This window comes from Haliotis rufescens, unplaced genomic scaffold (assembly GCF_023055435.1).
Source record: "Haliotis rufescens isolate VD_foot unplaced genomic scaffold, xgHalRufe1.0.p SCAF_24, whole genome shotgun sequence".
Taxonomy (NCBI): domain Eukaryota; kingdom Metazoa; phylum Mollusca; class Gastropoda; order Lepetellida; family Haliotidae; genus Haliotis; species Haliotis rufescens.
In genome coordinates, this window is record NW_025963935.1 from 10,284,479 (window position 1) to 10,356,567 (window position 72,089).

Sequence of the window (72,089 nt, forward strand, 5' to 3'; positions counted from 1 at the left end):
TTTTGACGATGTTCAAGTTATGGACAGTGGGATGTTTACGGAAGTATTTCTCCGCCTTCTTACGACATTTCCTAGCGTGTTTGCAAGTGTCATCAAACCACGGTTTACGAACACGTGGGTTGATCGAGGACTTAGGTATTGATTCATCAGCAATTTCATTCAGTAGATCTGAGAACAACTGAATCGGGTCAGTAACATTCTGAAAAGACGTAGGTAGTAATTTATCATTGCATAAAGATTGAAATAAAAGCCAATCAGCCTTCACAAAATTCCATCGAGGTGAAGGTGGATCATCAGCAGGATTAATTGGTTTAAGCACCGTGGGGAAATGGTCACTCCCACATAGGTCATCATGGACGGACCATGAGAATTCATTCAACAAAACTGAATCCGTCAAAGACAGATCTAATGATGAATACGTACCAGTTGCAGGGTGTAAGTAGGTGTCCGAGTCATCGTTAAAGATGCAAAGATCATTATCGGAAACAAAATCCTCGATCACCTTTCCCTTTTGATTAATGGTTGAACTTCCCCATAGAGGATTATGCCCATTTAGATCACCCATGATGACACAGGGCTTGGGGAGCTGGTCGTATAGTTTTTGTAGATCATTACGATGAAGATTTGAAGATGGAGGAATGTATAAGGAGCAAAGTGTGAAGGCAATATGCAGTGTAAGTCTAACTGCAACTGCTTGCAAATTCGTGTCAAGCGGAACAGGACTGTGAACAACGCCCTGCCGCACCAACATAGAAGCACCTCCAGTAGCTTTATCTCCCGGAGGAGAAAAAGAATGATAGGAACTATACTTCCTTAAATCAAATTTATCAGTATTTTTTAAGTACGTCTCTTGTAAACAAATTGCTGATGGAATAAAATCAGTTGTTAATAACTGTAGTTCGTTAAAATTGTGCCGAAGCCCTCTGCAATTCCATTGAAGTACATTTAAATGATTCATGGCGGTTCCACAGGAGATCGCTCACGTGAATGTGAAGAGGAGACACAACTGTTGTTGTGATGTGAGGATGGAGTAACATCCATCTCTAAAGGATCAAAGAAGTTGTGAACATCTACAGATGTTTCAGTAGGAGTCGGGATCTTTGTTGTAATTTTCCTGTTTTGTTTTTTCTTTTGTTTTCTTGACAGGTCAGCTGATGTTTGTACAGTAGCTGACATTTCTGGAGCTGCTAAAGATTGAGTCAAAGTTTCACTCATAATCTTAGATGGTGGAGAAGGGGCACATGCTGTATTAGCTAACTGAGGTGTCTGGCTTTCAGATGTTGTCGTAATAGGCATTGGATGTTCAGAATTTGTCCATGTCAAATCTGTTTGACATTCTGTGGATCTAGTTGTGGAAGGGCGAGAGACAGCTGCAGCATAGGTTTGTGTTGATGGAGGAGACCGGCTGGCAACAAGTTTTTTAGCATCTAGATAAGACAAATTATTTTGACATTTGACAGTCAAAATATCCTTTTCAAGTTTCCACAGTGGACAGGATTTGGAAGATGCAACATGTCGGCCATTACAATTAACACATTTGAGTTCAGCTGTACAATCAGAACCGTCGTGATTGCTACCACAGCGGCAACAAACAGACGATCGATTGCATGTCTTGGACCCATGTCCAAACTTCTGACATTTATAACATCGGAGTGGATTGGGGACATACACCTCCACTCCGATGTTGAAATAGCCTGCCTTTATTGATTGGGGTATGGTTGAAAGGGAGAAGGTAAACAAATATGTGTTCGTAGGAACGAAGGTCTCACCATCTTTTCTTGAGAAACGTTTCACTGACGTGACATGTTGTTCCTTTAATTCAAGAAGTATTTCGTCCTCTGACATCTCAGCCAGACAACGGGCTCTGTCGCGGATGATACCTCGACTTGAATTTAGCGTTCTGTGCTCAGAGACAGCTACTGCAGTGTTTGCACACATTGTACAATTCAAAAGATTGATAGCTTGCTGTCTCCGTGCACACTCCACCAAAAGCGAGCCGCCCCGGAGCCGTGAAACATTTTTTACCTCTCCGCAAATACCTTCAATGGCTTTGCAAATTGCAAAGGGATTCATTTTTAAAGGATGTTCAGTTCCAGATTCGACTACAAGAAATCGTGACCAATTTGAATTTTGTTGAACAGAAGCAGCGTCAGATGAGAAAGTCTCAGCTTCAAAACGTCTTTTCTTTTCGTTGCGGTTTGAACCAGAGTGATTGGTTGCCATGGTGAAAGTAAATGATTCAGCACCCCTGCTCCCCACCCACCATGGAGTGCTACAAAGAGCGATGTTTTCCTGCACCGGATCTCCAACATGCAAACATCAGGGATACAGAGGTGGTATACTCCAGTAAGAACAACATGAATAGCTGTATTTGTCTAACAAATAAAATGTCAGGCTGGTTCGGCCCATGGCAAGAAATTGAAGACATACAGAACTCAGAGGTCGAAAGTACCAGATTGGCCCATGAGCAACCGCCTTCTGGCGTAAGACTCTAGGCAATTTATTCCATCAAAAATTGGTAATTCATACAAAGTATGCTTGGCCAAGTCCAAAATATACATTATAATACAACACAGGAGTGCATAAACAATATTACGCACAGGGCCTGGCATGACCAGCCGATTGATAAGACCGGGCCCATCTTACCACCCGTCTAGGCGAAGTAAGGGTCGAAGTAGTGTGTTGGGCAAAGGAACACAGTTCCAGGAACCAGTGCCCTCAACTACCAGACTCCCGTCCTCCGCCGACACAGGGACGCAACCCACGGCAAACGGGCTACCCACGGCAAACGGGCTGCCCACTTTGGTCGCCTCTTACGACCAGCAATGGGGTGCTGTGGAAATATTCTACCCCCGGTTCCACACGGGGGAAGAGCTATTAGCGCTACCCAGCACTCACCACGAGGAGGTTGCTCTTCACGAGTGCCTCTTCAGTTAGTACATTCAACAAGTTGCACCAACCACTTGTATCATGTGAATGTCCCCAAACTCGGGTCACTTGGTGAGAATTTGATGTGGATATGGACAATGTAATAATTACAGGTTTGACTGCGCTTAATGTAAAGTTGAGTGGGCAGTGCACGGGTGAGTGGGCAGTGCACGTCTGAGTAGAGAGGTGAAAGGCACATTTGTGTTACAATTACATAATCGATAACACTTTTATCTATACAGGTTGTTTTACCTGTCATTTTATCATCTTCCTAGCCTGCTATTGAAATAAACAGATTTATTTTTTTACAGATTTTAATAAGTTTAAAGCCAAAATTATTTATTCTTGTTTTGTCCTGTGTTTTCTACTGCTCTCACGCGTGGCAACCAAAATTCATGGAACACAGATTCAGGTTTAAGTTCTGATCTCATTTCATCAATATCCAAATTAAATTCTTCAATCATGTATTCGTCAAGAATTTCGTACTCGCATAGATTATATGTCCGGACATTAAAGTCCCCAATTAAGATGACTTTGTGTGAAGAAACCGTTCAATACTCTCTGTAAATGCGTTCTACATGTTCATGCAATTTACAAATTATATATTGACAAGGTTCTAGCTTGCAATCAGGAATTCTAAGAGCTTACGGTTGCGGTTGCGTCATTACTTCATCTGAGGCAAAGATCTTCCCTTTGTGCGAACACCTGGCATCATCATTGAATTTTAGCAATCCATTTATATAATTTGTTTACCTATTGCGCCAAATGGAATCTGTTTTGTTGGAAAATCGAAATAGTTATTCTCTAGCATGGGCGTTTCATATTTCTCCAACAATAGTTGTTTTCGACAGGAGAATTAGTCGATTACAGCATCTGGTGTCACAAAGCACAAATTAATATGTGTATGCATGTAATGTCTGGGTTACTTTGACATGGCAATTTGACACCCAGGACCACACATTTCAGCTAGAGGTAAGCTAATGCTGTTTAAGTAATAGTTTATTCAGGAAACAATAGCTAAAATTAGTTACCTGAACAGACAACTAAATATGTATATTTCCCTTTGAAATAACACGTGTTTTAACACACACACATGCTTATCAAAGTTATACCTGATTTGAGAGCAAGACGCGAATGGGCTTTAAATAGTCCATGTACCCGTCATGTAACATAGATAAATGTTATGTGAATTAGTGTGTGGAATTGAACATGATATGTAAATAATGAACGTGTTCATCCGGTAAAACATTTCAAAACAATATGCAGTATAAGGTCTTGAATATCTTCTTGAGTTGACAACAAAATGCAGTTTTTACACGTTCACACATCATTTGCGAAAAATTATACATATATTTATTATTGTGTTGTCTTTAAATACTTTTTTCGAAAATAAATTAAGTGACACTAAAAAACATACTAATCACTACATACGGAACATGTCAAGAGTTAAGAGAGGCCGTTAAATCCCTCAGCAGAAGTAAATCTCCAGGTCTGGATAAGATTACAAATGAACATATTTTTGATTCGTTATGTGGGACATCAGGAGAACATCTTATTTATGTGTTATGTATATTTTTTAAGCATATGATAACACTACAGTATGTATCTTATGACTAAAGACTTGGCATAGCTATAGCAATATATAAGGGGAAAAATGAGAAATTTGATTCCCGAAAGTATAGAGGTATTACTCTAACATCATGTCTCTGTAAGAAAACAACTGATCAAAAGCATAGAAGACAAACTGTGTAGGTTTGACCTGATATTTTCATGATATTTTACAGTTTATATTATACAGATTGGTTTATAGAGAACACAGAACTAGTAAGTCAGTAATTACATTGATCGAAGGCTTGCAGTACTACATACAAAGGCACCATGCAGTTTAAGCTGGGTTTTTAAAATAATGAAAAAGCAATTTCAGAGAATAACGGCATGAAGAAGAACTTTTCACCCCAAATGAACTGGGCATTAGAGGTAATACATGGTCTGTTCATTCCTGATGTCTACATACTTGTAGATGGTGGGGTGGCCAGAATAGGCGTTTTTCTCACTCCGAACGCTTCAGGTCAGGGGGGACTTCTTGAATGACAATGCCCTTCACATCTGCACCTTCACATGTCCACTTTATTCAGACAGACAGACTATAACTTAAATCCAGGTCTTAATCCCCGATACACCCAGGGAGAGGGCACAGTGAGGTTAAACCACACCGGCCGCCTCCTCATTACCACTTTAAGATTCGTTTGGTTTGTGACAAACACATAAATGTACATGGATCACAATACGTACTTTTAATTTAGTGCAACAGCTCCATGTTTCCATTTTCACTGCCATCGTATTGAACCCGATACTGGCTGCAAAATTCTGACAAACAAATCTATGACTATTTTTCATGATACTTGTACTTTTAAAATAAATGTACATCCAAAAAGGGCATCTGTGCCGAAAGGGTTCATACCAGTATTGAATACAGGAGATTAAAATGACATAATACATTAAAAGTTTTCAGTTTTCTTAAAAAGTGAAGGCATGCTTGCCCCTTTTGCGAACACCTGGTGCCATTACTCATTTTTAGTGATCCATTCACATATTTTTTACCAAAATTTCACATGACCCTTTCACATAAAATGGGATTTGTTTCGTTAAATAATGAAAACTCTGGCATGACGTCTTATATATATTTGGTGTCGACACTAATGACTAGAAACCTTTCATACTTGTATGTACACTGTAGGTATAGAGTTAGAACAATCCAACCAAGTAATTAACACTTTGTATCCAATCAAGTAAATGTTTATGATGTAGTCGGAATCGGACAATCAACTCCACTATTGACAGAGATTTTGTATAATTGGAAGGGGTTTTATATTTCGTGCCCCCTCTAAACTTTAGACTCTTCAGTATAAATTATTTGTCATATTTAGTTTTATATATTTTAAGCTTCTGTGCGTGGGTAGGTATATATAGAGAATATCAGCCGAGTGTCTTTTGATATCAAATATATCAACACAACTTGATAAAAGTGGAAAAACTCCGAGTCTTGTCGTGTTTTTTTCCCTCTTTTATCAACGAGTGTGGTATGTTTGATATCAAAAGACACGAGGGTGAGATTATATTCATGATCCAACATCTTTCTTCCAATTTTTGCAGTTTGTAGACAGTAATAAGCTGTGTCTAAAATGTGAAAAAGTACTGCTAGCAGCTTCAGTAGCAGAGCCATTAGTGATATCATTTGATTGTGACGTCATGGTAACCAATGACGTAATTTATTATAAATAATCACTTTTGGGACATTTCCAATTTTATTCAGATGGAGCTAAACTGAACTGCAAATGCACATTTGAAGATAATGTGAGTAGCTAGGTTGCTACTCCAGCCCACTATTACCTAACCACCACCACGTACATCACCCTCATTAAAAAGCCATTTATCAAACTACCACATGCTGATTTTGTTATCTTTTAATCTCCACTAAGCCATAAACATAACGCCCCAATCATCTTTGATCTCCACTAATCCATAAACATGGTATTTATCAACATAAGGTTTACTACGTTAGAGTGAGTGAGTGAGTGAGTTATTATTTAAAGTCACAGCGGCAATATTTCAGCCATATCGTGACTTGAACAAGGTATAGCTTATACAAAAAAAACTGTCGTCAAAGGACAGTACAACAACTAGCAAGATATCACAGATTATAACTTTAAAACTAGTTTTAGAACAATAAAATGATTGGATTATGACAGACGACACATCATAAAAACAGGCGATTGATCACCAACAACTAAAGGTAGGCCACCATACCAGGGGCCAAGGGGGCTTACAGTACTTTTGCTACCTGCATGGACCCCGGCAGGATTTACACCAACCCTTCAGTTATTGGTGAGTGTGGAGAATTTAGCCAAAATTAAAATAAACAATCATTCTACGATTAAAAACCTGGCATATATGAATTACTTTGAATGAAGTGGGCTTACGCACCCTCTCAGGGGGACAATAATTTTACGCTACTTCAACCCCCATCAAGGGTACAACCACTAACAATCTCAGTTCATAATCATATACTACCAATTTATAAAATATATAACTGTCTACATCAAAATTTATTAAGCAATTCAATTTCTTTTAAAAAATCAATGATTAAATGAGAGTTTATGTTAAAAAGATCCTTGAGTGATGAAACTTTGAAATAGTTATCCCTTGTGATGGAAAAATCGATACAGTCAAGCAGGACATGCTTGACTGTGATCCTTTCATCACAAGGGATGCAGAAGGGAGGATCTTCACCTTTTAAAATATATTCCTGAGTGTAACGGGAATGGCCAATACGACATCGTCTTAAAATGACCTCTTCAAATCTGGACTGACAACCCAAGTAGGTATAACCGATATTTGCTTTTATTGCATGTAATTTATTTATACCTACTTGAGTGTCCAACTTCTTCTGCATTAGATCACGGATGTAAGATCTAATGATAGGTTTATAATCACTGTATGGTAGAAGAAGTGGTGTCACAGATTTGCTGAGAGCTGCTTTTGCAGCAGCATCGGCCATTGTATTACCAACAATTCCAACATGGCTCGGCAACCAACAAAAGACGATGTCGTATTGGGCAGTGGCGAGAACATTATACAATTCTAAAATATCAAGAAGCAGTGGATGATCTGAAGAGCAATTATGTATGGCCTGAAGGCATGACAATGAATCAGAAAAGATTATGAACTGTTGAGATGATTGGTTTTGAATGTATTCTAATGCTGTAAGAATAGCATTGGCCTCAGCCGTAAAAATAGAACTATTACCAGGAATTCGTGAAGACACTCTTTTAGATCCAATGACAGTGGCACTTGAAACTTTGCCACCGTCCTTTGAACCATCGGTAAAAATAGAGCGATGAGAATCATATTTTGACCTTAATTGGGCATATTCTTGTTGATATACCAATGGGTTTGTGTCAGATTTCTTTAGGGTAGTTAGTGTTAGGTCTACCTCTGGTTTAACTAGTTGCCAAGGAGGTGTAGACAGTAGCCGGGTAGGTGAGATAATAGAAAGATCAATATTAGCTGCTGTAATATGTGGCTGAATTCTGAACCCTAGTGGAGGAACAAGTGTTGGTTTTGATTGAAATAATGTGGCATACATGGGATTAAACACACACTCATATGCTGGATTCGAAGGATTTGAGTACAATTTAGTCACATATTGTAACGAAAGTTTGATTCGACGTTGTTTTAGAGATGGCTCATCGGCCTCTACATATAAGCTATCGACTGGTGATGTTCTAAAGGCACCAAGACAAAGTCTCAGGCCTTGATGATGTACTGAATCTAATAATTTTAAGTTGCTTTTACAGGCCCCACCATAAATGATGGAGCCATAATCGAGTTTGGAACGGATAAGAGAACGATATAAATGAAGGAGGGTTGTCTGATCCCCTCCCCATTTTGAATGAGAAACGACTTTCAACAAGTCAATTGCCTTCAGACATTTAGTCTTCAGATATTTGATATGTGGTAAAAATGTTAGATGATTATCGAATATAATACCCAAGAACTTGGCTTCCTTAACAACATTAATAGGAAAACCAGCCAAAAATAGTTCAGGGTCTTTATGCGGCTTATATTTGCGGCAAAAATGGATACAGTTTGTTTTGACTTTGGAGAACTTAAACCCATTCTCTAGACACCATTTCTGTATTTTATTGAGGCATAATTGTAGCTGTCTCTCAATAGTGTGCATATTTTTACCACGACAAGATATATTAAAATCATCTACGAAAAGTGATCCATCCACTGCATCATTTAAAACTTTTGAAAGACTATTGATTTTAATACTAAATAGAGTAACTGACAAAATACTTCCTTGGGGGACACCCTGCTCCTGATTATAATGGTCAGACAGGGTTGAACCCACTCGGACTTGAAATTGCCTGCCGGTTAAAAACTGTGATATAAAATGTGGTAAGCGGCCTCTCAGACCAAACTCGTGTAAATCTTTTAAAATGCCATGTTTCCAGGTAGTGTCGTAAGCTTTCTCAAGATCGAAAAATATTGACACTGCATGTTGTTTGTTAACAATAGCATTTTTCACAAACGATTCCAATCGTACTAAATGATCAATAGTACTACGATTTTTGCGGAAACCACATTGAATATTTGTTAGTAGGTTATTGGTTTCTAAGAACCAAACTAAACGATTATTTACCATTCGCTCCATGGTTTTACATACGCAGCTTGTTAAGGATATAGGACGGTAATTTGATTGATCTGTATGATCCCGACCAGGTTTTGGGATAGGGACTACAATGGCATTATGCCAAGAAGGAGGAAAATTCCCCGACGTCCATATTTTGTCAAATATATCTAAAAGTGTTTCTAGACATGATATAGGCAAATGTTTTAGGAGCTGATAGTGAATATTATCAGCACCAGCCGCTGTATCATGAGCTTGCCCTAGGGTACTACGTTAGAGTCATTCTCCAAACACATATGGTCATTCTGTACTTACATCTAGGGTCATAATACCCAGTCTCGCACAATTTAACAGTGCACGCGGCTAATTTAATTACCTGCAACCTTTCACTCTCTCCCACCTGGTGAGTGTCATAAAGTTTAACTCAGTAAAAAATTATAGGCTCGCATTCTATGCAACCACACAGCGTAAAAGCTAAATTGCATAAAACCGTATCTAAACAATCTATTTAAATCAATACCAGTCTATGTGCAAATACTGCCCAGCCTGCTATCATACAATGCAATCTGCAGCAATCTGCTTCCTCAACCGCACCTTCATGTACCCAGTCGCGCACAGAATCCTATGCTATCTGGCTGTAGAGGTGTATAGCAACTGGGAGCTTTTTAGACACCTCTACTTCCATCTTAACCAATTCAACATCGAAATATTGAAGCTGCATGTGGATTTTGAACTACTAGAACGCTTCTACATCAGGAATGAAGAAAAGAAGGAACGGTAAGTGCCAACACACCTTATTGCATCTTGCAATCTTATTTAACATATTAGCAAGAGTGCCACTTGTGTGCTTTATAATGTGTATGATGATCAATGTTTAAACACGGCTTCTTTTCGTTGCAGCCGAAGAACCACTACGGGAGATTTTCTGCTCAGCCTTCAGCTACCGGTACATAAAATGGCGTGTAATCACACACCCCTCAAATTAAGTCGTCACAACACCACACAGCTTCCCATCATATACGAAGATGAGGGGCACACACTGCCGGGGAGAGCCGGCAACATGCATTCGGGAAGGCGTATTTCCGGCTCTGCTAAATGTTTATACTTATGCATTAAATAATGTAGCTTACACACCGTTTTGGAGTTATTATCTAATTCATTACAAATAGGGTGGGCTGTTTTCAGCCTTAGTAACCGCTGTATCATTAGCATTTTACCCTCATCAAGAGCATGTCCACAAACTTCATGGCAAAATGGTGTCATGCTTTCAAAATACAAAACCCCGCGTCCAAATCACAAAGGTTTGCTTGCTTGCTCGTTTTACGCTGTACTCATCAATATCGCTCCTATATGGCTGACTACACACTCTGCCAGCTACTTCTTACGGCAAGCATAGCTCCCTTTTGGGTAAGCACGGGTTGCTCAACACCGCATATCTTCATGGGGCACGCCTTAATGTAAGTGCATATGCTACCTACTACATATGCATACTGTATATGCTACCGTGCTTATGTCAGGCAGCGTAACACACAATGAAACTAAAGCATTTATACAGATTGTTAGCAGGTGTGTATGTACGTGTGGGTGCACGCATGTAGCACCCTACACATGTGTGGTGTATATAACACACTTTGCAAGCAACAAAAAAGAAATACCCCACAATTAAATAAGTACACAAAACAATATATGTCTGAGAAATTTTATTATATTAAGTAACAGCAAAACACTCCAGCTACCCTTCTTCTTCCGACTCAGTGGCGGGGTTACATATATGACAATTTTTCACATCTTCAGCCGACTGGTGAGCTTCATCGCAATACCTGTTTATACGCCGGCTGGGGCGTCTTCTTCCTCTTTCGGTGGTGTTGTAGGGGCGGGCTCATTTCCAGCCTTCTGGGACGTCTGGGGCTTTTCTGCAGCCTTTACCCACTTTGGGCAATAACGGGCCTGATGGCCTTGCATCACCACCTTGCACCACCTACACGGTAGCACACAGCCGGCAGCAAAATGCCCCATATTCCCGCATTTGTAGCAGTCATAAGCCGCTAAATGGGGTGGTGGGTCCCCACGTTTCTGCCGGGCTATGCACATGGGGCATGTGTACGACGTATGTTCGGTGCTACCGCACCCTCGCTCGCCGCACGGCTTCGTACACTCACTTTAAGAGGCAGTTATGAACACTTTTTATCACTATGGGTGTTTTCCTTCGATTTCATAAAATCCAGCACAGCAATTTCGTCGAAAGGGTTGCCGGCACGCACACATTTTGGTTCACGCCCAATGGTCGAGTGATGTGACGAGTTATAGCCACGCACAAGGGCCTGTAAAGCAGCCCTGTATTTCTTAGTTCTGTTTCTTGTGAAATACCGCCACATCCTAGATTTTAATGTACGCTGGAATCTCTCTACTACAGCGCATTTAGTATCAGGATTTCGGCTCGTGTAAAAATGTGCCTTTACAGCATTTCCCACAAATTCTTTAAGGGTTTTGTTATTAAATTCGCCACCGTTGTCGCTCTGTACGTTTTCTGGACGTCTCCCACCTGAAGTGTTTAAGATTCGCTTGAAACCTGACACCACAGCATCGGGCCGTTTCGACTTCAATTCACGAACCCAGGCCATCTTGCTGAAAGCATCTATTACGCACAGTAGATACTTATACCCATTATTTACTTTGGAAATATCCTCACTTAAAACTGTCAAATCGGTTTGCCACAGCTGATCTGTCTTGCACACGGTGCTCGAATAAGCAGTTCTTGGAAACGTCCGTTTAACACTCCTGTGCAGCGTGTAAGTTTGCTGTCCTTTTAACCATTTTTTAATAGCTGCTACACCAGGCTTTTTCAGTAATGTTACGAACTTATTTACAGCAGATATCAAAGAACTAGCACCCCCGTAACTTTTGGCATACTTAGGTCATAGTAGCGTTTTGTCAGCCAGCGGTTCCAATATACGTTAACCATCGTATGGCGCCCAGGAGAATTGCTCTTTTTTCTTTGAACCATGTTTCTTTAAAGATAAATTATCAGAGTGATACACCTTCCAGCGTTGCCGATTGCCAACCATGCTTTCGCTCAGCCCTCCATCCTTAAGTATCCTCAGAAATAACCCCCACCCTGCCGGAGGCGTTTTGTTATTTGCCCTAGATCGAGCCAAATCACCTATCAAATCGCAAACTTTATGGCCTTCTAACACCTCCTCATCCACTTTCAAATGCCCATATTCATCCCATGACAGCCGAGGATGTTGGATTCCCCTGTTCAAAATATTTTGTGCCCTGCTTTGGTAGGTTTGGGGAAGCCTTCTCAAAACGTTCTCTATCACTTCTCTTCTTTCTGCTTTATCACCCGTTTCCGCTGTAGCACCAATGCTGCTAGTAGAGGGGGAGTCGGCTGACCCCTTCACGTGTTTTATTATTGGCGCTGCTTCGCTTTTCCTAGCAGCGTTTTGTAGATTCAGACCTCTCTCTAACAGTTCATTGTAAGTACCCATTTTCTCGGAAGAATTGCCAACCTTATCGGCTGCAGTGTTGAGACGCTCCAAGTTATCAACCCTTAAACTGTGCAGTAGGTGGTCCCTATGTAACACTCCGGTACTTTCTCTGTCTCTACACCCTTTAAGATTTTCGAATAGCATATGCGGTATGAGCACCATTCTTTTTGCATGTCTTCCACTCTCCATACCTGCACTAATTCTACCCCAAAACTCCTGACAAAAGCTTTATAGCCAGTGGGGCTAGAACCCCAGCAATAGTGCCGAGAAAACCCCCTTTCTGCTGAAGTAAATGTCTTTTGCGCGATGTTGGGAGATGTTTCTTACACAGAAGAGGTAAACTACCTTCGCGTTTTAACAGTCTGTTTCTCTGCGCTGAGGTCATAGGTAGATTGCCCATGTAAATGTTTCTAGCTACCTCACTAAAGGAATCAAGCACAGGCTTTGGTAACGTTTTTATAACCCTGTTACGTGTGGCTGGGCTAGCTCTTCACAGATAATGCAGCACGTCAGCATTCTGCTTCACTCTACTGCGCCTTAATAAACTCCTATGCTTACCGCCACACTTCATTTTTTTGCTACAGCCCCGCATACTGTTACCTTACGTGGATCCCCAGGGTGTGGCAGGTGGTAAATTGCCTTGATTTCTTCTCCCACCCCTGTTTAAATACATCCCAGGCTGACGATTTCTTTACACACTGATTTTGTTTTTACGTACGCCTTCAAATCGTTCAATGAGATCAGCATCAGCATCATCAGTATCACTAGCAACAGAATCAGTATCGCCATCTTCAAGGTCATCGCTACTACATTCACTATCAACAAGTGCTGATACTTCACCAAGACGGCTCCGTTTCTTCTTACTACGCCCTTCACTGGGGGTAGCAGTGCACTGACGCGGGGTGTAACTTTCGGCAACTACAGCGACGTCTTCATCAACGTCATCAACTTCATCGCTGGACGATGACACACTGCTGCTACAGCTATCAATGCCAAAGTCGCTGTCGCTGCTGCTACTGCTGGTGCAGCTGCTAGAAGAGCTATCATCTGGGGAATGCCCTGCATAGTGTAGTCTGTCGTGCGGTGCTCCTGACATTGTTTTGGCTATAACTCTCACTGCTGCTTAGGGGTGGCGGCTACATGTATTTATACCTTTTACTGTATCACACCGGTATGTACACATCAATACAGCCGTCCTCATCAAAAATATTGCCACGTACTCTATATTCCTCTGCTGTTTGAGGAGTCAAATTCAACAAAAGGTAGCTGTGTGGAGCTTTGGTGGCTTGGTAAAAAGCATCCCTGATGAATTTAATCTTTGTAGGATAAACCTGGCGAGCTAAACACTCAATCTGGGAACCGCCTCTGGGATTTTTGAACACTACAATGTGCGTACAGTTTAGGCTAATGCACCTGTGGTATGTTGTGTTAGCAAACAGGTTTTGCTGCAAATATATCACGGATGTATTTCTGTGGTGAGATTTTTTAACAAACCATCGTAGTAATTCACGTTCTTCCTCCTTACACACATCCCCCAATAAATCATCAACCACAAGCCACTTTTTCCCTAAATCATCATCTGCAGGAATAAGCGTGTCACTCTCCAATACCGTGCGTACAAAGTGTACCACAATGTTTAGGGTCGAGCATATGCGCTTTATACTCTCATATAACGGCTGCATCTCGCTATACACCCACACTATTGTAGCTGCTTTACCGCCCTCTACCACAGCAATAGACTCGTCCATAAAGCTCTGCAACAGACCTGCAACGAATGTGCTTTTACCCGACCCACTTGGTCCGCTTATTAACACACGGAAAGGGTATTTAAACTCCACACACTCTCTCTCCATGGTCGTCATGCTGCTCCGGCTCATACCTGCCTACGGTGCAAAGCGCCAATTCAAAAGAACTGGTAACGAAACACCAACAACTGTTTTATACTCAATACATCTTTTATTCCACAAGGTTACAGACATACATGAAACACAGCCGTGAATGTTGCGCATATACATCAGCTTGTACACGCATATCTTAGCTATACATGTAATAAAACAAAGCACAGTACGCATGGTACACATCTGCAGCAGAAATCACACTGTGGCACCGACTTCACCACAGCAGGATCCGCACATATAAAGTTTAGAAAGTCAGACACTTCATCGTTGCTCAATAGGGCACCCTGCTGCTGTGGTAGTGTGGGAGCAGGCTGCGGGGGTTGGACACTCACCCGCTTTGCCTTCGTCCCTTTAGCGCCTTTGGAAGGTTGAGCTTGCTTCCTCTTATGCTGCCTTTTCTCCTTCTTAACAATCTTTTTCTCCTTCTGACCATTAATGTGCGATGTAGAACCATACGTTTCCGTCTGACGGTGCATCGCCTTTAACTTCTCCTGTACAAACAGCGTAAAGCGTGGCCACACAGGTGACTTCTCTGGTTCACACACATCTCTACCGTAGTTAAGCAAGTTCACCACACTACTCACGCATTGTGCAGCACCGTGTATGTGCGGCCACTGTTCCTTGTTCATGGGTTCGGCGAGAAATGCCTGTATTTCTTGCTCTTGCAATGTGGCACACGCGTCTGTAGCAGCTTTATTTAATACATTCCAATGTGTAGAAATGAATGCCATGTGCTCAATCCCTAAACGGCTGCACAAGCTAGTGCTGCTCACTTTCTGAAGCCCTTTTGCCACACCAGCCTCATCAATGCGGCAAACCTGCTTCAAAAGCGGCGGGAACTTGGAGTGGAGATCACGAATCTTGTTATCATTAGTCCTTTGTAACAACATAAGTCTCGCTTTTTGGCGGCCTATGACAGACTCTTCTTCGCCAGCAAGTTGAAACCAGCGGTCCGCATCAACGAAATGATTAAAGATAGTAAAATCTTCATTGGGCGTAAACCAGGCCATAATGCTATATAATCAAGCCAATTTGGCAGCAGGCAAGGGTACAGTGCGTGCTAGGTTAGCGTCATGTGTGTATATGCGTGCCGTGTGACACCTTAAATAAAGGTTAGTTTGTTGGGGTCAGCAAGAGGGCTCTCACCACGCCTTTCACCTCAGCTTATACCCGTAAGGTAATGTGTAGGTCAAGTAGTTAGTGTAGGGATCGGGCACAATGCGGTGCTTAGCGTAGACAAATCTGTAGGCCCTTGATTCACACCTGGAGATTATCCCACACCCACGTTTCAGACCATTTTTATGAATTTTGTGGGGGTATGGCACAGGTACAGATATGTCATTACGGTCAGGGTGGTTAACAATCTCTACCATTTTTTTCTATATTCACTTCTTTATAGCTCGTACGTTAAGCGTGAAACCTCTTATTTTACTAATACTGCGTGTGCCTTTTTTATCTGCATGGTGGAGCTTGTAAGCATAATTCTTCGGCCCGCATGTTGTAAATTCGTCAATCCAGTTGCCCTCCTCTATCCTCTGTCCATTCCCCCAAAGAATCGCCGATGGTTGGGCAGGGTTCACTCTCTTTGTGCACACATATATTATGCTATCTGTATCAAAGTACAGGCACCGGTCTCCCAAAGGCTGTATACCGCTGTACAGTTTTAACCGGGCCTGAGCTGTCACCCAGCTTGCTATGGCAACATTGCTGGCACCATGGGGTGTGACAGACTGGTTTGTGGTAGCACAGGTGATGAGCAGCACATCCTCGTTTATTAAACTGATGTCTTTCACCACTATGTCAGCATTCCGGAGAATAATGTAGAACTGCGGAAGGTCTGAAACAAACACGTTCGTGTCCATGTTATTGCGCTGAGATAACTTTCCCCACAAATTATTTAGAAGGGACTTGCTGATGGCTCTTTTTCCTGGATTGGGTGCAATTTGAGAGGCGTCAAGCATGACACCCTCCTTTCTAAATATACTTCTTGTACATACTGCTGCTTTTTTTTGCTCTGTATCGCAGTGCACGGGGTAGCCTGAAGATTCTTGCTTCATTTTAAAAGAAAGCATCTACATACCCTGTAAACAATCCCCCTTGAGCTGTGTGCGGGTCATATTGCTCAAAACTATCAAAATGCCAGGCATCATATATTTTCAATACCCTGTAGCCACACTCTCGAACAGCATGATGTAGTTCCACAGTAGCATATGTTGATGTCCAACTCTGCTGATCATCGTCATGGGGACAGGGGCCAGCACTATAGCCTGTATCAGCACACGTTCGGCACAGTGGGTAGTACAGCTTATCATTTGTGCGGTATGGTAATACCGGGTGGTACAAGTCACCTGGTGGAAGAACCCTGCACTGCATCATGCCATGGGTGTCAAATAGCTGCTCTATGGGGGGTGCATACAGTACCGTGGGGTGGCCTGTTGGGAAACGCCCATACTTACATATGTACGGGTATAGAGAACATACATCAACATTTTTGATTTTTTTTCCCCTTCGGTACACTTTCTGTGTAAACACACACCATTTGTACGACCTCCATAAAATCCGTTTCTAGGGTCGAGAGGAGGTATGAATGAACCTGCATCATCAGCGCCGCCGCTTTGCCGCTTTGCCGCCCCATGTTTTTGACAAACTCCCCTAACTTTGCATCAGTTTTCTGCATTTTCTTAAAATCGCACTCCCACAGAGCAACAACGTCTCGAACATGCGGATGTTGGCGTATGAGATTCAGCCGATACATTGTCCAGTCATGACGTTCCCTGGGCGTTGTACCTAATGAGAAATTCACGCCTTTACTGCTGGAAAAATATTTACGGCAACCGTGAAAATAGCAGCCCAAGAATGAGTAAACAACATGATTGTGCATATCATACCCATCAACAGCGAAATTGTGACTCCCGCATTTAAGCATCAGTTCACCACCCAGTGTGCGATCGTGGCGCAAACGTATGCTGGATAACTGTACTGTAGCCACGACAACCACTGTAAATCCACAGCTGATTGATTCCTATCAGGGTGATACCCCTGCGGTGGTAGAATAGCATCTTGTCGTTCCTTCTAGAAATTTCCTCGGAACACTGTCATGCATGCATTTGGGAGAGTCACACATTGCATAAGGGGATCCACACCATTGACCTCGGTAAACATTTCTCGGAATTTCCCACACCCCTGCCTGAGGATGTCAACATCACTTCGGCAATACCTGAGAAGCTCCCTCTGATAATTAAAGCTTTGATTCTTATTTTCCTCATACCATTTAAGGAAAAGCGCTTTTTCAGCAGCACACATACCGTCAGGGTCATAGAAATCCTTGCTCGGCAGTGTTTTACCCGCATGATACTGATTTTCAGCTGTTGAAAACAGGTGTGGAAAATAACCCTTGGCAACCTCATGTAAGGCAAATGTTTTAACGGCATAGATATGAAATTCAAGGAATCTTTGAATACAACACTTCCCAGTTGCATTCGCAGTATCTTCTCACCTGCCGTTATAATTTGTGGGGGGGAAATTATACGAGGATATAAGGCTTTCAAGAGAAGGTGCAAGTCGTACCCTCTAGCTTTGTGGGCTATTGCAATGACATCACCAGCATCCCTTGATTTCCTAGCTTTGATACCCTGCCCCCCCGTCGCTCTCCCCCATGAAGCGGCTTCTTGCAAGTTGAATAAACCACTCGGCTGTGTCTGTGAGGGTATTGGGGCCTGTAAACACAATTTCTCTGGAGCCATGTTGGGGTGCGAGCGCATGAGAACACCAAGGACACCCCTGACAGAGAACCTGTTCACTGTTTGAGATGCACTCGCCACACCCCAACTGTAAAACACGCAGGTTAGGTATGTGCTCACGCTGAGGGCCAATCATACTCTAAAAGTCATAAAACACATAAGGAACCTGATTAAAGGATGCTTTAGCCTCACCCAGAGGGGTCATTTAGCATCGGTGATCAGGGTTTAATGTTTCATGACAATGTTTACATGAGCGTGCATAATCACCGCTAGCTGCGCAGCGATGGGGCTCTTTTGCGCTCGCATTGTATGTGGCCAGGCATGCGACACATGTGTGTGTGCTACTACATGCTGACACTGTTCCCGGTATAGAAGGGATCAGGTGTCTGTCGTAGCACTGCATTGTAGCAAACCAGGTGTTACAAGAAAGGCAGTTCTTCCCAAACCCCTCCCACCCCCGACAGTAGCCGCTGTGTTGACATTTACGGCATTAGAACTCGGTAAAGCAAGGGTGTTTTTCAGCCCCAGTATTAAAACCCTTGTTACAGATTTCACAATAATCCCGTGTGCCATAAAACCCTTTTGCTGTAGAAACATAGTCGTAATGTTTGCCATGGTAAAATAGATGTAGCAGAGGCAAATCGGCTGTAACTGCACCCTGGTACAGTATTTGAGGGTGCGCATTAACAAGCTTGTGAATTTTTAGTTGAGCTGTGTTTTGGAGATAGCTTTGAAATGCATCCCATGTCTCGCGCCCTTGACAAGGTGCCCTGGGTATTCCAGCCTTTACATGTAAATCTATTGCATGCAGTCTTTGCAGACAGCACTTTTCTTTCCTGTAGTTCTTTCCCACTCTTTCCCACTCTAGGCGTAAGTGCTCCGGATCGTCACCAGACGGTCTACCTATATAATGTAGACCAGTGACGATAGCTTGGGCAAAGCAGAGGTCGTCGTTGTTTCTTACTTGAACAATAGAGGTTTTCTTGAGTAAGAAGTTCTCCAGTGTTACAGCTTTTTTGGCGTCAGCCGACCACAACCGAACCCGACCCTGTCCGGGTTCGCCACGTGAAGAATGTTCATATCCATACGGCCATCAGGCTGAAAGTCCTTCTTGGACTGGCTCACTTTATCCATGGCAGCAATAATGGAATTACCATTTACTGCCTCTAGCCTGTTGAAGGGTACATGTATTGGGGCATGCAGAGCAGGATGCTGTATGCGTAAGCTTAATCTGTCCCTGTCATGACCACCTGTAAAGAAACAAATGTGTGCAATAGGCCAGTGTGCAACGGTATGAATGCATGGTGCATTAAATATGTGAGCTGATTATACACGTGTTTGACATATGAAGGTTACTGTAATATTAATACCATGTGCTTACAATACTGTGATAGGGTGGGAGGGTGAGACGGAGTTTTTTTAATTTTTTTATGTAACTTACCAACTTGCTCTCTCACGCGCTGTAAGACGTCATCAAACACTGCTTCTAACGCCTGCTGGGTGTTTTGCAGAGGAATATTGTCCGTGTGCAGACATAGGGAGAAACGATGAGTAGCTGTTTTACATTTTTTGCTAACCATGGAATCCTGTGGTTCGAGTGTGTAGGCTGCTGTACTATGTGTGCCCACACCATCGCCGGCCCCTCCATGCTGAACTGCCGAATTGCAGTTGCGGTTCAAAAACACATTAGCTATGTCCATCAGCTCATCTTTCACCTGGCTGTCCGCCACTTCTTCCACAACATCCACATTACCCTGAAGAATAAGGTGTAAAGTATCCTCACACTGCGTTATGATTTCACCATGTGCAGTTTCTCCTACCTGCATAGGTATGGCTAATAATTCCTGCTCTATAGCGGGATCGTTGATGATATTCAAAAACGCAGCTTGTAGTGACGTCGGGAGAATGGTATTGTCATCATCATCATCAGAATCATCAGCAACATCATGACCATGTTGGGCATACGAGGTTGAAGGCTGTGGCTCCATATTGAGAGCAAGGTATATTTTACTATTGTTTTTTGTTTTTAGAATTATTACCTGTGTACAATATAAGTGTACATGGGAAGGTAGCTTTGGCGACAATGGTGTTTATGGATAGGTATGCAGAGTGGGTATTTGGGTGGGCGGAGTTGCGGTTGACTTATGCATATTTGGGAGATTTGAGTAGCAATGGGTGTATTGAGTAGGTGTGGCCTGAGGTAGCACCAGGGTATATAGAACCGAGCTGGCTGGCGATAGTTGCCTGATATATTTGCAAACAGTGTTGCTACACCTGCCTAACGTACTTTGCACCAGCTAGCTGACGTACCCCGTGTCAGCATGCCTTCTTCGACCACCTTCCAATGTCGCCGCTGCCAAACTGACGACCACCACTATACCAAGTGCCCAAATGCCAGCTGCGACAACAACTGCGCAAACCCCATGGGACACTGGTTCTGGCGCTGCTCCGAGCCCTGCAGCACCTGTGGGAAAGCAGGACACGCTGCACCAAGGTGTATGAATGATGGCACTAAACCTGTAGGAGCTAGCAACATCAAGTGCTACAACTGTAAAGAGATGGGGCACACAGCTGGGGAGTGTACGAAACCGTGCGGCGAGCGAGAGTGTGGAAGCACCGAACATACGTCGTACACATGCCCCATGCGCATAGCCCGGCAGAAACGTGGGGACCCACCACCCCATTTGGCGGCTTATGACTGCTACAAATGCGGGAATATGGGGCATTTTGCTGCCGGCTGTGTGCTACTGTGTAAATGGTGCAAGGTGGTGATGCAAGGCCATCAGGCCCGTTATTGCCCAAAGCGGGTAAAGGCTGCAGAAAAGCCCCAGACGTCCCAGAAGGCTGGAAATGAGCCCGCCCCTACAACACCCCCGAAGGAGGAAGAAGACGCCCCAGCTGTTGCTGCAGCTGACGCCGTATCACCTTCGAAGGTGCAAGGCACCCCGGCCGTGCCCCCACCCCGCCCCTCCAAAAGAAAGCGGCCGGCAGCCCTCGTGACCCCGGTAAAGAAACGCCGGGGATGAGAGATATTAGCGACAGTGATGATGGCGGGGATTTAATTATAATTGAAGACGACGTGGAACCTTCACCTGCCCGCCGGGAGCTCAATTACCGGCGTATAAACAGGTATTGCGATGAAGATCACCAGTCGGCTGAAGATGTGAAAAATTGTCATATATGTAACCCCGCCACTGAGTCGGAAGAAGAAGGGTAGCTGGAGTGTTTTGCTGTTACTTAATATAATAAAATTTCTCAGACATATATTGTTTTGTGTACTTATTTAATTGTGGGGTATTTCTTTTTTGTTGCTTGCAAAGTGTGTTATATACACCACACATGTGTAGGGTGCTACATGCGTGCACCCACACGTACATACACACCTGCTAACAATCTGTATAAATGCTTTAGTTTCATTGTGTGTTACGCTGCCTGACATAAGCACGGTAGCATATACAGTATGCATATGTAGTAGGTAGCATATGCACTTACATTAAGGCGTGCCCCATGAAGATATGCGGTGTTAAGCAACCCGTGCTTACCCAAAAGGGAGCTATGCTTGCCGTAAGAAGTAGCTAGCAGAGAATGTGTAGTCAGCCATATAGGAGCGATATTGATGAGTACAGCGTGAAACGAGCAAGCAAGCAAACCTTTGTGATTTTGACGCGGGGTTTTGTATTTTGAAAGCATGACACCTGAAGCGTCCGGGAACAATTGTCCGGGAACAAGTTTCATGTTCCTGGACACAGTGGTTGACGCATGGGTACACAACAGCTTCGCGGAAAGCGTTAAAGTTGGCATGCAGCACGTGCTTCTTGCTGGATGAGCGCAAAATGCGCATGCTCTAGAAACAGTTTATTTCAGTTGTCTTCTGCTATTCATATGGGCAAGGAGTAAATGGATATCTCTCTCTAAATTAGCAAATAGTGAATTAGAATATTACAGAAATAGAATAGAATAGAATAGAAATAGTTGAGAGAGTTACCCATTTACATTGTTACCATACGGCAACTTCACTTTTGCGAACCAACACCATTTTGCCATGAAGTTTGTGGACATGCTCTTGATGAGGGTAAAAATGCTAATGATACAGCGGTTACTAAGGCTGAAAACAGCCCACCCTATTTGTAATGAATTAGATAATAAGTCTAAAACGGTTTGTAAGCTACATTATTTAATGCATAAGTATAAACATTTAGCAGAGCCGGAAATACGCCTTCCTTTTCTGGTGTTGAAACAATCCCGAATGCATGTTGCCGGCTCTCCCCGGCAGTGTGTGCCCCTCATCTTCGTATATGATGGGAAGCTGTGTGGTGTTGTGACGACTTAATTTGAGGGGTGTGTGATTACACGCCATTTTATGTACCGGTAGCTGAAGGCTGAGCAGAAAATCTCCCGTAGTGGTTCTTCGGCTGCAACGAAAAGAAGCCGTGTTTAATTATTGATCATCATACACATTATAAAGCACACAAGTGGCACTCTTGCTAATATGTTAAATAAGATTGCAAGATGCAGTAAGGTCTGTTGGCACTTACCGTTCCTTCTTTTCTTCATTCCTGATGTAGAAGCGTTCTAGTAGTTCAAAATCCACATGCAGCTTCAATATTTCGATGTTGAATTGGTTAAGATGGAAGTAGAGGTGTCTAAAAAGCTCCCAGTTGCTATACACCTCTACAGCCAGATAGCATAGGATTCTGTGCGCGACTGGGTACATGAAGGTGCGGTTGGGGAAGCAGATTGCTGCAGATTGCTGCAGATTGCATTGTATGATAGCAGGCTGGGCAGTATTTGCACATAGACTGGTATTGATTTAAATAGATTGTTTAGATACGGTTTTATGCAATTTAGCTTTTACGCTGTGTGGTTGCATAGAATGCGAGCCTATAATTTTTTACTGAGTTAAACTTTGTGACACTCACCAGGTGGGAGGGAGTGAAAGGTTGCAGGTAATTAAATTAGCCGCGTGCACTGTTAAACTGTGCGAGACTGGGTATTATGACCCTAGATGTAAGTACATAATTACCATATGTGTTTGGAGAATGACGCTAACGTAGTAAACCTTATGTTAATAAATACCATGTTTATGGATTAGTGGATATCAAAGATGATTGGGGCGTTATGTTTATGGCTTAGTGGAGATTAAAAGATAACAAAATCAGCATGTGGTAGTTTGATAAATGACTTTTTAATGAGGGTGATGTACGGGGTGGTGGTTACGTAATAGTGGGCTGGAGTAGCAACCTAGCTACTAATGTGATTTTAAATTGTTGTACTGGTTTAAACACCAATAGGCAGAAACACATAGCCCAAACGCATCGGACCCATGAATATTCCGGGGTAGAATAGGTCTTCAGCAACCCATGCTTGCTGTGAAAGGCGACTATGCTTGTCGTAAAAGGCGACTAACGGGATCGGGTGGTCAGGCTCGCTGGTATATATCCTGTATATATAGTATCAAGTAACTAATTTCCTCTAATAATAGATTACTAGTATCACCTTCGGCAAGCACAATCACTCAGCAGGATCATTTGGGCAGTTGTAAAAATTCATAACCCCTATTGTGAAACTGTCCACGTGGCCACACCAAGTAAATCTTTCCAATAGCCTCGAATAACCATTACATTACATTACATTACATTACATTACTTTACATTAGTATTTTATTGTAGAGTATTATATTATAGAGTGTCATATAAAGAGAGTTCTATATTATTGAGTATTATAGATTACATTTACACACACACACACACACACACACACACACACACACACACACACACACACACACACACACACACATATTATGTATATACATACATGCATCCAAGTTATCATACACACCATACACACATACAGCCATGTAATTATACGTACACACTGTATAGGTAGGAAGTCAGTTTGCATCAAATCTTTATAACCGGTGAGATTTTGATAACTTCACACCTGATTTATTTGTCTGAATGGAAGGTCTGAAAACAAGGGCCGAACCGCTGCACAGTAATCTTATAGAATCAAAGTACCGTTGTGCTGCATATATATGCATACAGAACATATATGTTTCGATGACGAGTCATTCCTTAAAAAAGTATGATGTATAGTATAAGTACATACACTTAAAAGTAGACACATGTTTACGATAATAATGACAGAATGATAAATAAACGCTGGTCGGTTTAGTTTAAATCCCATTAGTCCCATAAATCCCATAAGTTGCCATTTTTTAAACATCTTTTCATGAGATTAAAGAAATGATGGTGCAGAAAAAAAGACTGGCTATTTACATTATAACCCTGATGCAATCGTGTCACTCAATACAATCCACAAAGAACAATACATAGGGCGCCTTTTTACTATTTATTCCTTATTTTATATCAATAATTCGTTTACGGGAAACAAAGAATGAATTTATTTAACAAATATGATTATATCATGAAATGTTTAGTGGTGTCGCAAATCGATTTTTAGATATCAGTAACTGAATTTTATCATATCAAATAATGTACTATCCAAAATAATTATCAGTGACAATGTAACTGGATAGATCTGAGGGACCTTTCTCCTTGCTCATTGTTAGATGAGGAACACTTTATGTTGAAATGCCCTCTCTAAAAAGATCTGAAAATGAAACTAATATCACCACCCGCCTTCGCTATACAACCAATATCACTTAAAATACCACAACATTCACAAGTGCCTTATGCAAAATGATCTCCTATTTCATTTACAAAATGTTAATGCAAAGTTAATCTGCATTTCCTCTCTAGACAAAATAATAGCAATATTTGTATTACATGGTGTATATGAATGTTGACAACTACCCTTGTACCCTTAGCCCTGTGGGTGTTTGTATACATCTTCTTCGTGCCACATCAAGCTCATTGTGAGGAATATATTGCGTACTTTAGTGAAGATTTGTTGACATGGTGTTTCAGGTGTTATGTGCACACGGTAATGACTTTGCGTTTTAAAATGATTAAAACTCATTGTGGCGTGTATTATAGTCTCATCCAATACACAGCTATATATTTGTGTAGAAAACCCGCGCACTATACTCGCAAAAATATAGTTTCTTTCAAGTGTGAAATACTAGTTGATTTTCGTACATTTTATGCTAAATTATCAATAACACATTATTTAACTAAATTTGCTTCATGAAGAAAAATGCATGCGCGTGCATATTGGTATTAAAAGTCTTAGATTTCTCAAATATGTATTAGTTTTTCGAGGCCTAACTTGGGGTTGTGATGAAAAAGTGCCAAATTAGGTTGCATAAACATAAATTTTCAGAGACTTAAAGTTTCATTATTAAATAAGAATATCAAGAATGTTTTATCACATTCGTGTTGTAAAGTTAGCAGAGTTTCTGCTAAGGACTAAGGACCTTATTGCGTAATTAATAGAGATAGAGATAGCGACCTAAAATTGGCAAATTACACGCGATTTCACGTGTCCGCCCTTTTTGTTGAAGGCGAAGACAATGATGCGTCGTGCCACTGCGAACATCCCCTGCCAAGTTGAATAAACATTCTGCGATAGCGCGGCAGAGTTGACCAGAGGCTATCAGTAGCGTTTCTTATCCAGCTTATTTAGGTCCGTGATGTGATTCTCTTAGGGTAGCCAAATGCCGAGGATAAATGTATCAACGGGATTCCCAGGAACATTGGGGCTTTTCGTCGCCAGGAATATTCACAGGGGTCTAAAATATCATCAAACTGGACAGCGTTGGTCTTTGTCTGACTGGCATAAACAACGCTTACGTGTATGGTGAATTGAATGTTAATCTTAATTGCCTTTGATAAACAAACATATTTTTAAGGACGGTGACATGATAACTACAGCTTTAAGTAAGCTGTAGCTACCTTGGGATGATATGAAATCAAAATGTTCCATAATCATACTTATTTTGCTGATTAAGCTTGGTACAAACAGTAACAGTATGCAGATGTGTTTGGTTTTAACATATCCACAAAATCAATTGAGGCTTAAGAGTAGCGTGTTCCTGACTATTGAAAATATAGTACATATGCCATCAATTTTACGAACAGCTTCTGACAGAAGTCGGAACATGTATCTATACACTGTTTAAAATGCCACAGTCAGATCAATATTTGCATACTACTCAGGTTGTGAGCTCGATTACCACTTAGTAACTGAAATACACTGGTGATAGAAACAAACAACTGCATTTAAATTGAAAGGAGCCCCAGCGAGGTTCAGTCTGTTGCAAAATATAGACTTGCTTCATCGAGGACTATCTCATTGCTATAAGGGCTAGGCGGAGGTTTAGTAAAATAGTATTGTACAAGACAATCTGGTTGTGAGCATGTATCTTCAGAACTCGTGAACGTCATTATCCTGTCTACGTCAAGGCGAACCGTTCCAACAAATATAGCTGTATGTAAAGCGTTTGCGCATCCGTCATTACCGTTTGCCAAAACACACATTTATTTTGTAGGCTAAAAGTTCGGATACTGACATTGATAAAACTAACATATGTGGTGATTATTACCAATGATTATGACATTGTCATTAAAAAAAACTAAAGCCCTAAATAGTTTTGATGCTATTTTGTATGATAAATGTTTTTTTGTATTATATATATGTATAAATATTGTTTTATTAATCTTTATCTAATGCCATTAAATCAACTTAAAAAGTATCGACTGGCATAGCAGCAAGTCCCTTGTGCTAAAACCGTCGATCCTGGTTACGTTAATTAATGCACGTACAGCTTCCAGCAGCTGCGACGTTACATCGAGTTACAAACCACGAAATCGGGAATGTAAATATTAGAAACTCCGGCCCGTAACATAACCCGCAAGAGCTGACCAATGAAATCCGAGAACGAGCAATGCCGGTATTCGCTGGTTTACGCTGAAAAGGGAGGAGCTTGATAAAATCGTTCATTCGCAGTAATTTCCCATGACAAATAACGACGTTAATTCGACAGAAAACCGATGTTGAGAAAGAGTCCCCAAAACGTCTTTTTTTCTCAATGACCATATACGGAAAATAACGACGTATTCGTGTTTGCACAGCCAAGCTATTTCATAGGCTACACATGTTACACATCAACTCCAGCATATAAAACCATTCCGTCACTTGCAGCAGCACCACACTGGGTAGAACACTTGACAATGGAGAAGGTAAGTTGTTTTCAAATTATAGATAAGGCTAACTAAAACACATTCTGCAGGGGAACCTACACTATGTACGAGTATTTAAGGAAACCCTGAGCCTAGAGCTGGAAAGGGGATGAGTAAAGGCTACTACAGCTGAGAAAGGGATGATAGTTGAATGGAGGTTAATGTTTTATTAAAAATATATTCTGGGATATGTACGAGACACAATGTTTACCGTTATCCATATGCTTAAAATTTATACTTTGGCTTCAATGTCGGATTTCCTCTCCCCACTCAATTCGTTAAGAATTTCTTATGAACATTGCAGATTTTATATTTACTTAGGTGTCTATCTGCTGAAATTAGTTCTGTCTAAACTGAACTTTAATTAATCCGTATCCCCACTAAATTAACGGTCCCGAATTAACTAAACTGCCGGGGGAAAAGAAAGTATACACCCATGTTTGTGTGACTTATATGAAACAAACAAGAAATGGATATATTCGATGGGGATGTGTTTGATACGGGTAACTAGTTGTGTTTGATACGGGTAACTAGTTGTGTTTGATACGGGTAACTAGTTGTGTTTCTGGCCTGACGTTTTCAGTGTTTTGACAACTTTTTTCAGCCAGGTAACGTCTGGATAACGTGTGTAATGTTTGGGCAAATCCAATTTTAAGTGTTACCTTCTTTTGCCGGGAAGTTTACCTTCATTGATCAGTAACTGAAATCTGTCTGATGTGGACTTCTTTTACTCTGAATTACTGATTGAAATTATGGGACAATGTATTATCGCTTTCAAATTCGGAATTAATGTTTATACATCTCCGTCACGCATCCAGTAGGCAGTTCTTCAACTTAGATTGAAGCCGACAAAGGCCTTGACTCAAATGTAACATTGTATTACGGTTAATGACTAATAGATGAAAATAACTCTTTACCAAATCACACATACTCCAGTTTGTTTTATTCCAACCTGCTTGTTGGGATTTATACCTACTTGTTGGAATATATACCTACTTGTTGGAATATATACCTGCTTGTTGGAATATATACCTACTTGTTGGAATATATATCTACTTGTTGGAATATATATTTACTTGTTGGAATATATACCTACTTGTTGGAATACATACCTTCTTGTTGGAATATATACCTGCTTGTTGGAATACATAGGTACATGTTGGAATATATACCTACTTGTTGGAATATATACCCACTTGTTGGAATATATACCCACTTGTTGGCATACATACCTACTTGTTGGCATACATACCTACTTGTTGGAACATATACCTACTTGTTGGAATATATACCTTCTTTTTGGCATATATATCTATTTGTTGGCATATATACCTACTTGTTGGCATATATATCTACTTGGCATATATACCTACTTGTTGGAATATATACCTACTTGTTGGCATGCATACCTACTTGTTGTAAAATATATCTACTTGTTGGCATATATACCCACTTGTTGGCATGCATACCTACTTGTTGGAATCCTCATACCCCCTGTTGTCAGAATCCCATGTTTGCCTCTCCGTTAGGATACATAAGGTCCACAGTTCATAATATACTACTCAACATTTGTAAGGGAAATATATTACCTCAAAGTAGATACATTTTATGGATAATAACTTATTTAATACTGTAAAGGTGACGTTTCGGTATAGATCCTTATACCGTGGTCAAGCAAGACTGAATGAGGAACATTGTACAGAATATATATAGTAGGTGGAGGATTAACAGTAACAACAATTGCAATTGGTTAAATAGACATAATATAATTTGACAACATTTCAATTACATAAAAAACTTTCTTTTGCCCCTCAGTTAATGTATTGTATATCTTTTTGGTTCATATTTTCACCACTTATGTCAACCACCGGTTTGCCTGCCTCGATGTTTTTTTAGGAAATGTAATTGCTTTTATTTTGAAGCAGACTTTCAATTGTTTCAAATGTTGATTCTTCAAGGTTCCGATAATACTGCTGCTTCTCCTGCTGATTTGTCACTCGTGCTTCAGCCAGGGTAAGTTGGTTACTGTCGCCCAAACGTATCACATATCTCTTGCCCTATTGACACTTTACGTTTTATTCTATGGAATAACCATAGATTGAATTAAATCATTAGCTCTTCAAAGTAAGTTGAGTACGAAATATTAGAGTCCAGGTATTGAATCAGAAGTGATTGCATTATTATGATAAATGAATGGTATTATAGACCTACTGTAATATCCCCATATCGAAAAGAAATCGGATTCATACCTCTTTAACAAATTCAGGTGTCATCATTTGTGGGAAGAAAAATGTGAAGTTTCAGCTACATTGATCACGTGGTTTCTGAGGTGAAGAACATTATGATGGCAATCTCATTAAAATCAGATCTAAGTTCTCGCTGCTGCTAAACAAAGATCTGAGGACATCCCATAACGGGTCACGTCAGAACGACCTTTCATCCGACCAAGATCGATTTACCAGATCATGAAAGTGACAGTCGGAATGTATTTCCTAAATATGCAACCTTGGAAACGTTATCACGGGGTATTCCGAACGACAGTTACGGCCCGTACGACTGATTCCATCACAATTATCTCTCGCTTCCGTGGGATAAACATTAGAACGGACGAGGCGTAGCACAGTACGTAGGAAACACTGTCATACACTCTCAACCATATACACTCTTCAAAAAAAGAAACGCACAGGTAGTGTGTAGTTCATTGAACCTGACTACACAAAACATTGGGTATATAAATTGGATATATGTTATTGCAAAATGTTGGTGACCTTATATTCGACAAACGGTGCGTCAAAACGCAGCCATTGTCGATTTGCAATGTTTTTAACGGCATTGTTTTGACAATTGTTAAAAAAATGTCATGGAGGAAAATAGTAAAGCAAAGTGCACGTGCAAGTTATAGCATTTGCAACTCGTGGTAGTGGCAATAAAAAGGCAAGTATATGCCAATAATTTGTCATTCAATTGTCAACACGTTCGAAAATGCCGAGACTCAGCGCTGCCGATTGGAACATCGCCACAGGACGTATCCAAACGTATCCAAACGTATCGCCACTTTAACGTCCATCACAGCACAATGTGCCGCCTTTGGGAACGATACACACAGTTCAATTCCACTGCAGACCGTCCGTGAACCAGCCGACCAAGAGTTACCACCCCTGCTTAGGATCACTAAATTCGACTGTTCCACATACGCCATCACAAAGCCACAGCTTCGAAGACTGTAGGACGCATGGTTTGAGGAGGATATCGCACCAGACTGTCAGGAACCATCTTCGCGAGGCTGGAATCCGACTCAGAAGACCAGTTATCGTCCCTGTTTTGCAACAGATCCATCGACAGTGCCTTACCTTAAAGCCTTGGAATTTGAGAAAATGGAGACGAGTGTGGTTTAGCGATGAATTACATTTTCTTCTTCACCGGCGAGATGGAAGACAACGTGTTAATCGTTGTCAAAATCAGCGTTTTGCCTACATTGTGTACGTGAATTCGACAATTTTTGTGGCTTTAGTGTCATGGCTTTGGGGGCCATATCCTACGAGATCTGACTTGATTGTGGTTCAGGGAAATTTGACAGCGAATCGGTGCATGAATCAAATTCTTCAACCCTAAATTCTTCCAATCATTGACCGCCAGAGGGATCTGTTTCATCAGGACAAAGCTCGAAGCACACAACTCGTGTTACGGTAGACTACCTTCATAATACCAACATCAACGTTTTGCCCTGGCAGTCGAGATCTCCAGATCTCAACCTAATCGAACACGTCTGGCATGAATTCGATCGACGTGTACGTCAACGTCAGAACACGCAGCAGACACTCCCGCAACTTGTCAACGCGTTACGAGCAGAATGGCGCAGAAATCCGCAGGGCAGAATTCTTTGACTTATCCAGTGAGTGCCGAGGAGATGCAGAGATTGCTGCCCGGGGCAGTGACACGAGATATTGAGTTCAGCACAACCTTGTAGCTTTATGTGACATGACAGTGAACAGTTTTCATGTGATTATCGAGCTCCAAAATTTCATATTTGTATCTATGATATTAAACTATATATATCGTCTTTATTAGGTACAATATATTTACTACACATCTACCTGTGCGTTTCTTTTTTTGAAGAGTGTATAAGACATTCCGAAAGGTTCACTTGTTCAGTTTTCGAAATTTTAATCGTGAATTGTGTCAATATATTTTTCAACTAACTTCTTATTTTGATGACTATCTCACCCACCACGTTTCAGACCAATGGTCATATAATGTTTTGAGGAATTGTTTTACTAAGAGAAATATCAACGATGGCTGGCTGCACATATAATATATAGATATATCCCTTGAATACACTTGAAACCCTTTATAGCAGCAAACACCCACTGCGTCCACTGAATCCATGAAGCCATAAGCACCTGAAGTTCACAAGATCGGTTCGACAATTGTACAGTTTTTGTATCATAGTTGTTCCTCCTGACACATGTCCTATCGTCCAGACAGTATCTGGATTCACCTGTGAAAACGCCCAACCCGCTAGTGGCGATACTGATTTACCCACAACATCCTTAGCTAGCGAGTGTGTAGAGAGAGTGAAATGCGTTGTATACACTTTTCAACAACCCATGCTTGTCGTAAAAAGCGACCAACGGGATCGGGTGGTAAGGTTCGCTAACTTAGTTGACGCATGCCATCTTACCCAAATGCACATACCAGTGTTTATGATATCAATCACTGGTACAAACAAACAAACAAGCACACACACAAACATATGTCTTGGCACGTCACTCCTTTTAAAGGAGTAAACAGAACTGACTGATACTTACTTGAGCTGTGTCCTGTGTGATCCAGATCCGTGTGAAAACTTCACAGAACTTGTAAACATCGAGGTTCGACAGCCCAACGACATCGGATGGCTCGATACCGATGACACACAACTGCAACCGGGGTGGTATGCGGCCCCAGTGAAATGGAAGCTGCTCAGCCGGGACACTGGAAAAGGCTTTACTTGTAACACCATCAACCCGATTTACAGAAAGTGTAAGTCACGTGTTTGCATGTTGTGGCGGTGTGTGGCAACATAGTGCTGTTGTTACATGATGTGGTTGTGTGTGGTATCATAGAGTGACATGTTGTGTCGGTGTGTGACAACATAGTGGTGTGGTTACATGATGTGGTTGTGTGTGGTACCATAGAGTGACATGTTGTGTCGGTGTGTGACAACTTAGTGGTGTAGTTACATGATGTGGTGGTGTGTGGTAGCATAGAATGACATGTTGTGACGGTGTGTGACAACATAGTGGTGTGGTTTTATGGTGCAGTGGTGTGTGGTAGCATAGAGTGACATAGTGTTGCGGTGTGTGACAACATAGTGGTGTGGTTTCATGATGTGGTGGTGTGTGGTAGCATAGAGTGACATGGTGTGACGGTGTGTGACAACATAGTGGTGTGGTTACATGATGTGATGATGTGTGGTCGCATAGAGTGACATGTTGTGATGGTGTGTGACAACAGAGTGGTGTGGTTTCATGGTGCGGTGGTGTGTGATATCATAGTGTGACATAGTGTGATGTTGTGTGACAACATAGCGGTTTGGTTATAAGATGTGAGGGTGTGTGGTAGCACAGAGTGACATGGTGTGATGATGTGTGACAACATAGCGGTGTGGTTACATGATGTGGTGGTGTTTGATTAAATAGGATGACGTGGTTATATCTTGGGCTGGTTTGTGGTGATTCGTGGTTATGTGTAGTGATGTTTTGGGATGTATTGTGATGTGTGGTGAGGTGATGATTTGTGATGTGTGGTGATGTATGGTGAAGTGTGGTTGTGTGTGGTGGTGTGCGATAATGTGTGTCGATATGTGTTGATGTGTTTTGGAGTGTAATAATGTGTGGTGATATGTTGTAATGTGTGTTGACGTGTGGTGATGTGACGTGATATGCAGTGATGTGTTGTGTAGTGAAGTGTAGTGATGTGTGGTGATGCGTTGTGGTGTGTGTTAGTTTGTGTTGATGTGTGTTGATGTGTTGCAATGTGTTGCAATGTGTTGATGTGTGTTGATGTTTGTTGATGTGCTGCGATGTGTGTGATATGTTTTGATGTGTGTTGATGTGTGGTGATGTCTAGTGTCGTGTGGTAATGTGTGTTAGTTTGTATTAGTGTGTAGTAATGTGTGTTCATGTGTGTTGATGTGTAGTGATGTGTTTTGATGCATTGTGATGTGTGTTGATGTGTGTTAGTTTCTGTTAGTGTGTTGATGTGTGTTGATGTGTAGTGATGTGTAGTGTCGTGTGGTAATGTGTGTTGAAGCATTGTGATGTTTGTTGTTGTGTGTTAGTTTCTGTTAGTGTGCTGATGTGTGCTGATGTGTTTTGATGTGTGTTGATGTGTGTTGATGTGTGTTAGTTTGTGTTAGTATGTGGAGATGTGCGTTGTTGCATGATGATATGTGTTGATATGTTGTGATGTGTCTTGATGTGTTGTGATGTATGTTAGTGTGTGTTGATGTGTTGTGATGTGTGTTTATGTGTTACGATGTATTGTGATGCATTGTGATGTATTGTGATGTGTTGTGATGTGTTGTAGGTTATGTTGATATGTATTGATGTGTGTTGGTGTGTTGTGATGTGTTGTAGGTTATGGTGATGTGTGTTGATGTGTGTTGATGTGTTTTAGTTTATGTTGATGTATGTTGATGTATGTTGGTGTGTGCTAGTTTGTGTTAGTGTGTGGTGATGTGTGGTGATGTGTGTGATACATGTGATGTATGTTGACGTTTGGCGAAGTGTGTGGTGATGTGTGATGATGTGTGGCGAAGTGTGTTGTGATGTGTGGTGATGTTTGTTGATATGTGTTGATGTGTTTTACTGTGTTGTGTTTTGTGTTATCTGCCTTCACTGTAGTAACATCATCAGGACACCATTACATGGCTTTCTTTATTTCATCAGTATCTTTAGTATAGAATAGAAAGTCATAACTGAGTGTTTTATTTCAATTCATAATTTGGCTGTTTTAATGACATCACAGTTTAATTTCAGTTAGTTCTAAAACTCTAATTCTGTTTGTTTCCAGCTAAAAGTGGAGATACCTCTGTTGTGTGTGTTAGGTCGAATCGTGACAAATGTTTCAAGTCATTTTCCATCGAGACGAGGATGTGTGGCGATAGAGAAATATATAATCTCACCACGAGCGTTAGTCAATCAGGATTTTGCTTTGGTAAGTCTTAGAGTACTACTTTACTATCTCACCACTCTAAACTGTCTAGTGACTACACACCATGGTTCTCACCCCCTCTGCACTGTCATGGCAATGACGCCCTGATTCTCACCCCCTCTGCACTGCCATGGCAATGACGCCCTGGTTCTCATCCTCTCTGCACTGTCATGGCAATGACGCCCTGATTCTCACCCCCTCTGCACTGTCATGGCAATGACGCCCTTATTCTCACCCCCTCTGCACTGTCATGGCAATGGCGCCCTGATTCTCATCCTCTCTGCAATGTCATGGCAATGACACCCTGATTCTCACCCCCTCTGCACTGTCATGGCAATGACGCCGTTATTCTCACCCCCTCTGCACTGTCATGGCAATGACGCCCTGATTCTCACCCCCTCTGCACTGTCATGGCAATGAGGCCCTGATTCTCACCCCCTCTGCACTGTCATGGCAATGACACCCTGATTCACATCCCCTCTGCACTGTCATGGCAATGACGCCCTGATTCTCACCCCTCTGCACTGTCATGGCAATGATGCCCTGATTCTCACCCCCTCTGCACTGTCATGGCAATGACACCCTGATTCTCGGCCCTTGGGAACTGTCACAGTGACCACAGCTTGATTTTCACCACCTTGAAACTGTCCTGGTAATCACAGCCTGATGCTAACCCCTCCAAACTGACGAAGTGACCACACCCTGATTCTCACCCCCTCCAAACTGACATAGTGACCACACCCTAATTCTCACCCCCTCCAAACTGATATAGTGACCACACCCTGATTCTCACCTCCTCCAAACTGACATAGTGACCACACCCTGATTCTCACCTCCTCCAAACTGACATAATGACCACACCCTGATTCTCACCTCCTCCAAACTGACATAGTGACCACACCCTGATTCTCACCCTCTCCAAATTGATATAGTGACCACACCCTGATTCTCACCTCCTCCAAACTGACATAGTGACCACACCCTGATTCTCACCCTCTCCAAACTGACATAGTGACCACACCCTGATTCTTATTCCCTCCGAACTGTCACAGTGACCACAGCTTGATTTTCACCACCTTGAAACTGTCCTGGTAATCACAGCCTGATGCTAACCCCTCTCAACTGTCATAACGACAGCACCCTGATTCTCACCCCTCCAAACTGACATAGTGACCACACCCTGATTCTTATTACCTCTTAACTGTCATCGTGACCACACCCTGGTTCGCATCCAATCTACACTGTCATAGCTAACCACATCCGGAATTTTACATGACCAAACTGACATACTGACCACACCCTGATTTCCAGGTCTCGTAACTGTCACAGCAACCACACCCTGAATTTCACCTCCTCAAAACTCTTTTGATTTTCAAAGATTCAACTACACTACTGATTTAATCCCCCACAAAAGCGTCATGGTGTCCAAAAAATGATTTTTCACCCCTTTGAAACTGACATAATGACCACAACATAATCGTCACCCTTTGAAAATGTCAAGTCAACCACTACCTGATTTCCACACCTTTGAAACTGTCATGGCAAATACACCATGATTTTAGCACCTTCCAAATTGTCATGGCAACCACATCCTTATCGTCATCCAAGCGGAAGTGTCATTGCCACCACACACTGATGTTCAACCCTTCAACTGTCATGTGGTCCAGGCACTGATTTTGAAACCTTCATAGCGACCACACCCTGACTTTCACCCCCTCAAAACTGTATTTGCGACCATACCAAGATTTGCACGCATTCAAAACTGTCACACCGACCATGTCCTGATTTGCACCTACTCGAAACTGCATAGAGACAATACCCTGGTTCTGTCCCCTTCAAAACTTCTTGGCAACAACAGCCTGCTTCGGACCCGTTCAAAGCTGTCATGGTAACCACATTCTGATTTTCGCACCTTTGAATTTGTCTGTACGACCACATCCTGACTTCCACCCCTGCGAAACTATTATAGTGACCACACACTGATTTTCAAAACTTCGAAAGTGTAATGGCAATCACACCCTGAATTTCATCCCCTCAAAACTGTAAAAGAGACCTACCAGAATTGTTTGCGTGCATATCTTGATTTCCACCCATTCGAAACATATCATGTCGTTTACACAATGATAACCATCTTTAAAACCTATCATGGCGACCACACCTGCTTATCATCCTTTACAAACTGTCATGTCGTTAACACACTGACTACCTGACTTTAACAACTGTCATGCCGTTCACACACTAATTACCATCTTCAAAAACCGACATGGCGACCACATCCTGATTATCTCCCTTTAAAAACTGGCATGGCGACCACACCTGCTTATCGCCCTTTACAAACTGTCATGGCGTTCACACACTGGTAACAATCTTTAAAAACTGTCCTGGTGACCACATCCTGATTATCACCCTTTCCAAACTGTCATGTCGTCTACACACTGATTACCATTTAAACACTGACATGGCGACCACATCCTGATTATCTCCCTTTTAAAACAAGCAAGCCGACCACCCCTTGATGATAACATTAAAAAAACTGTCATAGCATTCAGATATTGATTAGCAACCTTCAACAAACTGATGTATTTGCATAGATGCTGTCTTTGGCTCTTTTATTCTTATTTCAAAACACTTTCTGGAAACTAATTAAGCTTCATATTTCATTTGGCAGATATCACAGACTGTGAGAGATATAAACCTTGTGCAAATGGGGGCACGTGCACGGAGATATGGAATGGCTACAGCTGCGCCTGTCCACCTCAGTTTTCGGGTGCGAACTGTACAGGTAGGTTTCAGAATGGCCATGATGGAATGAGTTCGCATCAATGCATCTTTTAAGAGTTTTTCAGCAATATGACGGCGTGTCAGATTGTTTTTGTTTGTTTGTTTGCTGTATGACGCCACACTCAGCAATATTCCAGCTTGATTGTCACCCTTTAACAACTGGGATAGCGTTCACACACTGAGATTCATCCTTTGGGAACTATCATTGCGATCATATCCTGATTTTCAGGCCGTTGGTCCATCATTCGGAACTGTTATGTAACCATGCTCTGATTTTCACCCCTTCGAAACTGTTATAGCGACCACAACCTGATTATGACACTTTAAGAACTGTCATGGCGACCACAACCTGATTATGACACTTTTAGAACTGTCGTTGACACACTAACTACCACCCTTTACAAACAGCCATTGCATCACACACTGATTGTCACACTTCTAAAGCTGTCATGGCGTGCAGACACTGATTTCCACTCTTCTAAAACTGTCATGAAGACCATGCCCTGATTATCACAATTGAAAACAACTTTCACAATTGCCGCCCCTATGAACAGTATTTCAGTAACACTAGTCATAGGAAGTGCACTCTTCACGATTGAGAACTTCTTTTGGTAGCGGAAGTAGTGGTAGTTGTATCAGCAGCATATGCGGAAGATGCTGAATACATTTAGTGTCAATAATAATTACAAACTCCAATATGCCCATATCAAGGGAAACCTCCGGTCAGAATATAGACGAAAGAAAATCTGGAGTGAATGCTCACCATAAAATTAAAGCCACAAATATTTATTCTGTATCTATCCTTTCGTATTCTTTTGGGGTTGTTTATTGGACAAAACAAGAAATTCGCGGTATTGACACCCTCACACGAAGAGTCATGTCAGACAATGGAGTCAGCCATCCTCGCCCTTCCATTAATCGCTTATATTTACAAATCTATCTATCTATATATCGTATCTATATACGTGTAACACTGTAACAAACAACAAAGTCCCTTCATCTACAGACTTAACACAATCATTACATATTGCACGTTTGTTTTCCAGTCTCCATTGACCAGAAGCTAGACATCCTGATTGTAGAAGATGTTTCACGCTCCATCGGCAAACCCAACTTTGACGAAATGAAACGATTCCAAGAGAGTATGGTAAACTCTACCAACATAGGCCCTGATGCTGTTAACGTTGCATTGATAGCGTTTTCTTCAAAGGCGAGAGTGGTATTCAGATTCAATGAGCATAGCAACAACAAGTCGGGCGTTCTGGCAGCTCTCAAACAGCAGACATACGAAGAGGGTCCTTCTACGAACATCGGCGATGCCATCAAGCTGGCAACTAGTACAATTTCCAATGGCGACCGCAATGACGCTGACAACAAGGTCATCATGTTAACCGATGGGTACACCACAATTGAGGACCGGGAGGCCATTGCTGCCAGTATTGGTTCTCTGAAAGCCAAAGCTGAGGTATTTGTTGTTGCTATCTCGGAAGTAGATGCCAATTCCACAATCAACCTAATTGCTTCGAGACCTTCCAACATCTTCAAGATTGGCTCCCCTGATGCAGTCAGTGCTATCCTACAGAAGATGAAGGGTGGTCCCGACCTGACTTAACAGGTTGGATGAAATAGCTGCACTAAATGTTATTTCGTAACCAATAAATGGTCTGCATATGCTGCGAGTTTGTTGTTTCGTGTGTATGTGTGTGAAAGAGAGAGAGAGAGAGAGAATGTGTGTGTGTGTTTTTGTGTGTGTGTGAAAGAGAAAGTAACTGTGCGTGTGTTTGGGGGTTGGGGTGGGGTAGGGGTTGGTGAGGAGGTAGCACGGGGAATAAGGGGCGAGAATTTGAGGGATGAGGTATTCCTCGTGTCACAACCGCCCTGAATTTATGACCAAATTCTACTGAAGAATAAACCACACATTTCATTACTGAGTGTCTAGTGAAGCACCGCCAACAGTGGCTTTGCTGAGTGTTTAGTCAAGCAAAACCAACAGCAGGGGTACTACTGACTGTTAAGTGAAGCAAAACCAACAGTGGCATTGATGACTGTTTAGTGAAGCACAGCCAACAGCAGGGGAATTACTGTCTGTCTTTAAGCAGCCTGTCAGACGCTGTTGTAGCAATGAAAACGGAGTTGACATGGCTTTCAAAGGGTTTATTCATTCAATTATACGTTTCACACATTCACTCACACATTCTGTCTAGATGATGAACTGCATCGGCTGAAGAAATATCTAGTTAATGACGCATGCTCACTCACTCTCACTCACTCACTCACTCACTCACTCACTCACTCATTAACTCACTCTTCCTCTCGGTCCCTCAATCACTCTTTCCTATTCTGTCCAGTAAATGAGGCATGCTCACTCTCTCACTCACTCACTGTCTAGACGGTAAAACTGCATCGTCTAGGGACATATCTAGTAAATGAAGCATGCTCACTCATTCACTCAATCACTCACTCACATGATGTCTAAAAATGAAGCATGCTCACTCACTCACTCACGCACATTCTGTTTAGACAGTGAAACTGCATCGTCCAGGGAAATATCTAGTAAATGAAGCATGTTGACTCACTCACTCACTCACTCACTCACTCACTCACATTCTGTCTAGTAAATGAAGCATGTTGACTCACTCACTCACTCACTCACTCACTCACATTCTGTCTAGTAAATAAAGCATGCTGACTCACGCACAGGAGGGATGGCAAGGTTTTAGCAGTAGGCCTAATATCGTCACTAGCGGTTGCTCTGAAAAAGCAGTCGAGCGCAAAACTACGCCATGCTCCGAACCAGACACGTCACAGTGACGTCATAGCTCGCCCACATCGCGGTCGTAGTGTCGCCAGTCAAGATACTTCATGACTGGCAGTGAGATGTGTCACCCGTGTAAAGACGGGTGGGTACATTTTCAGTTTGTACTTTTAGAATCTTTAAGGACATACGATGAAACCAGAATAGTACATATAGTCAAAATGATGTACAATAGAATGAATGTTGCAGGAATTAGGTGCTTGCTTCACACAGTCTTTAGACCCAGGCGTTTGTTTAGCCTGTCACCGAGGATCAAAATGAATGTAAACATCTAAACCCCGCGTTTCATCTGATAAGCTTGTTCTATTTTATCAGTATATTGCAAACAAAGCTTGTGAACTGATAATAAGTATTATAACATTATAATTAACAAACGTATTTCTGCAGTGCACCAACATTGTTTTTGAAGAATGGCAAGGAAGTTCAGAATAAGGATATATGTGTGCAAATATGCACCATTCTCAGTAATTTCGAACTAATTTAAAACAGACGTTAAATCCGAAAACACTTTGGCTCATAGCACAGGTCCGTCGCCATGTCATTCTTTATCGCCCTACATTGCTTGCCAGGTGTGTGTACCTTCTTTACACAACCAAACACCGTGTCAAACAAATAGTGCTGTGTCGGCTACAGTTTCTGTCTCAGATAGAAAGCTTATCTGTGACCACTGTACTCGCGTCATGTGTATGCTGGAAGTATGACATTGCTTCTAAGAAATACTGAAAATACCATAGTTAGCTGACCTGTGACCACTGTACTCCCGTTATTTGTGTGCTGAAAGTATGACATTGCTTCTAAGAAATACCGAAAATACCATAGTAAGCTTATCTGTGACCACTGTACTCCCGTCATTTGTATGCTGAAAGTTTGACATTGCTTCTAAGAAATACAGGAAATACCATAGTAAGTTTATCTGTGACCACTCTACTCCCGTCATTTGTATCCTGAAAGTATGACATTGCTTCTAATAAATACCGAAAATACCATAGTAAGTTTATCTGTGGCCACCGTACTCCCGTCATTTGTGTGCTGAAAGTATGACATTGCTTCTAATAAATACCGAAAATACCATAGTAAGCTTATCTGTGACCACTGTACTCCCGTCATTTGTGTGCTGAAAGTATGACATTGCTTCTAAGAAATACCGAAAATACCATAGTTAGTTTATCTGTGGCCACCGTACTCCCGTCATTTGTATGCTGAAAGTATGACATTGCTTCTAAGAAATACCGAAAATACCATAGTAAGCTTATCTGTGACCACTGTACTCGCGTCATTTGTATGCTGGAAGTGTGACATTGCTTCTAAGAAATACCGAAAATACCATAGTAATCTTATCTGTGACCACTGTACTCCCGTCATTTGTATGCTGAAAGTATGACATTGCTTCTACGAAATACCGAAAATACCATAGTAAGCTTATCTGTGACCACTGTACTCCCGTCATTTGTGTGCTGAAGGTATGACATTGCTTCTAAGAAATACCGAAAATACCATAGTAAGCTTATCTGTGACCACTGTACTCCCGTCATTTGTATGCTGAAAGTATGACATTGCTTCTAAGAAATACCGAAAATACCATAGTAAGCTTATCTGTGACCACTGTACTCCCGTCATTTGTATGCTGAAAATATGACATTGCTTCTAAGAAATACCGAAAATACCATAGTAAGTTTATCTGTGACCACTCTACTCCCGTCATTTGTATGCTGAAAGTATGACATTGCTTCTAATAAATACCGAAAATACCATAGTAAGCTTATCTGTGGCCACTGTACCCCCGTCATTTGTGTGCTGAAAGTATGACATTGCTTCTAAGAAATACCGAAAATACCATAGTAAGCTTATCTGTGACCACTGTACTCCCGTCATTTGTATGCTGAAAGTATGACATTGCTTCTACGAAATATCGAAAATACCATAGTTAGCTTATCTGTGACCACTGTACTCCCGTCATTTGTATGCTGAAAGTTTGACATTGCTTCTAAGAAATACAGAAAATACCATAGTAAGCTGATCTGTGACCACTCTACTCCCGTCATTTGTATCCTGAAAATATGACATTGCTTCTAATAAATACCGAAAATACCATAGTAAGCTTATCTGTGAACACTGTACTCCCGTCATTTCTGTGCTGAAAGTATGACATTGCTTCTAATAAATACCGAAAATACCATAGTAAGTTTATCTGTGGCCACCGTACTCCCGTCATTTGTGTGCTGAAAGTATGACATTGCTTCTAAGAAATATCGAAAATACCATAGTAAGCTTATCTGTGACCACCGTACTCGCGTCATTTGTATGCTGAAAATATGACATTGCTTCTAAGAAATACCGAAAATACCATAGTAAGCTTATCTGTGACCACTGTACTCCCGTCATTTGTATGCTGAAAGTATGACATTGCTTCTAAGAAATACCGAAAATACCATAGTAAGCTTATCTGTGGCCACTGTACCCCCGTCATTTGTGTGCTGAAAGTATGACATTGCTTCTAATAAATACCGAAAATACCATAGTAAGCTTATCTGTGACCACTGTACTCCCGTCATTTGTATGCTGAAAGTATGACATTGCTTCTACGAAATACCGAAAATACCATAGTAAGCTTATCTGTGACCACTGTACTCCCGTCATTTGTGTGCTGAAAGTATGACATTGCTTCTAATAAATACCGAAAATACCATAGTAAGCTTATCTGTGACCATTGTACTCGCGTCATTTGTATGCTGGAAGTATGACATTGCTTCTAAGAAATACCGAAAATACCATAGTAAGCTTATCTGTGACCACTGTACTGCCGTCATTTGTGTGCTGAAAGTATGACATTGCTTCTAATAAATACCGAAAATGCCATAGTAAGCTTATCTGTGGCCACTGTACCCCCGTCATTTGTGTGCTGAAAGTATGACATTGCTTCTAAGAAATACCGAAAATACCATAGTAAGCTTATCTGTGAACACTGTACTCCCGTCATTTGTATGCTGAAAGTATGACATTGCTTCTAAGAAATACCGAAAATACCATAGTTAGCTTATCTGTGACCACTGTACTCCCGTCATTTGCATGCTGAAAGTATGACATTGCTTCTAAGAAATACCGAAAATACCATAGTAAGTTTATCTGTGACCACTGTACTCCCGTCATTTGTATCCTGAAAATATGACATTGCTTCTAATAAATACCGAAAATACCATAGTAAGCTTATCTGTGACCACTGTACTCCCGTCATTTGTGTGCTGAAAGTATGACATTGCTTCTAATAAATACCGAAAATACCATAAAAACTGTATAACCTGAAACACCAAACGATTTAAGACGCACGATTTTCTGTAATACGTTAAGATAGTGTGTGTGTGTGTGTGTGTGTGTGTGTGTGCGTGCGCGCGCGCGCGCGCATGCGTGCGTGCGTGCGTGCGTCCGTGCGTGCGTGCGTGCGTAAAACATCGGTTTTCTGAAGAATTACACCGGTGGGCACCATATCCTTGGCAAAATATCAAACGGTATCCATTGATTCTCACAGACAGCAAATACCTGAATGTAACAGAGAAATCTTGAAAACAACGTTTAGTATTTGACTTGCCTACAATGTAGGTTTGCTATTCAGAGTATTGATACTCATATGCAGATATTAGATTCATGCAACAACGAAATGCCGCTTGCGGGGGCCATTTATTTCATTGGCATAACAATTCCACCAACAATTAAAGTCCATAATTTGAAATAATGAGTAGGTAGCTGATGCTGTACACTCATCGGGCGTTCCAATTTAATTAATTTAATATCTGATTGTTCATCAGTGTATAGCCATTGAAACAAACAAGATAAGTCCTTATAATGATGACATATAGCACACCCCTTACCAATGGCATATGTCTACTAGTCGTTATGATACTTGAACTATGGGGAAGTGTGGCAAGGACACTAGTGCCAGTTGTTATCACTGGTGTTGTAATATGTATATATGTTGTATGTTTCTGTTCCAAAACAAAATAACGGTCTATTCAGTTATTGAAACATTTTAACTAAGAGAAGAGATATTGTAAAACCAACAACTTCTTTATGTTCAAGGTCTTGTTTTTAAATTATTCCTCTTAACAGTCTCTGAGTCGTATTCTGCTTGAACTAACAGATTGACTGTAAATTAGCAAAAACCAGATATACAAACTATTAACTTAAAACAAAAGCATAATTAGAACCATATATTGAAATGGTTACCCTACAGAAAAATGTGCCTGTCAAATAATGTATCCTAAAACTCAAATCTTTGATAGATTTTAATATATGTATTCTGCATTTGACAACCATCCATTAATACCATCTGCTACAGCTGAGGTATTTTAAATCTAGTTCAGCAGTGAATATATTTGAAAGTCAACCATTTGTTGAAAGGCAAACACTTCTCTGAGGCCAGTAGTTATAATGTTTACCTGCAATATATAGTTTTCTGAACAGCATATATGGGGGTTTTGGGTGGTGGGTAGCCTAGTGGTTAATGCATTCGCACTTCATGCCGAAAACCCGGGATCGATTCCCCCACATGGGTACAATGTGTGAAGACCTGATCTAGTGTTCCCCGCCCAGATATTGCTGGAATATTGCTAAGAGCGACGTAAAACTCAACTCACTGACTGAACAGCATATGCTTCATTTTAGCCTCTAGTGACCCAAGTCCGGATCCGAGCCAGAGCGAGAAGGTTACAAAAAGTCTGGTCTACACGGTAGGTTGTAGGTGGTAGATAGTGTCAATGTCCAGCTTAGCTTCATCTACACGGTAGGTGGTAGGTGGTAGATAGTGTCAATGTCCAGCTTAGCTTCATCTACACGGTAGGTGGTAGATAGTGTCAATGTCCAGCTTAGCTTCATCTACACGGTAGGTGGTAGATAGTGTCAATGTCCAGCTTAGCTTCATCTACACGGTAGGTGGTAGATAGTGTCAATGTCCAGCTTAGCTTCATCTACACGGTAGGTGGTAGGTGGTAGATAGTGTCAATGTCCAGCTTAGCTTCATCTACACGGTAGGTGGTAGGTGGTAGATAGTGTCAATGTCCAGCTTAGCTTCATCTACACGGTAGGTGGTAGGTGGTAGATAGTGTCAATGTCCAGCTTAGCTTCATCTACACGGTAGGTGGTAGGTGGTAGATAGTGTCAATGTCCAGCTTAGCTTCATCTACACGGTAGGTGGTAGATAGTGTCAATGTCCAGCTTAGCTTCATCTACACGGTAGGTGGTAGATAGTGTCAATGTCCAGCTTAGCTTCATCTACACGGTAGGTGGTAGGTGGTAGATAGTGTCAATGTCCAGCTTAGCTTCATCTACACGGTAGGTGGTAGGTGGTAGATAGTGTCAATGTCCAGCTTAGCTTCATCTACACGGTAGGTGGTAGGTGGTAGATAGTGTCAATGTCCAGCTTAGCTTCATCTACACGGTAGGTGGTAGGTGGTAGATAGTGTCAATGTCCAGCTTAGCTTCATCTACACGGTAGGTGGTAGGTGGTAGATAGTGTCAATGTCCAGCTTAGCTTCATCTACACGGTAGGTGGTAGGTGGTAGATAGTGTCAATGTCCAGCTTAGCTTCATCTACACGGTAGGTGGTAGGTGGTAGATAGTGTCAATGTCCAGCTTAGCTTCATCTACACGGTAGGTGGTAGATAGTGTCAATGTCCAGCTTAGCTTCATCTACACGGTAGGTGGTAGATAGTGTCAATGTCCAGCTTAGCTTCATCTACACGGTAGGTGGTAGATAGTGTCAATGTCCAGCTTAGCTTCATCTACACGGTAGGTGGTAGATAGTGTCAATGTCCAGCTTAGCTTCATCTACACGGTAGGTGGTAGGTGGTAGATAGTGTCAATGTCCAGCTTAGCTTCATCTACACGGTAGGTGGTAGGTGGTAGATAGTGTCAATGTCCAGCTTAGCTTCATCTACACGGTAGGTGGTAGGTGGTAGATAGTGTCAATGTCCAGCTTAGCTTCATCTACACGGTAGGTGGTAGATAGTGTCAATGTCCAGCTTAGCTTCATCTACACGGTAGGTGGTAGATAGTGTCAATGTCCAGCTTAGCTTCATCTACACGGTAGGTGGTAGGTGGTAGATAGTGTCAATGTCCAGCTTAGCTTCATCTACACGGTAGGTGGTAGGTGGTAGATAGTGTCAATGTCCAGCTTAGCTTCATCTACACGGTAGGTGGTAGGTGGTAGATAGTGTCAATGTCCAGCTTAGCTTCATCTACACGGTAGGTGGTAGGTGGTAGATAGTGTCAATGTCCAGCTTAGCTTCATCTACACGGTAGGTGGTAGGTGGTAGATAGTGTCAATGTCCAGCTTAGCTTCATCTACACGGTAGGTGGTAGGTGGTAGATAGTGTCAATGTCCAGCTTAGCTTCATCTACACGGTAGGTGGTAGGTGGTAGATAGTGTCAATGTCCAGCTTAGCTTCATCTACACGGTAGGTGGTAGATAGTGTCAATGTCCAGCTTAGCTTCATCTACACGGTAGGTGGTAGATAGTGTCAATGTCCAGCTTAGCTTCATCTACACGGTAGGTGGTAGATAGTGTCAATGTCCAGCTTAGCTTCATCTACACGGTAGGTGGTAGATAGTGTCAATGTCCAGCTTAGCTTCATCTACACGGTAGGTGGTAGGTGGTAGATAGTGTCAATGTCCAGCTTAGCTTCATCTACACGGTAGGTGGTAGGTGGTAGATAGTGTCAATGTCCAGCTTAGCTTCATCTACACGGTAGGTGGTAGGTGGTAGATAGTGTCAATGTCCAGCTTAGCTTCATCTACACGGTAGGTGGTAGATAGTGTCAATGTCCAGCTTAGCTTCATCTACACGGTAGGTGGTAGATAGTGTCAATGTCCAGCTTAGCTTCATCTACACGGTAGGTGGTAGATAGTGTCAATGTCCAGCTTAGCTTCATCTACACGGTAGGTGGTAGATAGTGTCAATGTCCAGCTTAGCTTCATCTACACGGTAGGTGGTAGATAGTGTCAATGTCCAGCTTAGCTTCATCTACACGGTAGGTGGTAGGTGGTAGATAGTGTCAATGTCCAGCTTAGCTTCATCTACAAGGTAGGTGGTAGGTGGTAGATAGTGTCAATGTCCAGCTTAGCTTCATCTACACGGTAGGTGGTAGGTGGTAGATAGTGTCAATGTCCAGCCTAGCTTCATCTACACGGTAGGTGGTAGGTGGTAGATAGTGTCAATGTCCAGCTTAGCTTCATCTACACGGTAGGTGGTAGGTGGTAGATAGTGTCAATGTCCAGCTTAGCTTCATCTACACGGTAGGTGGTAGGTGGTAGATAGTGTCAATGTCCAGCTTAGCTTCATCTACACGGTAGGTGGTAGGTGGTAGATAGTGTCAATGTCCAGCTTAGCTTCATCTACACGGTAGGTGGTAGATAGTGTCAATGTCCAGCTTAGCTTCATCTACACGGTAGGTGGTAGATAGTGTCAATGTCCAGCTTAGCTTCATCTACACGGTAGGTGGTAGATAGTGTCAATGTCCAGCTTAGCTTCATCTACACGGTAGGTGGTAGGTGGTAGATAGTGTCAATGTCCAGCTTAGCTTCATCTACACGGTAGGTGGTAGATAGTGTCAATGTCCAGCTTAGCTTCATCTACACGGTAGGTGGTAGGTGGTAGATAGTGTCAATGTCCAGCTTAGCTTCATCTACACGGTAGGTGGTAGGTGGTAGATAGTGTCAATGTCCAGCTTAGCTTCATCTACACGGTAGGTGGTAGATAGTGTCAATGTCCAGCTTAGCTTCATCTACACGGTAGGTGGTAGGTGGTAGATAGTGTCAATGTCCAGCTTAGCTTCATCTACACGGTAGGTGGTAGGTGGTAGATAGTGTCAATGTCCAGCTTAGCTTCATCTACACGGTAGGTGGTAGGTGGTAGATAGTGTCAATGTCCAGCTTAGCTTCATCTACACGGTAGGTGGTAGATAGTGTCAATGTCCAGCTTAGCTTCATCTACACGGTAGGTGGTAGATAGTGTCAATGTCCAGCTTAGCTTCATCTACACGGTAGGTGGTAGATAGTGTCAATGTCCAGCTTAGCTTCATCTACACGGTAGGTGGTAGGTGGTAGATAGTGTCAATGTCCAGCTTAGCTTCATCTACACGGTAGGTGGTAGATAGTGTCAATGTCCAGCTTAGCTTCATCTACACGGTAGGTGGTAGGTGGTAGATAGTGTCAATGTCCAGCTTAGCTTCATCTACACGGTAGGTGGTAGGTGGTAGATAGTGTCAATGTCCAGCTTAGCTTCATCTACACGGTAGGTGGTAGGTGGTAGATAGTGTCAATGTCCAGCTTAGCTTCATCTACACGGTAGGTGGTAGATAGTGTCAATGTCCAGCTTAGCTTCATCTACACGGTAGGTGGTAGATAGTGTCAATGTCCAGCTTAGCTTCATCTACACGGTAGGTGGTAGATAGTGTCAATGTCCAGCTTAGCTTCATCTACACGGTAGGTGGTAGGTGGTAGATAGTGTCAATGTCCAGCTTAGCTTCATCTACACGGTAGGTGGTAGGTGGTAGATAGTGTCAATGTCCAGCTTAGCTTCATCTACACGGTAGGTGGTAGATAGTGTCAATGTCCAGCTTAGCTTCATCTACACGGTAGGTGGTAGATAGTGTCAATGTCCAGCTTAGCTTCATCTACACGGTAGGTGGTAGATAGTGTCAATGTCCAGCTTAGCTTCATCTACACGGTAGGTGGTAGATAGTGTCAATGTCCAGCTTAGCTTCATCTACACGGTAGGTGGTAGATAGTGTCAATGTCCAGCTTAGCTTCATCTACACGGTAGGTGGTAGGTGGTAGATAGTGTCAATGTCCAGCTTAGCTTCATCTACACGGTAGGTGGTAGGTGGTAGATAGTGTCAATGTCCAGCTTAGCTTCATCTACACGGTAGGTGGTAGGTGGTAGATAGTGTCAATGTCCAGCTTAGCTTCATCTACACGGTAGGTGGTAGATAGTGTCAATGTCCAGCTTAGCTTCATCTACACGGTAGGTGGTAGATAGTGTCAATGTCCAGCTTAGCTTCATCTACACGGTAGGTGGTAGATAGTGTCAATGTCCAGCTTAGCTTCATCTACACGGTAGGTGGTAGGTGGTAGATAGTGTCAATGTCCAGCTTAGCTTCATCTACACGGTAGGTGGTAGGTGGTAGATAGTGTCAATGTCCAGCTTAGCTTCATCTACACGGTAGGTGGTAGGTGGTAGATAGTGTCAATGTCCAGCTTAGCTTCATCTACACAGTAGGTGTTAGGTGGTAGATAGTGTCAATGTCCAGCTTAGCTTCATCTACACAGTAGGTGGTAGATAGTGTCAATGTCCAGCTTAGCTTCATCTACATGGTAGGTGGTAGATAGTGTCAATGTCCAGCTTAGCTTCATCTACACAGTAGGTGGTAGGTGGTAGATAGTGTCAATGTCCAGCTTAGCTTCATCTACACGGTAGGTGGTAGGTGGTAGATAGTGTCAATGTCCAGCTTAGCTTCATCTACACGGTAGGTGGTAGATAGTGTCAATGTCCAGCTTAGCTTCATCTACACGGTAGGTGGTAGATAGTGTCAATGTCCAGCTTAGCTTCATCTACACGGTAGGTGGTAGATAGTGTCAATGTCCAGCTTAGCTTCATCTACACGGTAGGTGGTAGGTGGTAGATAGTGTCAATGTCCAGCTTAGCTTCATCTACACGGTAGGTGGTAGGTGGTAGATAGTGTCAATGTCCAGCTTAGCTTCATCTACACGGTAGGTGGTAGGTGGTAGATAGTGTCAATGTCCAGCTTAGCTTCATCTACACGGTAGGTGGTAGGTGGTAGATAGTGTCAATGTCCAGCTTAGCTTCATCTACACGGTAGGTGGTAGATAGTGTCAATGTCCAGCTTAGCTTCATCTACACGGTAGGTGGTAGGTGGTAGATAGTGTCAATGTCCAGCTTAGCTTCATCTACACGGTAGGTGGTAGGTTGTAGATAGTTTCAATGTCCAGCTTAGCTTCATCTACACGGTATGTGGTAGGTGGTAGGTGGTAGATAGTGTCAATGTCCAGCCTAGCTTTATCTACACGGTAGGTGGTAGGTGGTAGATAGTGTCAATGTCCAGCCTAGCTTCATCTACACGGTAGGTGGTAGGTGGTAGATAGTGTCAATGTCCAGCTTAGCTTCATCTACACGGTAGGTGGTAGGTTGTAGATAGTGTCAATGTCCAGCTTAGCTTCATCTACACGGTAGGTGGTAGGTGGTAGATAGTGTCAATGTCCAGCTTAGTTTCATCTACACGGTAGGTGGTAGGTGGTAGATAGTGTCAATGTCCAGCTGAGCTTCATCTACACGGTAGGTTGTAGGTGGTAGATAGTGTCAATGTCCAGCTTAGCTTCATCTACACGGTAGGTGGTAGGTGGTAGATAGTGTCAATGTCCAGCTTAGCTTCATCTACACGGTAGGTGGTAGGTGGTAGATAGTGTCAATGTCCAGCCTAGCTTCATCTACACGGTAGGTGGTAGGTGGTAGATAGTGTCAATGTCCAGCTTAGCTTCATCTACACGGTAGGTGGTAGGTGGTAGATAGTGTCAATGTCCAGCCTAGCTTCATCTACACGGTAGGTGGTAGGTGGTAGATAGTGTCAATGTCCAGCTTAGCTTCATCTACACGGTAGGTGGTAGGTGGTAGATAGTGTCAATGTCCAGCTTAGCTTCATCTACACGGTAGGTGGTAGGTGGTAGATAGTGTCAATGTCCAGCTTAGCTTCATCTACACGGTAGGTGGTAGGTGGTAGATAGTGTCAATGTCCAGCTTAGCTTCATCTACACGGTAGGTTGTAGTTGGTAGATAGTGTCAATGTCCAGCTTAGCTTCATCTACACGGTAGGTGGTAGGTGGTAGATAGTGTCAATGTCCAGCTTAGCTTCATCTACACGGTAGGTGGTAGGTGGTAGATAGTGTCAATGTCCAGCTTAGCTTCATCTACATGGTAGGTTGTAGGTGGTAGATAGTGTCAATGTCCAGCTTAGCTTCATCTACACGGTAGGTGGTAGATAGTGTCAATGTCCAGCTTCTCTTCATCTACATGGTAGGTGGTAGGTGGTAGATAGTGTCAATGTCCAGCTTAGCTTCATCTACACGGTAGGTGGTAGATAGTGTCAATGTCCAGCTTAGCTTCATCTACACGGTAGGTGGTAGATAGTGTCAATGTCCAGTTTAGCTTCATCTACACGGTAGGTGGTAGGTGGTAGATAGTGTCAATGTCCAGCTTAGCTTCATCTATACGGTAGGTGGTAGGTGGTAGATAGTGTCAATGTCCAGCTTAGCTTCATCTACACGGTAGGTGGTAGATAGTGTCAATGTCCAGCTTAGCTTCATCTACACGGTAGGTGGTAGGTGGTAGATAGTGTCAATGTCCAGCTTAGCTTCATCTACACGGTAGGTGGTAGGTTGTAGATAGTTTCAATGTCCAGCTTAGCTTCATCTACACGGTATGTGGTAGGTGGTAGGTGGTAGATAGTGTCAATGTCCAGCCTAGCTTCATCTACACGGTAGGTGGTAGGTGGTAGATAGTGTCAATGTCCAGCCTGGCTTCATCTACACGGTAGGTGGTAGGTGGTAGATAGTGTCAATGTCCAGCTTAGCTTCATCTACACGGTAGGTGGTAGGTTGTAGATAGTGTCAATGTCCAGCTTAGCTTCATCTACACGGTAGGTGGTAGGTGGTAGATAGTGTCAATGTCCAGCTTAGCTTCATCTACACGGTAGGTGTTAGGTGGTAGATAGTGTCAATGTCCAGCTGAGCTTCATCTACACGGTAGGTTGTAGGTGGTAGATAGTGTCAATGTCCAGCTTAGCTTCATCTACACGGTAGGTGGTAGGTGGTAGATAGTGTCAATGTCCAGCTTAGCTTCATCTACACGGTAGGTTGTAGGTGGTAGATAGTGTCAATGTCCAGCCTAGCTTCATCTACACGGTAGGTGGTAGGTGGTAGATAGTGTCAATGTCCAGCCTAGCTTCATCTACACGGTAGGTGGTAGGTGGTAGATAGTGTCAATGTCCAGCCTAGCTTCATCTACACGGTAGGTGGTAGGTGGTAGATAGTGTCAATGTCCAGCTTAGCTTCATCTACACGGTAGGTGGTAGGTTGTAGATAGTGTCAATGTCCAGCTTAGCTTTATCTACACGGTAGGTGGTAGGTGGTAGATAGTGTCAATGTCCAGCTTAGCTTCATCTACACGGTAGGTGGTAGGTGGTAGATAGTGTCAATGTCCAGCTTAGCTTCATCTACACGGTAGGTTGTAGGTGGTAGATAGTGTCAATGTCCAGCTTAGCTTCATCTACACGGTAGGTGGTAGGTGGTAGATAGTGTCAATGTCCAGCCTAGCTTCATCTACACGGTAGGTGGTAGGTGGTAGATAGTGTCAATGTCCAGCTTAGCTTCATCTACATGGTAGGTTGTAGGTGGTAGATAGTGTCAATGTCCAGCTTAGCTTCATCTACATGGTAGGTGGTAGATAGTGTCAATGTCCAGCTTCGCTTCATCTACACGGTAGGCGGTAGGTGGTAGATAGTGTCAATGTCCAGCTTAGCTTCATCTAGACGGTAGGTGGTAGATAGTGTCAATGTCCAGCTTAGCTTCATCTACACGGTAGGTGGTAGGTGGTAGATAGTGTCAATGTCCAGCTTAGCTTCATCTACACGGTAGGTGGTAGGTGGTAGATAGTGTCAATGTCCAGTTTAGCTTCATCTACACGGTAGGTGGTAGGTGGTAGATAGTGTCAATGTCCAGCTTAGCTTCATCTACACGGTAGGTGGTAGATAGTGTCAATGTCCAGCTTAGCTTCATCTACACGGTAGGTGGTAGGTGGTAGATAGTGTCAATGTCCAGCTTAGCTTCATCTACACGGTAGGTGGTAGGTGGTAGATAGTGTCAATGTCCAGCTTAGCTTCATCTACACGGTAGGTGGTAGGTGGTAGATAGTGTCAATGTCCAACTTTGCTTCATCTTCATGGCATCATCATTTAACAAATATAAGCCAGAACGTTCACTGCACAAACTTTCATATAACGTCACACTCTCTACAATAACAAGCTGATAAATGTAATCTCTTAATATCCTATTAATTTCAAACAGTCACCAATTGTATTGAATACCACCACAAGGCTCAATCCAATAAGCATGTAAAGACATGCGGCTTAGATGAACTACAATCTAAATGTTTGTGTTGTATATCTACGATAGTTTCCCGGTAGATTTGTATGTCAACATTCTACCTTATCTTTATACTACGATAAACACATTTAAGATTTTATTCATCTTTGAAAATACCCTCATGGTGCCTGGACGTCAGCCAGCCTGCATACCGCTCAGTGCCGCACTGTGATGACGTCGCTGTTTCTAAAACGTATACAGTGTATCAAAAGACCATTACTTTCATGCGTAATGATTATGTGGTTCATATAGTTTTCTGAACAGCATATTCTGTGTTTCAGCCTCGAGTGATGCGAATCGGAGCGAGTACACAGAAGCCTGCTACACGGCGTAGGTAGGAACACCCAGCAGACATAGAGCCCACCACTTTATACCTCATACAGCTAACAAGCTGGTGTATAGGCCCGCTGTGGTTCGCTTCTTTCATGCCATCGTTTTGTAGATAGGTGCTCATGCTGTCAGCCACTGGGCTGTCTTATGTCTCATTTTATTGCTAAATGCGGCGTAAAACAACAAAAAAAACAGGCTGACATACATGTACATCTTAGTATCCTATTATGATATCAAACAGCAATTGAACTGACGTTATCATCTTGTGAAGCTCGGTTGATCCACCCAGACACAGAATAATGTTACGACAACTGGATGTAACAGAACGAATTGTGTGTGAAGGCGCCGATGTGTCACTGTCGGACAGGAACGGTAACAACATCCTTCACTGGGCCTGTCAGGGAGGAGATGTGGAGACGGTGAGGTTTGTCCTGTCTCTGAACGTGGGGGACATCAACAGTAGGGGATAGGGGAGCACGACACCGGTGATGGGGGCAGCACGGTATGGACACAGAAAAGTGGTGGAGCTCCTTGTGAGTAAAGGAGCTGATGTGTCACTCATAGACGATGACGGTAACAACACCCTTCACTTGTGGAGATGTGGAGACGGTGAAATTTGTCCTGAACGTGGGAGACATGGATGCAAGGAGCAATGATGAGCGGCCAGCAGCCGACATGGTGAGATTCTATAGACGTCAGCGAGTGACGGATCTTCTGAAGTCCCGCGGCGCTCAGTGAAGTCAACGTAGTCGACGGTAAAGGAGGATAATGTCACTGTGACGTGGTGTGCCGTTCACGTTGTCGAGTGTAAACAATTCATGTTTTAGGTGACAATGTGTGTTGTTTTTCAAGATAAAACATTTTAAAACATTTTCAGACATTTTGTCATTTGTTATGTTTGGAACTTCAGGTGAGAGGATGTGTCAACTGAGAGTAAATAGAGATCATGTGAGATTGGTATGTAAACATCGCACCTCATCATGTATTTATTCATACCGTTTTATAATCTGTGTTAATTGTACGTCGTGAAACATAAAACATTTGTTTACATCTCACTGCAATAAGTGACCTCAGACTGAGCCAAGGTTCGCTCAGCTGATGTGGAGCAAATGTACGATGACAATGACGTCACAAAGCAGGTGACGTTACAATATTATCTGAAGGAGTCGGTTTTCTATGACAAATACGATCTCGGCAATGGGCGATCTTTTTGTTCCAAAGGGCAATAACTCCTTTTGAAATGATGTAAGCGACGGGTAAACTGTCGCTTCCGGTCTGGTTCCCGGATCAATGCGCGCTGCGACTACTACTGACATTTAGAGACGGAGCCAAGCTAAAGAATTATCCTGTTGCACCTTCGTTCAAAAAAGGTCGTTTACAACTCAATATTTTTAACTAGGACATATTGTGTAGTTATTATTCGTTTATAATATCAACATTTGTTGAGTCTTCAACTACAAGACTAATTGTCACCATGGAATATAGCGGGAAAAACGTCATGCAAAATGGTATATTGCCACGTTATTTTCTACGTCATAAACCAGCGAGGCATTCTGTCAGTCTGGGCTAACATATTGCATCGATGAAATAATGCAAACTCATTTTATTTATCAGCCATTGTGTTATTTCCCACAACAACACAAGCATTCAAATCTCAATAAATACTACCATGGACTTCAATTTAATAAAATTAGTGATACGCCAACATTTGCAGCGCACATCTTTGACAGGCCTTTACCAATGATCTGTATAAGTATACATCCATGCCTTTACAAATATTTCAGGAAGAAATAACGTTCAAAAGAATGAAACAACTGATTTTAAATGTTACTTTTTATATCAAAATTAACATTGCATCTGAATATTTAAATTTATATTATATTTATTTTAGAAATAGGCCAAATGAACATCTACCATGCATCTATTAAGCACTGAGTGACTCAGTTGCAATATACATACCAGTCATCATACTTTGCAAATATGAGATTTACCCATATTATTCTGCCCCTTGTAACATGTGTTCCATCATTAAGTGCTCTGAGTTATCACATGTGTTAATTCATTGATCCATCATTTCTTACAGAATTCTGATACTCATGCTCTTAAAATAGTAGTACATTACAGAGATTTGTCCCAACAAACAACAAATCATACTGACTACCCAACAAAATGTGTATGATGCATAAATATACCTAAATCATAGTTTTATCTTCTTGATTTTGTAACATTATATTTATTCTAATGTTGACAAATTATTTCCCATACAAACCCACACACTACCCTGCTGTATCTAAGTATCCTGATTTTCATTCAACAGTACTTCAAGACACCTGTAGTATAAAGTATATTTTGTAGATATTATTATCATATAGCAAATATGCATTTAGAAAGTTTATCATCAAATCTTCTGATGGTTAAATACATGCAAATTGAACCCCACAGTCATTCCATGTTGACAAATGGATTTATTTATGTTATTTGTGTTTACACATAACAGATTATACTAAATATGTTACATTCAGTTTTTATAATCAGGCCCAATATGTATTTTGACTGAAAATTTCAGTCAATATGCATATTGTCTGATGCACTCATTCAAGGTATAATTTTTATTAAATTTTCATTCATTTATAATTGCCTGAAAAATAGGACCGGATTTTAGACAGACTGGCTGAAATGAATTAGACTGCATAATTTAATCTCCTCAATTTAATTTGGATCTATTTTGATCTTATCAAGATCACAGTAACTCATGGAAAAAAATAAAAATGTTTTCACAATGAATTGACTGATTCTCTAAACATAAAAGAATACCAGAGTCCCTTTTTTATGTTACTTATCTTTATAAGCATAATATTCAGTTCAGAAACAGATGACATATGTTAAAAAGTCATGCATGTGTAATCAAATACTAGTACACATGCACAAGTATGCCAAGATATTAAATAAAATAATAAGAGTCATTGTGCAATGCAGATATATTTTGGTGTGAAGAGAAAAAAGAATAACATTAATAATTTGTTTATGTTGGAATTTGAAACCTCAGTTTAGAACAAGGAAACATGAAAAGCAAGGCCTAATGAAGTTAAGAATTAGCTTTATCTGAGTCACAATCATATGATTATTGACAATGCAAACTGGATGTAGACACTGCATTGTTAATACAATCAGCATAATAGAGTTTGACAATTAGTATGAATATATTGTTTTATTTTATTAAAATTGTAGTTGGTACACAAACTCTTGAATATATATTTTAACTAATATATAGGGTCCTCTGTGTCTGAATTTATTTTTCTACTTTGTAAATGAAAAAAGGCCAAAATAATATGTATCTGTCATTGATCATATTGAAATATAATCATGGTAGCAATAACCAACTACCATTCATATACATAATCAGTCTGCAATGGCACTGTTGGCTGTGTTTCACTAATCAGTCTGCAATGGCACAGTTGGTTGTGCTTCACTAAACAGTCTGCAGTGGCACTGTTGGCAGTGTTTCACTAAACAGTCTGCAATGGCACTGTTGGCTGTGTTTCACTAAACAGTCAGCAATGCCACTGTTGGCAGTGTTTCACTAAACAGTCAGCAATGCCACTGTTGGCAGTGTTTCACTAAACAGTCAGCAATGCCACTGTTGGCAGTGTTTCACTAAACAGTCAGCAATGCCACTGTTGGCAGTGTTTCACTAAACAGTCAGCAATGCCACTGTTGGCAGTGTTTCACTAAACAGTCAGCAATGCCACTGTTGGCTGTGGTTCAATAATCAGTCTGCAATGGCACTGTTGGCTGTGTTTCAATAATCAGTCTGCAATGGCACAATTGGTTGTGCTTCACTAAACAGTCAGCAATGCCACAGTTGGTTGTGCTTCACTAAACAGTCAGCAATGCCACTGTTTGCAGTGTTTCACTAAACAGTCTGGAATGCCACTGTTGGTTGTGCTTCATTAAACAGTCAGTAATGCCACATTTGGGAATGCTTCACTAAACAGTCAGCAATGCCACAGTTGGTTATGCTTCGCTAAACAGTCAGCAATGCCACAGATGGTTGTGCTTCACTAAACAGTCTGGAATGCCACAGTTGGTTGTGCTTCACTAAACAGTCTGCAATGCAGCAGTTGGTTGTGCTTCACTAAACAGTCTGCAATGGCACGGTTTGCTGTATTTCACGAAACAGACTGCAATGCCACAGTTGGTTGTGCTTTACTAAACAGTCAGTAATGACACTTTTGGTTGTGCTTCACTAAACAGTCAGTAATGACACTGTTGGTTGTGCTTCATTAAACAATCAGCAATGCCACAGTTGGTTGTGCTTCACTAAACAGTCAGCAGTGCCACTGTTGGCTGTGTTTCACTAAACAGTCTGCAGTGCCACTGTTAGTAGTGTTTCACTAACCAGTCAGCAATGCCACAGTTGGTTGTGCTTCACTAAACAGTCTGCAATGCAGCAGTTGGCTGTGCTTCACTAAACAGTCTGCAATGGCACGGTTTGCTGTATTTCACTAAACAGACTGCAATGCCACAGTTGGTTGTGCTTCACTAAACTGTCAGTAATGGCACAGTTGGTTGTGCTTCACTAATCAGTCAGCAATGCCACTGTTGGCTGTGCTTCACTAAACTGTCAGTAATGGCACAGTTGGTTGTGCTTCACTAAACTGTCAGTAATGGCACAGTTGGTTGTGCTTCACTAATCAGTCAGCAATGCCACTCCTGTTGGTTTTGCGTCACTAAACTGTCAGCAATGGCACAGTTGGTTGTGCTTCACTAAACAGTCAGCAATGGCACAGTTGGTTGTGCTTCACTAAACAGTCAGCAATGCCACTGTTGGCTGTGCTTCACTAAACTGTCAGTAATGGCACTCCTGTTGGTTTTGCGTCAATAAACTGTCAGCAATGGCACAGTTGGTTGTGCTTCACTAAACAGTCAGAAATGGCACAGTTGGTTGTGCTTCACTAAACAGTCAGCAATGCCACAGATGGTTGTGCTTCACTAAACAGTCAGCAATGCCACTGTTTGCTATGCTTCACTAGACAGTCAGTAATGAAATGTGCGGTTTCTTCTTCAGAAGAATTTGTTCAAACACACACATACACACTCTCTCTCTCACACACACACCATTTCTCTCTTACACACACACACACACACACACACACACACACACACACACACACACACACACACACACACACACACACACACACACAAACAAACACACAAAAACACACACAAAAACACACACACAAAAACACACAAAAACACACAAACACACATAAACACACAAAACAAACGAAACAACAAACTCGCAGCATATGCAGACCATTTATTGGTTATGAAATAACATTTAGTGCAGCTATTTCATCCAACCTGTTCAGTCAGGGGACGGGACCATTCCTCATCTTCCGTAGGATAGCCCTGACTGCATCAGGGGAGCCAATCTGGAAGATGTTGGCAGCTCTCGATGCAATTAGGTGGATTGTGGAATTGGCATCAACTTCCTTGATAGCAACAACAAATACCTCAGCTTTGGCTTTCAGATAACCAATACTGGCAGCAATGGCCTCCCGGTCCTCACTTGTGGTGTACCCATCGGTAAACATGATGACATTGTTGTCAGCGTCATTGCGGTCGCCATTGGAAATTGTACTAGTTGCCAGCTTGATGGCATCGCCGATGTTCGTAGAAGGACCCTCTTCGTATGTCTGTTGTTTGAGAGCTGCCAGAACGCCCGACTTGGAGTTCCTATATTCATTGAATCTGAATACCACTCTAGCGTTTGAAGAAAACGCTATCAATGCAAAGTTAACAGCATCATGGCCTATGTTGGTAGACTGTACCATACTCTCTTGGAATCGTTTCATTTCGTCAAAGTTGGGTTTGCCGATGGAGCGCGACACATCTTCTACAATCAGGATGTCTAGCAATACGTCTGGAAAACAAACGTGCGATATGTAAAGATTGTTTCTTGTCTGTAGATGAAGGGACTTTGTTGTTTGTTACAGTGTTACACATATATAGATAACATATATAGATATATAAAGAGATAGATTTGTAAATATAAGCGATTAAGGAAAGGGATGGCTGGCTCTATTGTCTGACATGATTCTTCGTGTCAGGGTGTCAATACCGCGAATTTCTTGTTTTGTCCAATAAATAACACCAAAAGAATACGAAAGGACAGGTACAGCATAAATATTTGGGGCTTTAACTTTATGGCGAGCATTCACTCCAGATCTTCTTTAGTCTACATTTATATTCTGGCCGAAAGTTTTCCTTGATATGGGCATTTTGGAGTTTATAATTATTATTGACACTAAATGTATTGAGCATCTTCCACATATGCGGCTGCTGCAACTACCGCTACTTCCGCTACCAAAAGAAGTCCTCAGTCGGGAAGAGTGCACTTCCTATGACTAGTGTTATTGAAATATTGTTCATGGAGGCGACAATTGTGAAAGTTGTTTTTAATTGTTATAATCAGGGCATGGTTTTCATGACAGTTTTAGAAGGGTGGAAATCAGAGTGTGCTCACCGTGAAGGTTTTTGGAAGTTGTTAATCAGTGTTTGAACTTCAGGGTATATCCGCCATGACAATTCTTCATGTTTGAACATCAGGGTATACCTGCCATGACAGTTCTTCATGTATGAACATCAGGGTATACCTGCCATGACAGTTCTTTATTTATGAACATAAAGGTATACCCGCCATGACAGTTCTTCATGTATGAACATCAGGGTATAGCTCTCACGACAGTTCTTCATGTATGAACATCAGGGTATACCCGCCACGACAGTTCTTCATGTATGAACATCAGGGTATACCTGTCATGACAGTTGTTCATGTATAAACATCAGGGTATACACGCCACGACAGTATTTCATGTATGAACATCAGGGTATACCCGCCATGACAGTTCTTCATGTATGAACATCAGGGTATACCCGCCATGACAGTTCTTCATGTATGAACATCAGGGTATACCCGCCATGACAGTTCTTCATGTATGAACATCAGGGTATATCCGCCATGACAGTTCTTCATGTATGAACATCAGGGTATACCCGCCATGACAGTTCTTCATGTATGAACATCAGGGTATACCAGCCACGGAAGTTCTTAATCTATAAACATCAGGGTATAACTGCCATGACAGTTCTTCATGTATGAACATCAGGGTATAACCGCCATGACAGTTGTTCATGTATGAACATCAGGGTATACCCGCCAGGACAGTTCTTCATGTTTGAACATAAGGGTATACACGCCATGACAGTTCTTCATGTATGAGCATCAGGGTATACCCGCCATGACAGTTCTTCATGTATGAACATAAGGGTATAGCCGACACGACAGTTGTTCATGTATGAACATCAGGGTATACCCGCCATGACAGTTCTTCATGTATTAACATCAGGGTATACCCGCCACGACAGTTGTTCATGTATGAACATAAGGGTATACCCGCCATGACAGTTGTTCATGCATGAACATCAGGGTATACCCGCCATGACAGTTGTTCATGCATGAACATCATGGTATACCCGCCATGACAGTTCTTCATGTATGAACATCAGGGTATATCCGCCATGACAGTTATTCATGTATTTACATCAGGGTATTTCCGCCATGACAGTTCTTCATGTATCAAATCTGGGTATGGACGCCAAGACAGTTTTGAGGGGAATTTCGAAGAGGTTAACATCAGGGTGTGTTTGACATGACAGTTTCAAAGGGGTGAGAATCAGTGTGTGGCTACCATCACCATTTCTATGGGGTACAAATCAGGTATGTACGTCAACGACGACAGGACATGTGTCTGGAGGAACAACAACGATACACAAACTGTACAATTGTCGAACCGATCTTGTGAACTTTAAGTGCTGGTTGGTTTCATGGACTCAGTGGACGCAGTGGGTGTTTGTTGCTAAAAAGGGTTTCAAGTATATTCAAGGCATGAAAATGGGATTTCTATATGCAACCAGCCAACTTTGATATTTCTGTTAGTAAAAAATCTCATTAAAATAGTACATGACCATTGGTCTGAAACGTGGTGGGTGAGATAGTCACTTTATGAAGTACCAAGTGAGTTCAAGATAACCGGAAATACAATATCGTTGCCAGTCGCCATACTTGAAAATACAAAACATCATCCATCGTAATCCCAATCTCATTAAAATCAGATCTTAGTTCTCGCTATCACTTATCAAAGATCTGAGGACATCCCATTACGGGTCACGTCAGAACGACCTTTCATCCGACCAATATAAAGCTGTCGCTTACCAGGTCATGAAGGTGACAGTCGGAATGTATTTTATAATCATGCAACCTCGAAAACGTTACCACAGAGTATTCCGAACGACAGTTACGGCCCGTACGACTGATTCTGTCAAGATGATCGTCTATCTTTGGCTTCCGTGGGATAAACATTTGAATGAAGGAGGCATTGCACAGTACGTAGGAAGCACTGCCATACAATCACAATAATATATCAGACATTCCAAAATGTTCGTTTTTTCAGTTCAACATTTCAGTCGAGATCTGTGTCGATATATTTTTCAAACGTAGACGGACACGGAAGTCGCCAGTTTGAAATGAGTGCCGTAAAGCTCGAAAAAGCTGCTTTCTAACTGGTTGATGTCAATTTCTTGTCAGTCATTTTAGTCGTCGGTCAAAGTTCGCAATAGGTCGTTCTGACGTGACCCGTAATGGAATGTCCTCAGAAATTTGTTTAGTGGCTGCGAGAACTTAGATCTGATTTTGATGAATTTGCCATCACAATCTTCTTCTCCTCAGAAACCACGTGATCAATGTAGCTAAAGCTTCACACTTTTCTTCTCACCAATGATGACACCTGATTTTGTTCAAGTGGTTTGAATCCGATTGTTTTCGATATGGGGATATTACAGTAGGTCTATATTACCATTCATTTATTATAATAATGCGGATCTTTGATCACTTCGGATTCAATATCTGGACGCCAATATTTCGCACTTAATTTACTTTGAAGAGCTAACGATTTAGTTCAAACTTATTGTTGTTAGTTATTCCATAGAATAAAACGTAAAGCGTCAATAGGGCAAGAGATATTTGATACGTGTGAGCGACAGTAACCAACTTACCCTGGCTGCAGCACGAGTTACAAATCAGCAGGAGAAGCAGCAGTGTTATCGGACCCTTGAAGAATCAACATTTGAAACAATTGAAAGTCTGCTTCAAAATTAAAGCAATTAATTTCTATAAAAAATCGAGGGAGGCAAACCGGTGGTTGACATAAGTGGTGAGATTTGTTTTCTGTCAATTCTCAGCAGCAGTATAACATGAAAATACGAACCAAAAAGATATATAATACATTACCTGCGGGGCAAAAGAAAGTTTGTTTTTTATGTGATTGAAATTTGGTCAAATTTTATTATGTCTATTTAACCAACAGTTTGTAAAAGGTAATCTGTGGCTGAGTAATTTTTTGTAAAAATGATTTGAAGACTTGGATACGAGATGAATTTGCAACCACATGACCCCTGCCATGTTTGAAATGTTGTACATCTCAGCGGAAAATCGTAATATATTTATAAGATACTCATCGTCATTGTTTTTTAAAAAGTTATATATGAAGTTGTGCATGATAATACAACCATCTCCAAGTTTTCTTTCAGCGCCGATAACGTGTCAGTACAGTTCCTTTTTTATATGTATACTCAACAACAAAAGTTCCCCTGACACAAATATTTTAGTATATTTTTCAAACAAGTAAAATTTGGTTTTCAATATTGTAGTACATATGTGGAATCAAGTCACAAAAACGCAACTGCTACAGAAAAGCATGCATTCCATGCAAAAGGTGACTTTTATACAAGCCCCATGCATATCACTACCCAAAATGGGTATAATAACATGTGCGTTAACGGGATTCCCTATGCATTGTTTAGCATCGTGCTGACAACAACCAGTCAGAAAAACAACAAAATTACGCAATTATTCAACATTATGAAATGCCACGCCTGTCCGAAAATGAGCGTCAGCGAGCCATTGGTATGCTTGAAGCAGGATCTTGATGTTGCAAGACAATTTAACGTCCACAGAAGCACCATTTGGTGTTTATGGCAACGTTGGCAACAGACGAATGCAGTCAGAGACCATCCTCGGAGTGGCAGGCCACGCATAACCTATAATCGACAAGACAACTTGATTCGAACAACACACCTACGAAATCGATTTCAGCCAGCAACAGTGGCTGCAAGAAGCATCCCTGGCCTTTGACGAATATCTTCACAAACCGTACGTCGTCGCCTCAGATGTGCAGGGATTGTCGCCAGAAGGCCCGCCAGAAGGCCCGCCAGACGTCCCATTAGGACAGGAAACAACCGCCAAGCACGTCTACAGTGGTGCAGACAGCGTCTACGTTGGACGGCCATGCGGTGGGGACAAGTTCTTTTAACTGACGAGTTCCGTTCTCACCTCAGCCACAGCGATGGACGGATTCGAGTGTACCGACGTCGAAGTGAACGTTACGTCAATGATTGTGTCATGGAATAAGATCGGTTCGGGAGCAGCAGCGTTATGGTATGGGGTGGGATTACAGCAAGACAGAGGACCCGTTTGATATTGGTTGAGGGAAATCTCAATGACTGCGACGAGATCATCGGCCCTGTTGCTCTACAGTTTTCGCGTCGTCATGGCCCAGGCATTACCTTTCAACATGACAACGCCCGGCCTCATACTGCTCGACTTGTTCAGGACTATCTTCAACAAAACAACGTTTGCCGGCTTGCTCCTCTGATCTTTCACCAATCGAGCACATGTGGGATGAGATGGATCGGCGCCTTCGACGTCAACCATGTGTTTCACAGACACTCCAGGAACTTCGAAACATGCTCCAGCAGATATGGACAGATATCCCACAGGACTTTCTGTAACACCTGGACCATTCCATGAGACGAAGATGTGTTGCTTGCATCGCAACCAGAGGTGGACACACACGCTATTGATTTGTAAATTGACATTTTGGCATGTTCATGGCAAGTCAGAATGGCAAATTAAACCATTTCAACACTTACAGGAGTCCTTTATCTGCTGCAAACCGCAATTGTTTCAGATTTGGTAAAAAACATATCTTTGCATTAAATCGTATTCAATGTCACAGGAACTTTTGTTGTTCAGTATATATATTCACCTCCTTTCCACTGTTATCCCCTTATCAGCTGTGGTAGCCTATACTCATCCCCTTTCCAGCTCTTGGCTTAAATACCCGCACACAGCGTAGGTTCCCCTGCAGAATGTGATTTAGTTTGCCTTACCTATAACTTTATAACATATAGAAAACAACTTACCTTCTGCATTGTGAAGAGTTGTACCCAGTGTGGTGCTGCTGCTAGTGACGGAATGGTTTTATATGCTGGAGTTGATGTGTAACATGTTTAGCCACTGAAATAGCTTGGCTGTCCCCACTGCAATCACGAAAACGTCGTTATTTTCCGTATATGGTCATTGGGAAATAACGTTTTGTGGACGCTTTCACAACATTGGTTTTCTGTCCAAAAAACGTCGTTATTTGTCATGGAAAATTACTGCGAATGAACGATTTTTATCAAGCTCCTCCCTCTTCAGCGTAAACCAGCGTCTACCGGTATTGCTCGTTTTCGGCCTTCATTGGTCAGCTCTAGCGTGTTGTTACAGGCCGGGGTTTATAATACCTTACTCAACGTTTCCATTCTGTGCATTCCCGATTTCCTGGATTGTTTACAGCACGTAATTGATGTTACGTCGCAGCTGCTGGAAGCTGTACGTGCATTAATTAACGTAACCAGGATCGACAGTTTTAGCACAATGGATTTGCTGTTATGCCAGTCGATACTTTTTAAGTTGATTTAATGGCATTACATAGAACTTCTAAAAATCAATAAAACAATATATATAAAATCCAAAACATTTCTCATGCAAAATATCAACGAAACTCTTTAGGTCATTAGTTTGTTCGAATTACAATATCATAAGCATTGGTAATAATCACCACATGTGTTAATCTTATCAATGTCAGTACCCAAACTTTTAGTCCACACAATAATTGTGTGTTTTCGCAAACGGTCGAGACGGATGCGCAAACGATTTACATACAGCTATATTTGTTGGAACGGTTCGCCTTGAGGGAGACAGGATAATGACGTTCACGAGTTCTAAGAGATATATGCTCACAACCAGTTTGTCCTAGTACCATACTATTTTAGTGAACTTCCGCCCCGCCCTTATAGAAATGATATTGTCCTCGATGAAGCAAGTCTAGATTTTTCAAAAGTCTGAATCTCCCATCTCACTGGGGCTCCTTTCCAATTTAAATTCAGTTGTTTGTTTCCATCTCAAATGTATTTCAGTTTCTAAGTGTTAATCTAGCTCACAACCTGAGTAGTACGCAAATGTTGATCTGACTGTTGCCTTTTAAACAGTGTATAGATAATAGTCCCGAGTTCTGTCAGAAGCTGTTCGTAAGATTGATGGCATATATACACTATTTTCAATAGTCAAAAACGCGCTACTCTTCAGCCGCAATTGATTTTGTGGATATGTTAAAACCCAACACATCTGCAAACTGTTACTGTTTGTACATGGTTTAATCAGCGAAATAAGTATGATTATGGAACATTTTGCTTTCATATCATCCCAAGATAGCTACAGATTACATAAAACTGTAGTTATTATGTCACCATCTTTAAATATATATTTGTTCATGAAAGACAATTAAGATTAACATTCCATTCACCAAACAACTAAGCGTTTTTTAGGCCACAATCAGACAAAGACCAACGCTGTCCAGTTTGCTGACATTTTCGCCCTCCTATGAATATTCCTGTCGCCGAAAAGACCCCATGTTCCTGGGAATATCGTTGATTCGTTGAAAATCATATCACGTACCTAAATAGCTGGATTAGAAACGCTACTGATAGCCTCTAGTCAACCCCTAAGTGCTATTGCTTAATGTTTATCCAACTTGGCAGGGAATAGTTGCAGTGCCACACGGCAGCATTGTCTGAAATCGTGTGTTATTTGCCAATTTTAGGCCGCTTTATCTATTTATTACCCAATAAAGTCATAAGTGAGAGGGTTGAGAAGGAACTCTGATAACTTTACAACACTTTTGTGGTGAAACATTATTGATATTCTTATTTAATAACGAATTATAAGACTCTGAATATTAATGTTTATGCAACCTAATTTGGGACTTTTTCACCAAAAGCCCAAGTTAGGGCTCTAAAAACTCATAGATATATTTATTCATAAAAGTTGAGAAATGTAAGGCATTTAATACCATTATGCACGAGCATGCATTTTTCTTTATGAAGCAAATTTAGTTAAATAATGTGTTATTGATACTCAAAAAGGTAATTGAGCATAAAATATAAGGAAATCAACTGGTATTTCCCACTTGAAACAAACTGTATTTTCTCGAGTATAGTGCGCAGGTTTTCTACACAAATATACAGTTGTACAATACACGCCACAGTGAGTTTTTTAAAGTTTTTTTTCCAAACGGAACACCTGAAATACCATGTCAACAAATCTATACTAAAGTACGCAAAATAATCCTCAGCTGACATAACGCTATCTGGTTTTGAAATGTCTCTTTTTTATGTCTAATCTATTTTATCAGTTTTATTAAAAATTACATTCAATATTGTTTGACTTTTATTTCGGCGAAATATATACTCAACAACAAAAGTTCCTCTGACACCAATATTTTAGTGTATTTTTCAAACAAGTAAAGTTTAGTTTTCAATGTTGTAGTACATGTATGGAAAAAACGCAACTGCTACAGAAAAGCATGAATTCCATGCAAAAGTTAACTTTTATGGAAGCCACATGCATTTCACTACCCAAAAATAGATATAAAAACATGTGCGTTAACGGGATTCCACATGCATATGCAACAAAATTACGCAATTATTCAACATTACGAAATGCCACGCCTGTCCGAAAATGAGCGTCTGTGAGCCATTGGTATGCTTGAAGCAGGATCGAGTCAACGTGATGTTGCAAGACAATGTAACGATCCACAGAAACACCATTTTGTGTTTATGGCAACGTTTGCAACAAACGAATGCAGTCAGAGACCATTCTCGGAGTGGCAGGCCACGCGTAACCTATAATCGACAAGACAACTGGATTCGAACAACACACCTACGAAATCGATTTCAGCCAGCAACAGTGACTGAAAGAAGCATCCCTGGCCTTCCACGAATATTTTCACACACAGTACGTCGTCGCCTCAGATGTGCAGGGATTGTCGCCAGAAGACCTGCCAGACGTCCCATTTTGACAGGAAATCAACGTCAAGCACGTCTACATTTGTGCAGACAGCGTCTACGAAGCTGAACGGCCATGCAGTGGGTACAAGATCTATTAACTGAAGAGTCCCGTTTTCACCTCAGCCACAGCGATAGACGGATTCGAATGTATTGACGTCGAGGTGAACATTTCGCCAATCATTGTGTCATGGAAAAAGGTCAGTTCGGGGGCGGCAGCGTTATGGTATGGGGTGGGATTACAGCAAGACAGAGGACCCGTTTGATAGTGGCCACCGCGACGAGATCATCGGCCCTGTTGTTCTACCGTTTTTGCGTCGTCATGGCCCAGGCATTACCTTTCAACATGACAACGCCCGGCCTCATATTGCTCGACTTGTTCAGGATTATCTTCAACAAAACAACGTGAATGTCATCCCCTAGCCGGCTCGCTCCCCTGATCTCTCACCAATCGAGCACATGTGGGATGAGATGGATCGGCGCCTTCGACGTCAACCATGTGTTTCACAGACACTCCAGGAACTTCGAAACATGCTCCAGCAGATATGGACAGATATCCCACAGGACTTTTTGTGAAGCCTTGTCCATTGCATGAGACGAAGATGTGTTGCTTGCATTGCAACCAGAGGTGGAAACACGCGCTATTGATTTGTAAATTGTCATTTTGGCATGTTCATGTTGTTTTTTTATGAAATCACGCATTTTCTTAAGTCAGTAAGGCTAAATAAACTATTTGAACATTTAGTGGAGTCTTTTATCTGTTGCAAAACGAAATTGTTTAAGATTTGGTAAAAAACATACCTTTGCATTAAATCTTATTCAATGTGACAGGAACTTTTGTTGTTCAGTATGTATGTGAACTGATCGGCACGGCTATTGACGCCATGAAACGGACCTTAGTTGACAGAGAATGAATACGCATTTCATAAATGCCATACTTGGACTTGTCAAAAGTCATATTTATTGTAGCATGACAATTACATGTCAACGTAATGTTTTCGTAATCGGTTATTTAGGTCCATGAAAAAAAATAATATTCTTTCCCTCCTCCAATGATCGTCCCTTTCAAGATAAATGATCTTTATGTAATAACTATCACACACACACACACACACACACACACACACACACACACACACACACACACACACACACACACACACACACACACACACACATATATATATACACAAACATCTACAGGGCGAAGGGTATAAGTCATGGACAGGACTTGGTATAACGGATAGTTATCAACATTGATATACACCATATGATACAAGTATTGCTATTATTAAGGTCTGGAGAGGAGATGCAGATTTTCTTTGCATGAACATTTAGTAAATGAAAATGATCATTTGTTGATCTAGTAGAATTTTAGTGATATTTGGTGTATACCGAATTGTGTTGGCGTGTTGTGATATTAGTTTCATTTTCAGCTCTTTGCCAATTTTAGGTCGCTATCTCTATCTCTATTAATTACGCAATACAGTTTTAAGTCCTTAGCAGAAACTCTGCTAACTTGACAACACGAATGGGATAAAACAGTCTTGATATTCTTATTTAATAACGAACAATTAAGTCTCTGAATATTTATGTTTATGCAATCTAATTTGGCACTTTTTCATCACAACCCCAAATTAGGCCTCGAAAAACTAATACATATTTGAGAAATCTAAGATTTTAATACCATAATGCACGCGCATACATTTTTCTTCATGAAGCAAATTTAGTTAAATAATGTGTATTGATAATTTAGCATAAAATATACGGAAATCAACTATTATTTCACACTTGAAAGATTCTATATTTTATCGAGTATAGCGCGCGGGTTTTCTACACAAATATATAGCTGTGTATTGGAGGAGACTATAATACAAGCCACAATGAGTTTTAATAAAAAGAAATTAAACACAAAGACATTCCCGTGTGCACATAACACCTGAAACACCATGTCAACAAATCTTCACAAAAGTACGCAATATAGTCCTCACAATGAGCCTGATGTGGCAAGAAGAAGATGTACACAAACACCCACAGGGCTAAGGGTACAAGTCATGGACAGGACTTGGTATAACGGATAGTTGTCAACATTGATATACACCATGTAACACAAATATTGCTATTATTAAGGTATAGAGAGGAGATGCAGTTTAACTTTGCATTAACATTTTGTAAATGAAATAGGAGACATTTCGCATAAGGCGCTTGTGAATTTTGTGGTATTTTAAGTGATATTGGTTGTATAGCGAAGGCGGGTGGTGATATTAGTTTCATCCTCAGATCTTTGTAGAGAGGGCATTTCAACAGAAAGTGTTCCTCATCTAACAACGAGCAAGAAGAGTCACTCCTTTCAATCCAGTCACACTGTCACTGATAATTTGTAGACTTGCTGTGGCTCTAAACATGGTCGATATTTTGAAACATTATTTGATAGCATAAATTCTTTCTTTGTTACGCATAAATTAATTCTTGATATATAATAAGGAATAAAGAGTAAAAAGGCGCTCTATATATTGTTCTTTGTTGATTGTATTGAGTAAAACGATTGCATCACGATTATAGTGTTAATTGCTGTTCTGTTTTCTGCACCATCATTTCTTTCATCTCATAAAAAAATGTTTAAAAAATGGCAACTTGTAATTAACCAAGGAAATAATACTAAACCGACCAACGTGAATATATCTCTCAGCCATTATTATCGTAAACATGTGTCTACTTTTAAGAGTATGTACTTATACTAATCATCATACTTATTTAGGAATGACTCATAATCGTGTCATATGTGTACTGTATACATATATATGCAGCACAACGGAACTTTGATTCTATAAAATTACTGTGCAACGGTTCGTCCCTTGTTTTCAGACCTTCCATTCAGACAAATAAATCAGATGTGAATTTACCAGTCTCACCGGTTATAAAGATTTGATACAAACTTACTTCCTACCTATTCAGTATGTACGTATGATTTCATCCTGTATGTGTGCATGGTGTGTATGATTAATTGGACATATGTATGTTTATAACATATGTGTGTGTGTGTGTGTGTGTGTGTGTGTGTGTGTGTGTGTGTGTGTGTGTGTGTGTGTGTGTGTGTGTGTGTGTGAATGTAAATGCAAACGTTAGTTTAAATGTAATCCATAATATAATCCTCTCTTTTATGATACTTTATAATTTAATACTCTATAACAAGATGAAGGGCAGAGTGAGATGTACCCGCCGATGTAGCAGGCTCAAATCAATCCCTTAAAAATTAACTCTGGGGTGATTTAAGCACAGGTGTAGTTCACTCCTTTCTACAAGGCCCATAGCTCTCAATCCAGGCTCAGATAACTCCGCGTATTGGTGTAAGATTGAGATGTTACATCAATCGCTCGTTACAATTCTGAAAATTTGTTTTACACTAAAAAGTGTCAGATCTCTCAAATAAATAAAACTCCCTTTGATTCAACCTTAATCTTTCGTCTAATAATAATAATAATCATACGAGGGTTATGTCAAAATTCGACACATGAAAATAATAAGAAGAGTCGATACAACTGGGTACACACACACACATAAAATACATTTTAGAGTGAGTGAGTTTAGCTTTAGCTGTACAGATAAGAAGCGACTTGTAGTATGATAATAGTTTCCCAGATGTGTTGATCCCGATTGTGAGTAAATTCAGTTTCAGTCCAAAATTAAATGATATCATATCTGTTTCGTCTTGCATTTGGAAATCAACATATTTTTTAACGTTGAGTGAGTCAATGAGAGAAGAGAAAAACGCATTTCTTTCTGATATAAGTATTTAACAATGATAAATAATGTGGTTGTCATAGTCGAACATATGCCTATTTCAGTGCTTGCATTATTTCGAAGTTTACAGCGTGATGAGACATTTACACAAAGTTGTTAGGCAGGTCAGTATTCCAGGTACAGAAAAACAATTGCCAAAGTACAAAGTACGTAAATTTCGTATGAATTATTTTAGAACGAGACATGCCAGAGATTTGTTATTGCATTTCTGAGCCATAATTGTTCTTCGTATATGCAAATAGTATCATTAAAAATATTTCTCCATTTATAT

General features: G+C 41.4%; 4 protein-coding genes across 4 annotated transcripts in view; 3 read left to right on the forward strand and 1 right to left on the reverse strand.

Annotated features, from left to right (window-relative positions):
* Positions 1 to 9,650: 9,650 nt before the first annotated feature.
* LOC125383549 lies at positions 9,651 to 10,301 on the forward strand. The gene is made up of 2 exons (XM_048401902.1): positions 9,651 to 9,901; positions 10,025 to 10,301. Exons 1-2 carry the CDS (start codon positions 9,651 to 9,653, stop codon positions 10,242 to 10,244), a joined length of 471 nt encoding a protein of 156 aa, XP_048257859.1. The 3' UTR covers positions 10,245 to 10,301.
* Positions 10,302 to 20,574: 10,273 nt separating this feature from the next.
* Positions 20,575 to 21,279, forward strand: LOC124127937 (cellular nucleic acid-binding protein homolog). Its single transcript, XM_046491340.2, has one exon. The coding sequence runs from the start codon at positions 20,575 to 20,577 to the stop codon at positions 21,277 to 21,279; it is 705 nt and encodes a 234-aa protein (XP_046347296.2).
* A 5,861-nt stretch (positions 21,280 to 27,140) lies between these two features.
* LOC124111651 (sushi, von Willebrand factor type A, EGF and pentraxin domain-containing protein 1-like) lies at positions 27,141 to 39,006 on the forward strand. Its single transcript, XM_046471407.2, has 6 exons — positions 27,141 to 27,399; positions 29,358 to 29,412; positions 32,233 to 32,421; positions 34,456 to 34,599; positions 37,265 to 37,378; positions 38,424 to 39,006. Exons 1-6 carry the CDS (start codon positions 27,391 to 27,393, stop codon positions 38,987 to 38,989), a joined length of 1,077 nt encoding a protein of 358 aa, XP_046327363.2. The 5' UTR covers positions 27,141 to 27,390; the 3' UTR covers positions 38,990 to 39,006.
* Positions 39,007 to 59,033: 20,027 nt separating this feature from the next.
* Positions 59,034 to 72,089, reverse strand: part of LOC124111679 (collagen alpha-4(VI) chain-like) — a 15,114-nt gene continuing 2,058 nt past the window's right edge. Inside the window, exons 2-4 of the mRNA XM_046471436.2 lie at positions 65,054 to 65,170; positions 62,846 to 62,900; positions 59,034 to 59,654 (exon numbers count right to left, since the gene is read on the reverse strand). Of these exons, the coding sequence (XP_046327392.2) occupies positions 59,101 to 59,654; positions 62,846 to 62,900; positions 65,054 to 65,062 (618 nt within the window). The 5' untranslated portion in view covers positions 65,063 to 65,170 and the 3' untranslated portion in view covers positions 59,034 to 59,100. The remainder of the gene's footprint in view (positions 59,655 to 62,845; positions 62,901 to 65,053; positions 65,171 to 72,089) is intronic.

Coding starts and splice junctions, on each gene's coding strand:
- LOC125383549 (XM_048401902.1), top strand. CDS start 9,651: ATGTGCAAATACTGCCCAGCCTGCTATCATACAATGCAATCTGCAGCA. Junction 9,902..10,024: donor AATGAAGAAAAGAAGGAACG/GTAAGTGCCAAC, acceptor TTTTCGTTGCAG/CCGAAGAACCACTACGGGAG.
- LOC124111651 (XM_046471407.2), top strand. Junction 29,413..32,232: donor TCACTCGTGCTTCAGCCAGG/GTAAGTTGGTTA, acceptor TGTGTGATCCAG/ATCCGTGTGAAAACTTCACA. Junction 32,422..34,455: donor CAACCCGATTTACAGAAAGT/GTAAGTCACGTG, acceptor GTTTGTTTCCAG/CTAAAAGTGGAGATACCTCT.
- LOC124127937 (XM_046491340.2), top strand. CDS start 20,575: ATGCCTTCTTCGACCACCTTCCAATGTCGCCGCTGCCAAACTGACGAC.